The sequence below is a fragment of the Mchenga conophoros genome, linkage group LG19 (genome assembly GCF_057382185.1).
Source record: "Mchenga conophoros isolate Kocher_MC1m ecotype Shallow Benthic linkage group LG19, M_conophoros_male_GT1.1, whole genome shotgun sequence".
Classification (NCBI taxonomy): Eukaryota; Metazoa; Chordata; class Actinopteri; order Cichliformes; family Cichlidae; genus Mchenga; species Mchenga conophoros.
In genome coordinates, this window is record NC_140544.1 from 23,043,700 (window position 1) to 23,113,935 (window position 70,236).

General features: G+C 40.1%; 5 protein-coding genes across 8 annotated transcripts; 3 read left to right on the forward strand and 2 right to left on the reverse strand.

Moving 5' to 3' along the window:
* The first annotated feature begins 3,995 nt into the window (after positions 1-3,995).
* LOC146552289 (protein FAM163A-like) lies at positions 3,996-22,540 on the forward strand. Its single transcript, XM_085257766.1, has 5 exons — positions 3,996-4,447; positions 5,146-5,199; positions 15,190-15,211; positions 15,320-15,434; positions 16,945-22,540. Exons 4-5 carry the CDS (start codon positions 15,342-15,344, stop codon positions 17,314-17,316), a joined length of 465 nt encoding a protein of 154 aa, XP_085113892.1. The 5' UTR covers positions 3,996-4,447; positions 5,146-5,199; positions 15,190-15,211; positions 15,320-15,341; the 3' UTR covers positions 17,317-22,540.
* Positions 22,541-23,781: 1,241 nt separating this feature from the next.
* LOC146552290 (rab GTPase-activating protein 1-like) lies at positions 23,782-29,921 on the forward strand. Of its 2 annotated transcripts, XM_085257602.1 has the most exons (8): positions 23,782-25,372; positions 26,218-26,298; positions 26,453-26,563; positions 26,822-26,926; positions 27,025-27,108; positions 27,190-27,261; positions 27,490-27,756; positions 29,358-29,921. In XM_085257602.1, the coding sequence occupies exons 1-8, from the start codon at positions 25,262-25,264 to the stop codon at positions 29,586-29,588; spliced, it is 1,062 nt and encodes a 353-aa protein (XP_085113728.1). In that variant the 5' UTR covers positions 23,782-25,261; the 3' UTR covers positions 29,589-29,921. The 2 variants fall into 2 exon arrangements, with proteins under 2 accessions (XP_085113728.1, XP_085113729.1); XM_085257603.1 differs by lacking the exon at positions 23,782-25,372 and having other exon boundaries at positions 25,386-26,320.
* A 179-nt stretch (positions 29,922-30,100) lies between these two features.
* Positions 30,101-32,899, forward strand: ebi3 (Epstein-Barr virus induced 3). Its single transcript, XM_085257606.1, has 6 exons — positions 30,101-30,417; positions 30,610-30,724; positions 30,868-30,937; positions 31,505-31,622; positions 31,746-31,909; positions 32,523-32,899. Exons 1-6 carry the CDS (start codon positions 30,312-30,314, stop codon positions 32,676-32,678), a joined length of 729 nt encoding a protein of 242 aa, XP_085113732.1. The 5' UTR covers positions 30,101-30,311; the 3' UTR covers positions 32,679-32,899.
* A 59-nt stretch (positions 32,900-32,958) lies between these two features.
* odf3l2a (outer dense fiber of sperm tails 3-like 2a) lies at positions 32,959-35,130 on the reverse strand. Of its 2 annotated transcripts, XM_085257605.1 has the most exons (5): positions 34,991-35,130; positions 34,507-34,617; positions 34,238-34,354; positions 33,935-34,076; positions 32,959-33,304 (listed from the first exon to the last, which is right to left on the reverse strand). In XM_085257605.1, the coding sequence occupies exons 1-5, from the start codon at positions 35,037-35,039 to the stop codon at positions 32,959-32,961; spliced, it is 765 nt and encodes a 254-aa protein (XP_085113731.1). In that variant the 5' UTR covers positions 35,040-35,130. The 2 variants fall into 2 exon arrangements, with proteins under 2 accessions (XP_085113731.1, XP_085113730.1); XM_085257604.1 differs by lacking the exon at positions 34,991-35,130 and having other exon boundaries at positions 34,232-34,354; positions 34,507-34,726.
* Positions 35,131-39,784: 4,654 nt separating this feature from the next.
* crlf1a (cytokine receptor-like factor 1a) lies at positions 39,785-59,784 on the reverse strand. 2 transcript variants are annotated; one of them, XM_085257817.1, is made up of 9 exons: positions 59,330-59,784; positions 53,511-53,789; positions 51,138-51,267; positions 49,241-49,410; positions 44,401-44,558; positions 43,207-43,281; positions 43,032-43,125; positions 40,711-40,899; positions 39,785-40,601 (listed from the first exon to the last, which is right to left on the reverse strand). In XM_085257817.1, exons 1-9 carry the CDS (start codon positions 59,400-59,402, stop codon positions 40,585-40,587), a joined length of 1,185 nt encoding a protein of 394 aa, XP_085113943.1. In that variant the 5' UTR covers positions 59,403-59,784; the 3' UTR covers positions 39,785-40,584. The 2 variants fall into 2 exon arrangements, with proteins under 2 accessions (XP_085113943.1, XP_085113941.1); XM_085257815.1 differs by having other exon boundaries at positions 40,715-40,899; positions 59,330-59,783.
* Positions 59,785-70,236: the final 10,452 nt, after the last annotated feature.

The window sequence follows — 70,236 nt, forward strand, 5'->3', positions numbered from 1 at the left end:
AGCTATATTCTCCTCTTTGACATAAATGGGTTGTGGGACATCAGGTTTTTTTTTTTCTTTACTTGGCAAGTTTTCAGGCTTTGTCTGAAGTTTGAAGTGGTGTGTTTTTGATATGTTTTTATTTTAGACAAGGTTCATTGCAATTTCTTGGTTATATATTGTGTTTTCTGTGTCTACAGATATGTTAGTGACTCTGGTTTGGATAGAGAGCACACTCCGGTTAGACAAATGACATTAAAGTCTCATGATTTCTTATTTGACTGTTCAGACTGAGGAGAGGAAAGAAAGTATCTCTTTTGGGACCACATATAGAAGTGGCCCACTTCAGGACTAAGAAAAGACCAGATTCCATGTGATGTGTTTTGTTCACAGTTGTCATGAAAAACAACTACAACAACAAAAAAAACACATCTTACCCTGCAGTGTAGCCTCTGAGACAAACAGCGCTTTGACTTAATATAGACGCTACAAAGCCAGTCTGCTCACAGGAGCAGTGCTAACGTTCTGAGGATAATTTTTACCATGTGCACAGCTTAATTTGCTCTACCAGCATGCAAAAATGACCTAATTAGAAATCAAATCAAAATTCAATTGAGGCTTACAGGAAAGTGTTTTTGGGGGTCTGGAGAAGTTTCTCGGATGAGAGGTGAAACGTCTTCAAGCAACTTAAAGAAGGCCAGACACTTAAAGTGGGTTTTTTTGGGTTTTTTTGTAAATATTAAACGGATTAGCCAAAATAATCTCATTTTGAACATTCTGTACTTTATAACAAACTAATAGTTCAATCAAATCAATCAATCAATCAAACCTTTATTTGTCACATGCAAGTTTGCACCTGCAGTGAAACACGTACATATGGTTGCTGTCATATAATCACTGGGCACTTCATTGAGTACACCTTGCTAGTACTGGGTTGGTCCCTCTTTTGCCTTTAGAGCTTTCTTAATTCTTTTATGGTGCTGGAAACATTCCTCACAGCTTTTGGTCCATATTGACATGGCAGCATCACATAGTCGCTGCAGATTTGTTAGCTGCACATCCAGCATGCGAATCTCCCGTTCCACTACTTCCCAAATGTGCTCTATTGTATTTTGTTGAGATCTGGTGACTCTGGAGGCTATTTGGTTACACGGTTTCATGTGTAGGAAATCAGATTTGAGCTCTGTGACATGGTGTGTTAAAGAGCTGGGAGCAGCCAACAGGAGATGGGTGTACTGCGGTCAGCCGCAATACTCAGGTACGCTGTGGGACTTAAACGATGTTCAGCTGGTACTAAGGGACCCAAAATATGCCAAAGAAATATCTCACACACCATTACACCACCGCTACACAAATAAAGGATGACATTTCTAACAACTTGTTTCTAGACCAACCATGAAGCTGGGGTAAAATTTGCAGCGGAAACAAGGCATATATGCAGCATCCAATCTGCTCATTCACTGCTAGTGTCTTTTGCTTTTGAGGAACTGGATAAGTAGCCTTTCCTTGGTGTCTAACCATGGAGACCAGCAGCTTCCCAGTGCTTCTTTGGTTAAGAAAGTTCTAAATCAGCCTTTGGGCTATGTAACTGTGTCACAAGTTGTACTACCAGCAAATAAGCTCAGCCGGCACTGTCAACAGTAGCTGGTGGTCCTGCTGAGAAAGGCTTTGCGACTTTGTCCCAGAGAGTTGTGCTCATGCTGTGCTCTCCTGTCAGAAGCCATTCTGTCTCATCTGCTCTCTGTCTCCATCTCCTAGCCTGGGTACATACGCAAAGAGGAAGTGTATCACAAATGCATGCAGACAAGCTTGCCCATGAATCGGAGACGATTAGATTAGATTTGTTTAACGTGCGCACACGCACACACTCTCTTTCGATTTCACCCTGTGTAAACTTTCCACCGCTACACTCTGTGTCATTCCTGTTGTCATTCTAATTTCATAGGAGGACTCCTGCCAAGGCAGTAATGAACTCAAGTCATGAGGCAGAGGCCACGGCGAGCGGTTGTGAGCCGTGTGTGTGTAGCAGAGAGAAAATGAGAGAAGGTAAATGCAGGAAAAAATGGTGTTAAAGAGGGGGGCTGGCCAGGTTTATGCGCATGGCTTGTGGGCTTTGTGTTTATGTGTGTTTCTGTTTCCCGTGTATAACACTGGGCTTGTTTTGAGTTAATCAGTGCAGTGGGGTGTATCATCTAAGCTGCTGTAATGTGTCGACTCCTTTATTCAATTTGAGCAGTAATCTCAGCGCTCCCCACTGGCCTGCCTTCATCAGCCGCGTGCTACAAAGCTAGCTTAACTTAGCCAGGGAGACACAGAGAAGCAGAGAAATGCTGAAGAGCCATTTTCTGGATCAAGATTATACTTAGAAGAGTTTAGCCAGACTAAATCTCCTCATTATACTGCACACACAATTATTAGGCAAATTGTACTCCTCGGGATTAAATGTATTGTTGAATAAATGCAATGAGCTCGCTGTATCCAAAACTGAATATACACATGCGTAAGTATTAGGTGTTCAGTTATCAATATTAAAGCATCTGTGGAGTCGCTTTTTTCTCTCCATCTGTTTGTGATCAGATTTCACTGAAGCAGCAACCACAACCTTCCAAAGGCTGTTTATAAAACCTTTGACCAAAAATCTATCGTGAGGTATTCCTTGGTCAATAATGATGCCTCAACTTGTAAACATTCTCTCTCTTTTATGTACAATCCTGTTGAATATTTGCAGCAAAACATGGACTATCCACCGAGCATGCCTAAATAATTCAGCTATTTCAAGGGCATTGCATCTATATGAAAGACTTATTTTTATTTATTTATTTATTTTTTTACATTTTCTGACTTTTCAGTGTGAATTAAATCTATTTTTCATATGGAAACATGCCAAAGCTATACAAACCTTAATAGGATTTCAAAAATAACATAAAGAAAATACAGATTTTAATAAAATTAGATTAGGGGCGACAAATTATGCAGTGCTGGTGGAACAAGGCTAACATCATGGTTGTAAAAAGGTCACTCAGAGAGCTTGACTCTCTATGAAACACTGATGAGAAGAGTGTTCACTGCTTTGTTAAACACCGTGTGAGCCAATAGTTTAGAATAACATATTTGTGGATCTAACCTCCTATCGTACGTCTTTTAAAAGATTTTTTAAATCTCTCTGCGCAGGTGGTAAGACTAGAATACTCAATGCAGAACACTTTCCAAATATTTGTGCACACAGTGTATGCTATGTGGATATTACTGTCAAGATGGACCTTGTTTGCTCAAGTCATTTGAGAGAGTTGTCTGCAGCTGCTTGAGGGACATAAAAGGATGACGATGAGATTTATGGAACAGTCCTTTAGCTGTGTATCACCCTGCCCTCTGTTTTGCTTATAGTCGACTTCAGCACCAAGGACAGCACAAATAGTGGCTCGAGTTTTTTTAGTAGCTGTTTTGTGTAGCCTGTAACCTACTTGTTGCATTTTGTAGTCCTTAACCAGAGAGGAAAGTAAAAGTGGAGCACTGAAGCAAGGTCACCGCTCACCCTTGAGTATGACCTCTATATTTGCTATATAGTTGCTGCACATTAATCAGATCCAGGGGCAGCTTCAATTCAGAAGAGATTTTTTTACAGTCTTAATGTGTGTGTGTGTGTGTGTGTGTGTGTGTGTGTGTGTGTGTGTCACTCAGCCTTTTAACCTCTTCTTTCCCCACAACTTTTCTTTTTTTACTGGGGAGTTTTTCCTGTCAAAATATCTCCAATCCTGTGTAGACATGATATGGCGGGTTGGTTTTCTGGATTCTTTCAAGCTTATGACTTACTGAGACAAGTGGCATGACATGTTTTGGATGTCCTTTGGATTCCGCAGAGTCCGTGTGTACCTCTCCCACTGCAGCCGAGTATATCATGCACCCGTTTTACGCTTTCATGTCATACTGGTGACGACCCTCTGCCCCCCACCACTACCATCACCACCCCTTCCACCGTCCTGTAAAATGATATCACACGGTACAGCTGACACAGTCTCACTCTTCCCACTGTTCTTTCTACCCCGCCCCACCGGGCACGGCGGTAGCAGGTGCCGAAACGCCCCCAGAGAACCTCGCTGAAAACGCGGCCATGCCGAGCGGTGACACTCTGCAGCCGGACTGCCGCCTGGTCTCATCCGTCTTTAGCGCTTCACAGAGCGGTCGGATGCCATGAGATTTCCCACAGGCCCTCACTGGCTCCATGCTGTGAGTAAAACCGTGGTCAAGAGGGGATAACCAACGGCGGATAATGACGTGATGATTCCGGTTGTAGAGCCAGCACAGGGGGGCTCCGGGCACCTTTAATGACCGGTGCTGGAGAGGAAATCACTGGACTTTATTGTCTGTGGAGCCGCGTAACACCGGACCGACAGTGGTGCAAATAAGAAGAAGGGAAGAAAAGAAAAGAAACGTCTCTCTAACAGGTTGCTGAGACATTCAGTCCGAAAAGGTAGGGCATGACTGGATTTACAGTCATCCGCGCGCCACTTAACAGCTGTGCGCATTAATTTATCTGCTTAATTGAGTAAAATGAGGCTAATCAGTGATGTAACAGCTGTTAAATTGACCTCCAGCCGCCAGTTCGGTTAAAGCATTAGATGTGTTTATATCGTAAAAGTAAGGATTTTCAATTTTATTTCGCCCCCCAAAAAAGAAAAAGAAAAATCGCCTCTACTGTAGTAGTAGTTTAGACGTTACTTGAAATGATGTGGACAGTAAGGTGAGTAAAATCGATTTTTATTTTTAGAGGGTTTAACATCTATCTCACAGCTCTTTCTAGTAATTTTGCGCACAGTTGTCTGATTGCATTGGACTAGGATGAAAAAGATGTCAGAGGTTATTGTGGCGTGAATGACCAGAAAATGTGCTTTAATTTGCACGATTATGACAACTTCCATATGTCTTATGAGGTAATATGAGCACTGACAGGGGGCAAAATGTGTCAGTGATTGTGTGAGCGATTAATGATGTGAAAATTGATGGATGAGTGGATTTTTGATGGGAATGCAGACAGATCCATCCCCACTTTGAGACAAACTCGTTCATTTACTGTAGCCGCAGTGCTGACCACATCACATGCTGGGGCCCTGAGGCATCTCTTGAAATCATTGTTATAACTGATGTCAGGTCTTTTTTGGGGTTTTCCAGGGGGGATTTGCAGCACAGCAGAGAATGCTCTCCCCCAGATGCTGACTTCTAAAGGTAAGGGTGCTTTTGGTACAGCTATGTCTCTGGCACTGTTTGTTACAGGAAGCCAGCACTGTAAACCTTTGGCCACAAGTTCGTGCAGTGCCTCTGATCTCTATTCTGAACCTCTGGGCAAACTGTGCAAAGGAAAGTTGTGTTTCTGCTCTTGCTGTGGATCTTCAATTCTGATCTCAAGAGTGTACTTGGATTTCTGTATAACCCCCCTCCCTCCTTTTTTTGGCATACTCTGAAAGAAATTCATCCCCAGAACCCCTGAGATGCATTCAGTCATAAGTAATGCAAAAAATAATTGACAATGAGGTAATTAGGACATGCGGTAACCGCATCAAACGCAACAGGAGACCTGATTAAGTTCATGTGCCGTCAGTCATAAGGAAAAAAGTGTATTTCTGAGACTCATTTTCTGAGTATTTCATAATGAAATCTAGCACACACACACACACACCACCTTCCTCCCTCTGGCTGCCTTTGTTCCCTTCTGCACCCTTCTGATAGTGGGTGTTTCTGTCTTAGATGTGGATGTGTTCCTCTCCTCACACGCTGAGATGAGTGCTTTCAGAGGCAGACAAGGCAGAAAAGTCCCCGATTTTACTACCTGGCTAAATTGTCCTGTGATGGAAAAATATTGTTAAAGGAATGATACCTGAATAATTGAAGCCCCGGGGCTTTAAAATTGCAAGGACCTGCTGTGATTTGCGGCGCAAAGTTGAAGGCCACCTCAACGAAATATTCATATCATTATTTAAGAGTGGGTATATCATTCAGCCACTCAGGCACTGCCACCTTCTCCTGCTTCCCTACTCTCCCGTTTGATCCCTCCCTTTCATTCTCTCTTTCTTCCTTTCTCCATTTGTAAACTCATCTCTTTATTTATAAAAAATTAACCACATGCTAACCCTTATCCATATCTTCTAGCTCTTATTAAATAAGAACTTAAAAGGCATATATTGAAAATCTTGCATACCGCCTTTCTGACATAGTAGTAGTAGTAGCTTTAGTAGTTTTTCAATGATATGTATATAAGTTTTGAGCAGTTAGACATCCATTCATCCATCTTTTGATGCTGGATGCATCTCTGGCTCATCTGGAAGGACATCAGGGTGTTCCCAATCCAGTCGAGAGATATAATCTCTACATCATGTCCTGGGTTTGCCCCTGGGCTTCCTTCCAGTAAGACATGCCCGAAGCACCTCACTTGGGAGGGACCAAAGAAATGTCCTGGACAGATGCCCAAACCACCACATCTGGCTCCTTTTGATATTGAATAGTTGCAGCTCTTTGCTTTCAGGCTCAGGTCTTTGTTCACCACAAGAGAGTGACATAGTATTCATTCTTTCATGAAAAAGACCCCCTGATACTTAAACTCATCTAATTTGGGCAGTGCTACCCATGAACTAGCCTAACATTCAAGTCTGTCCTTTCAATGATACATAATTTATATTAATCTTTCACTAATCCACTCAAACAAGCAACCATAAATGGATAGGAGAAATCGACAGAAGTGGACAGATCACGATAGTTGTGTAGTAACATTTCTAGGGAAGTGCACTTCAAGTTTTAGCATACGTTTTCAGAGGTGTGGTTATGACACTTATACAGTATAGATTTAACACAAAGTCCCTGTTAAGCAGTCCTGGTAATACTGGTATGCAGGTTTTGTTATCTTCAAAATAACTAAGCCACATGCTTTACTCTCTCTCCTGTAGGTTGCCTTTTGTGCTCACGCCCACTCTGCCCCTCCCTGCACCTCGTTCTTCCTCTTAAAAGGGAGTTTTTCCTTCCCACTGTGGCCTACTGCTTGGCTACAGGGGGTTGTGTGATTGTTGGGCTTTCTATCTAATATTGCAGGGTCTTTACCTTACCACATAAAGCAATTGAAATAATGTATACAGTAAGGTGCTGTTGTGATTTGGAACTATATAAATAGACTGAATTGAACTGAACGAATTAAATTTCCTCCCCATTTCCAGCCTTTGCTGCAAACCTAAGCTAATTTTCCTTTTAGCTTCAGATTGACTGAACAGATACGGGATCACTTTTCATCTAATGATCTGCCGTCATCCACTGCTTTACTGTATAGCAGAGAGTTTTCTAATTAAAGTTTCCTGTCATAGCTTCTCTAATTTCCACAGTTCACTCAGGCATCACATGGGAGAAGAACCTCCCAGCTTCACAACACTAATCATCACCACATCGTCCCACATGAAAGTTCTGAGGGAAGCGGTGTTTTTTACCTCTTCAGCATTCGATCAGGGGTGTTTTTGGTTGTGGGTGCGTGCGTGTTCATTTGCATGCAGCTGTATGCGAGGATCGTTTCATTTCCCGCAGAGAAAACGAATTAAAATATGACACCTCTCTCTTCTGCCTCTCATCTCGTGCTTTTCACTGTGTTAAGAGATGGCAAAACTGCTAAATATAGTTCTGCAAGTGGAGTGTGAAACCTCTTCACCTCTCTCAGCGTTTCTAACATTGCGGAGGTCGAAATGAGAGGATTTTGTGGTAGCATGAACAAAGGTTTAATCATCTTTCTAATGAACTCTTCATGTGCATGTTGTATGTGAACGAAAAAGGGAGGGAGAGGAGAAAAAAGCAGAACAAGAAGAAGAAGAGCCACTTTTCTTATCTGTGATACAGCAAGGCTAATGTGATTTTTAAGTAATACTAATTATAAAGTATATCCTAGAGACGAATATAACATCAGGGTAAATATGGTGTAATGCAGTATAACAGATTTAGTTTTTCTTAGCATGTGTATTTGTGTTAAAGTTGATGATTTATTGTCTTTGCATGCAAGAATTCCCGTTTTCTTGGTCTTTAATGGCTTTTCACAAGTAGAGAAGAAGAGGAGGCCAGTCAGAGACTATAGCAACTCAATGCCTTGTATTTTCTATGAGGAAGGTTCCCAACCTGCGATTGTTGACTTTATCTGCTGTATCATTAACCCAGACTCCAAAATTCAGACAGTTGAGTCAACTTGCTGGCTGTTTCCATACAGATGCGTTCGCTCGAAATATAAGAATAACTTCCCAAAGGATCAATAAAGTTGTGGTATTGTGGTTGAATTTTTCTTTCTGAGTCTTTTTCTTTCAAAGTCAACTATCTGGTAAAGATTTTTTTTTTTTTTTATGCTCACAGATTTTGAGACTCGGATGTTCAATAAAGTCATCTCTCTATGTTCTTTCTGATTAATCAATTAATCAAATCGTCTACAAAAATGTCAGAGAATTCCCAGAAGATGGCAGAAATTTTAGAAAACCACCAAGGACAAATTCTTGATGCCTAAGATCATTCATAATAAATGAAATCTAACAGTGTGTCCAATATAAAGCAAAAAGCATGACCTGATTTAAATTTTGTCCCATCGAGGTTTCTCCTTGTGCACCTCTGAACCCTTCCAGCACTGCTGCTATGTTTAGATCATTAATTGGAAGTCCTGTTTTTACCTGTTGTATGTGCCTATTTGCGGCAGCACTATGAACCTCAAATCAAGCACAAACTTCTCTTTAAAACTCAGCCAACCTGTGAGCCAAGAATCATCACTGCTGATGAGAAGCAGGTGGTCGCCACAGTGAATTCTCTGCCTGTCCCTAGCATCCCCCACTGTCACACCAACCTACTCCGTGTCCTCCTTCACTTCTACACTTTGTGTCAGTCCCACCATCTCCAAACCATACCTCATAGCATGTCTCCGTACTGTTTTGTAAACCTTCCCTTTCACTCTTGCTGCTATCCCTCTGTCACAAATCATCCCTGACACTCATCTCCACACACTCCACCGTGCTTGCACTCTTTTCCCCTCTCCGTTACACTTTTCGCTGGATGGCGGACCCCCAGATATTTAAGCTCATCAACCTTCTCTACATCTACTGCTTGAAGATTCAGTCTTACACCTGTCTCCCTCTCAATCAGACATAATCTTTCATGCTTCTTCCGACTTTCAGTCCTCTTCTCTCCAGTGCATATCGTCACCTCCCCAGGTTTTCCTCCACCTGCTCTCTTCTCTCGGTACAAATTAATTGACAGTGAAAATAATAATGAGCTGAAGCCAAAATTGAATTTTTGCCCAACCCTGCTAGATGCTCAGTGTTTTGAGTCAAGAGTGACAATGTTGCTGACTGCTTAAGAGCCTCCCTGTCTCTCATTTGCACATATACTTTACATCATTTCTTGGCAACTCTCAAAATCCCTGCAAATCTCAGGGATTTACATTTCCTTCAGCGCTGCTTTTTGTACAGTGAGGAAGTGGATCCTTTCTTTCTGTGATTGAAGCTGACTTGACAGATACACTTTGTATAACTAGAGTGTGCAGGTCACCTGGGACTGGTACACATAATGACTTTATGTAGCTTCTGTGTTGTGGAAATCAGATGCCTGTTGGCTCCTCTGAGACAGCTTCATCCCCCTTCTTCAGTGTCACTTGTCCAAGTCAGCCACTGACAGGATTGTGGCAGATCCTTCTTTCAGACCACAGTTAAATCTAAGGGTTTTATGTGGTATTATGAGTGTGTGTGTGTGTGTGTGTGTGTGCTGGGAGTCGTACATGGGAGTCGTACATGAATTGTGTTGGATAAGATGACAGCATTAAAGTTGAGTCTTCCAACCTCTGTCACTTGGCATGTTTGTCTCTCCAGTCTACTGGAAACTCTCTAATCTGAGGCTTTACCTCAGCGCTCCCTCTCTAGCATAATTTGGTCGCGTGTTAGTCAAAGTGACTTATTTTTCTTTCTAGAAAGATTCCATTGCTGCGCCTTTGTTGATATATTTCAGAGAAGGTTATGAATTTTGCATGCATGTGCCACAGTAGTTGCACACAGGTCTTAAATTTAAGTCGATAGCCTGAGCCCGGAATGATGTATGGCATGTTGGAAAAAGTAGGATATTCTTCAAAGAGTAAATGAGAGACAAAGAGAATGAAGAAAAGATAAGATGCACAAAGAGGAGTAAGGAGACATGAGATTGTGAGCTAGACGGGGAGGGGATGGAGAAATGGGGAGCAAAAGAGACTTCACATCGCTTTTAACGACATTATCGCGGTCCATGGTGTATATAATTTAGTACGATGACGCAATGGAAGATACTGCAGAAGGGCGCTCTCTGAGAGGGAGGCTCACATACTCATTTCAGGCCGCACATATAATGAAAGAGATCTAGTGCTTTATGTGATTGTACCATCTATTTAAAATAGAGATTCAAGTTTATTCATTGTTCAGGGTCATTAACCTCATTAATGATACATCGGACAAACAAAGGGACAGAGCAGCAAAACCGCTCGCTGGCAGCTGACCAAGCCACCCAATTATGAACTATTCTTTTTATTTAACCTTCCTGCTGAGATTTACCAGATGTCAAAATATCAAATCCCAGAACAGTTAAATCTATTAATTAGTCAATGAAATGTAAATTAACTGCAAATTACTGCTTTAGAAAGCTCACAGCTTTCACAAACGTGCATTAATATAAAGGGAAGTTGGGTTTTTTTGTTTGTTTGAATCCATTTAATTGGCATAATTAAATGCTGTTACTCCAGTGAGAAATATCTGGATGTTTTAGTTAATCAAGTTGAACGGTAGATAAATAGAGTCTTCTGGTGTTGTAATTACTATAATGGCAGTGCCTAAAATGAATATTTCTGCCCGAACGCAGCCATTCAAATTTGTCTAAATTAATGTCGAAATCATGAAATTTAAAAGCTGATATAAGAGGTCACTCTCTGAGCGGATTAATTTGGGTATTCTGCGCCGTGGTTGTTTGTTTATTTAGTATTTTGATGTCACTGCCAGTAAAATGAAATTAAGACATCAACACACACACACACACGGGGTTCTTTATCGCTCGCACGCAGCTAATTTAGTGCTTTCTCTAGACAGGCTTGTTTAGAAGCAGATCTTTTTGAGGCGAGACAGTAAATTTGCTGTGCGCTTTGGAGATAAATATACGTGCATCTGCATTGATTTATTTCTTTTCTTTTATTTCTTTACACTGCTTTGGTTCTTTTGTGTCTCAGTGTCAATCAGATCGGTTTGCTTAAGGTTATTTACCTGCAAAGCAAAGAAAAGGGGAGAGGAATTGGGTTCATGTGACAGTATGCCCTGATAATATCCAGGAGATTTCATGGTGGCAGCTATCAGCGCAGCAGTGAGAGGTGATTTTGAAGCTGTCACAGTAAAAAAAGGACAAGCGACATATCGCTTAAATGTATTATTATTATTATTATCCTGAAACTGTGCTGCACATACTTGTATGAAATGCCACACATATTATTAGCATGCAGAGAATGTGCTGCTGCATTCAGCAGATTAATTCAACCACACGTTGAGTGTTATTTTTCAATTCAAAACAGCTCCCAGTTGTTTTAAGTATTCTGGAGTGAGCGTGATTCATTCCTTTGTATGCCTATTTATGGGTTATATAGAAAGAACAGATTCTTTGTCATGAAATAGCGGCTGTAATACAAACCCACCAGCCACTTCATTAGGTACATGTGGCTTTACTCCTTTTTGCATTCAGAGCTGACTTAATTCTTCATGGCATAGATTCAACTGGATGCTGGAAACATTCTTCAGAGGCTTTGGTTTGACGTGATAGCATTATGCATTTGCTGCAGAAATATTGCTTGCACATTCGTGATATCAATCTTCCATTCCACTCCATCCCAAAGTTGCTCTATTGAACTGAAATCAGGTGACTGTGGAGGCCATTTGAGAGCAGTGAACTTACTGTCATTTTCAAGAAAGTAGTTTGAGATGATTTGAGCTTTGTGACATGGCGTGCTATCCTGCTGGAAGCAACCATCAGAGGATGGGTACACTGTGGTCATACTAGGATGGACATAGTCAGGGACAACACTTGTGTATGGAGTGGTGTTTAAACAATGCTTGACTGGCACTAAGGGCCCCAAAGACTTCCAACCTTTTACATCACCAGCAGCAGCTGGAACTGTTGTGCTTTCATGTTGTTTATACCAAGTTCTCAACCTATTATTCTAATTACTTACAGAAATCAGCAGAGCAGGTAACATTTTCCAGTGTTTTATTGGCTAATTTTGGTGAATTGTAGCCTTAGTTTCCTGTTCTTTAGATGGCAGGAGTGGCAGTGGGTGTGGTCTACTGCTGCTACAACAGAAGACCACACACACTGCTTCAAGGATTTGATGTATTATCCCTTCACAGATACTCATTTGCATACCTTTGTCGTTATAAATGTACTTTTCTAAGTTGCCTTCCTATCAATATGAAGCAGTCTGGCCATTCTCCTCTGAGCTCTGAAATCAACTAAGCACTTCTTCAGACTTGAGCTGCAATGCATTGGGCTGCTCCCACCTGAGTGGCTGATTTGTATTAACAAGCAGCTTAAAATGTGGCCTGGGGGTGTATTTTATAAACTACTTTTAGACATTTTAGGCAACCACGTGTGTTATTTAATTTTTAAAAGCCACACATTATATAACTACACTGTATTTATGGGCTAAACAGTTGCTTGGTTGAATATAAATTACATAATTACAGAATCATAGAAATTATCAGCGGCATAGCACAACAGCTGCTATGTAGCGTTTCTCATGCCAAACATTTCCTCCTGACAGAAGCCTCTTTTTCTACCTGCAGGAGTTCCAAAGAGAGGTGATTTTGAGAGTAACAGTCCTCAGGCCTGCTATGGTTTCCTACCTCCTTACATTCTCCCGCTGTCTTCTTATGTGTGTGTTCGGTTGGTTTGTTGGAATTCAGACCTGACGGCGCCTTGAAAAGATTATTTTTGCTCTGAGCACTTAACCTCTGAAAATTAAAAAAACAAAAAAACATTAGCCTGGAGGCTATAGCCTGCAGATGGGTTACAAATGAAAGAAATAGTTCAGTATTGCAGCTCAGCATTCCTCTCATGTTAGTTCACTGAGTGTTGAGCAGAAGCTGGGAGGGGATGAGCTCAGCATTAAGACAGCATGCAGTGCTAAACAGCTACCCTTCATGTGCCAATGTTTAAAAATACAACTACTCTCTTGTTTTATCCCTAAAAAGCAAATGTCAAAATTAGAATTTGTGATATCCTATTTATGCACAGTACCCTGCAAAAATACAGGGAGTGCAGAATTATTAGGCAAATGAGTATTTTGTCCACATCATCCTCTTCATGCATGTTGTCTTACTCCAAGCTGTATAGGCTCGAAAGCCTACTACCAATTAAGCATATTAGGTGATGTGCATCTCTGTAATGAGAAGGGGTGTGGTCTAATGACATCAACACCCTATATCAGGTGTGCATAATTATTAGGCAACGTCCTTTCCTTTGGCAAAATGGGTCAAAAGAAGGACTTGACAGGCTCAGAAAAGTCAAAAATAGTGAGATATCTTGCAGAGGGATGCAGCAGTCTCAAAATTGCAAAGCTTCTGAAGCGTGATCATCGAACAATCAAGCGTTTCATTCAAAATAGTCAACAGGGTCGCAAGAAGCGTGTGGAAAAACCAAGGTGCAAAATAACTGCCCATGAACTGAGAAAAGTCAAGCGTGCAGCTGCCAAGATGCCACTTGCCACCAGTTTGGCCATATTTCAGAGCTGCAACATCACTGGAGTGCCCAAAAGCACAAGGTGTGCAATACTCAGAGACATGGCCAAGGTAAGAAAGGCTGAAAGACGACCACCACTGAACAAGACACACAAGCTGAAACGTCAAGACTGGGCCAAGAAATATCTCGAGACTGGTTTTTCTAAGGTTTTATGGACTGATGACATGAGAGTGAGTCTTGATGGGCCAGATGGATGGGCCCGTGGCTGGATTGGTAAAGGGCAGAGAGCTCCAGTCCGACTCAGACGCCAGCAAGATGGAGGTGGAGTACTGGTTTGGGCTGGTAGCATCAAAGATGAGCTTGTGGGGCCTTTTCGGGTTGAGGATGGAGTCAAGCTCAACTCCCAGTCCTACTGCCAGTTTCTGGAAGACACCTTCTTCAAGCAGTGGTACAGGAAGAAGTCTGCATCCTTCAAGAAAAACATGATTTTCATGCAGGACAATGCTCCATCACACGCGTCCAAGTACTCCACAGCGTGGCTGGCAAGAAAGGGTATAAAAGAAGAAAAACTAATGACATGGCCTCCTTGTTCACCTGATCTGAACCCCATTGAGAACCTGTGGTCCATCATCAAATGTGAGATTTACAAGGAGGGAAAACAGTACACCTCTCTGAACAGTGTCTGGGAGGCTGTGGTTGCTGCTGCACGCAATGTTGATGGTGAACAGATCAAAACACTGACAGAATCCATGGATGGCAGGCTTTTGAGTGTCCTTGCAAAGAAAGGTGGCTATATTGGTCGCTGATTTGTTTTTGTTTTGTTTTTGAATGTCAGAAATGTATATTTGTGAATGTGGAGATGTTATATTGGTTTCACTGGTAAAAATAAATAATTGAAATGGGTATATATTTGTTTTTTGTTAAGTTGCCTAATAATTATGCACAGTAATAGTCACCTGCACACACAGATATCCCCCTAAAATAGCTAAAACTAAAAACTACTTCCAAAAACATTCAGCTTTGATATTAATGAGTTTTTTGGGTTCATTGAGAACATGGTTGTTGTTCAATAATAACATTATTCCTCAAAAATACAACTTGCCTAATAATTCTGCACTCCCTGTATGGTGATAATCAACTGCAGCTCAGCGAAAATATGACAAAAAAAATCTCACTATTTGAACCCAATAACGATGTAAGTAGACCTAGTTTGGGGTATGGACAGACTTCTGGCAAATACAGTTTGTAAAGAGTAAATAGTCTTATAAATGTTTCCTGTTCCAGAGTTTGTCATTTGATTCAATCAGAAACAGAATCGTTTGAATCATATTTGCTCGAAGCAAAGCAGCTTTGCTTTTTTACATCATGAAAACCCAGAAGGACTTTTATTTTGGAAGAATGGCATTTGTGCATTTTTATCAGTTGCAATTGTATAATAATGGCATATAAATACACTAATCCAGCCTATTTTGGTTATTTTTTCAGGCATTAGAAACCTTTGCTGGACGTAAGTATGCTAAATATTCTGCGGAAGTTATTCTAACATTACTGAAATCCAAATGTAATTCTTGACTCATTTTCGCCTCTTTTCTGTCTTTGTTGATTCTGTGTGAAGGGTTTGATGGAGAGCTGGTCGGATGTCAGCGGGAACTATTGTCATAACCGGAGGAATACTTGCCGGAGTGATACTGCTGTGCATTGTAGCAGTTCTCTGTTACTGTAGACTCCAGGTATTACTGTGCACGTTCATGTTTCTTGGTCTTTTAGGCAGTTTGCTCTTCACCCAAAAGCTCTTTTTACATTACTGATGTTTACTGGCTTAACAAACTCAACTAACTAATCTAGTTTGTGACCGTGTGCAATGAACTTGCAGTCTTATTGTCTTTGAAATACTTGCTTCAAAGATGGGCACCACTCGCACTCAGCTGGCATCTTAAAAGCCAGTGAAAAAATGGCAAATTGACACAGTCTGCTATTAGTCTGCAATTAAGTAGGGTCAAGTTGGCAGTTACTTGCTATCTGTTTGATATAATACTGTGATAAATTACTGCAAATCTGTTACCATCTACATGCACAGTAATTCACACTAATTGGAAATTCGCATTAAATTGCAATCAGAGTCCAGACTGAACTTCTCAGGCTTGAAACAGAAAGGTTTCCACACATAGTGTTGTGTCCAGGATTTTAATTTACTAGCAAAATATCATAGACGCTAGCCACTTGCTTTTATTAATAAATATAACCACAAGGCAGAGCTGGTTGCCAAACAAACAAGTTGGTAACCAGCTGGATGAAGTCACCTTATCCAAAGAGACCCATTGCAGACTAGTTGCACTTGTTGCCACATATTGATTTAGCTGATTGCAATCTGTGTGCGTTTAAAAATTAAGATATAAAATTCATTTCAATGCAATTTTATTTATATAGTGCCAATTTAAAGCAACAGTCAGCCAGTAAGGTAAAGACAGACAATTATAGAGTAAAAAAACAAGAAATTTAAATCACCAGACCACCAACCAAGTTGGCAGACTTCAAAAAGTAGTAACAGGGATGAGTACTCAGCTGTCTGACCGTCCAGCTGTCATTGTCCATGTCCACAACAGAGTAAATTCTAGGCTTCAGTCATATTGCAATAGTTAAAATAGAAACAATCAAACAAACAAGCAAAAGTGGTTGCTGTGAGATTGAGGTTGTCGAGCGCTCAACCTGGAGGCGACCTACTTCCAATCGTTCCCTAAATTTGCCAAAAATTCACTTCAGTCACCGGGCAACTCGAGGATGTTGCAGTCCTATTTTTAATCTAGTGAGACTGAGCCATAACCCAGTCTAATTGTCTGCCACCTTAACATGGTTTTCCACATTCTGTCTCATTTATGTAACATAGCACTCTAGTACCAAGTCACAGCTGGATCTGGTTACAATAAAAGCAGATGTGGTGGCCAGAGCAGTCAGTGGTTCAACATTTGCACAAAGCACAGTGCAGACTGCCCTTCCAAAGCCTAGTGACAGCTGTCTGAGTATACTGTCAGTCTTTTCACCTGCCTCTGAAAAAGAACTACTTCTAAGTATTCCCACCATGTTAAACTGAATTTTGTTTGTCACTGTTCATATTTTGATTTTGATATCACAACTTTATTTTGCTGTGATAAAGCAATCAGAATCACAGAATGTTTAAGAAGACATCCAAACCCTTGTTCTTCTTGCTCACACCCTGGTGCCTTCTTTGTCATCCTCCTGCAGTATTACTGCTGTAAGAAAAATGATTCTGAGGTGGACGTGGCCTCCATGGCAGGACCGGATCCTCTCGCTCACTTTCCATGCAACGCCTGCAACGCCCTCGCCATGGACGGCACTGCCATCACCCCCGTCTCTCTGGATCAGCTGGATTCGGGTTCTCACCACTGCCCCAGCTGTTCACCGTACACCCTGCGCTCGGGACTCACAGACGACATGCGTAACGGAGGGGAGCGTCTCGGCTTCCATACTTACTACGAGAACCCGTCTGTATCTCTTCCCCTGTCGGTTCACCCTCAGAGCTCCTCCCCTCTGAGCTACTGCAGTCCCTCGGACACGTTTCCTCCCCCGCCGCGCTCCTACAGCACTGACGTCTGACCTTTGCTTCACTGTACAGGCACACACACACACACACCTACAGCGTCTAGCACATGCCCTTTTGTTTGAGACTAACTTCAGGTAATTGATTAGAGGACAGCACAATTATACACACATGCCCATATTACTGTACATGCCCACATAATTTGAAGGGAAGTGACCCATAAACTAAGCCTACTGATAGAGCCCCATGGTGGGTGACAAATCTGGGCATGATCTGCAGCAGGGAAATATTACATAAAATTGGCCACATTACTCTTTAAAAAAACTCATATTTTAATCTTAGTACGACTTTTACTTAAACAAAAGCTATAAAATGTATAAGTACCATTACAGTTAGCATCTCATTGAGCCCGGTCACACATGATAGTGTTTTTAGTAAATGGCTCAAAGGTTGGAGCTAGTCTACACACTCTATAAATGCATCTGGGGCAATGAAGTCATTCAGGTTACATATGATCAGGGACACATAACAAAGCTTTTAGTACAGAGTAAGCTCAGACAGTCCCCAGGTAGAAAAACAGGCGAGGTTTTGGGGCGTTAAAGTCATTTAGGCTACGTTCACACTGCAGGTCTTAATGCTCAATTCCGATTTTTTGATCAAATCCGATTTTTTTTGTCTGCTCGTTCACACTACAAATAAAATGCGACAGCAAACGCACTCTAGTGTGAACGCTCAAAGCGGCCCGCATGCGCAAAAGAAGATGTCACACACAACGCGCTCTGTTTAGACCCAGAGCAACAGTATTGTTTGACTGATGGCCCTTAATATAAAGACTTCGGACTTCACGTTTCCCAATTTTTGCTTTAAGTTATTTTGTTATTTACATAATAATGTAAATAACCTAATAATGATCCTTATTGCTGTTTAAGAGAGGAGCGGTGCTTCAAAGATAGCTGCAGATTTCTGTCAGAATCTGCAGATTATACAGTACAAATAAAATGTTTACGTTGTCTTCCCAACAGTTTCACTGACATCTACACTGGATGGCCAGGAAGCGTTCGCGATGTCTTCTCGGGCGCTTCTCTGGCGCTGATAATTGGCTTCAGTCTTGTGTCGGTGACGTAAAAGGCGGATTTAATGCGACTTGACCGTTCAAACAGCAGTCGCTTTCTAAAACATCGGATATGTATCGGATTCGGTACCACATACGAAAGTGACCCAGATCGGATTTGAAAATATCGGATTTGCGCCGTTCACACTGTCATAGCATGATCGGATATGGGTCGCATAGGGTCAAAAAAATCGGATTTGATGCGCTTTCGCCTGCAGTGTGAACGTAGCCTAAGTCATTAAAAAATTGTGACATATAGAATTTGTTTTTTAATTTCTGTGAAGTTTTGTGAATGTAATTATGTAATTTATAGAGAAAAAATGCATTCAGTTAGACAAGAAAAGGCTTAGTACTAAATTACAAACATGTTTTATTAAACTCAGTGGAAAAGCAGGACATTATTTGCAAATTCTGCAACTATCCGGTTGTTCAGTGATGACGCGACGAATCCTACTTCCGGGTCTAAAGTAGTCTGCGTTTAATATGGCTTTTGTGTTGTTAACATGTTTAATGTTATGTATTTTCTTCTATTTGATCTCAAAAAGCTCCTAAAACAGTCAGTGATCACTGTTGACCTCCCTCGGCTTTTATTACCACTAATCATTTATTTAAGCTCAGTTTGTAAAATCTTAGGATGTAGCTACAGCCCAGCCCATGCAGCAGTATATGAATGACTAACCTCGTATTGTGGATGGATTATCTCAGTTGTTCTCCTGGCTGAAGTTTGGTCCTTTTACAGCATCCTGCCATGCGATTACATTTGTTCCTGACCACCAAGAACACTCACGTTAACTTTTATCGAGTGGAAAAAAAGTTAGCTTGTTTATATTATGCTAACATAGCTGTGTCGCTAGCGGTCACGTAGCACATCATTATATACCAGCTAGCCAAACTTCAGTAACCCAACAATCGTCACTGCTGTTTAGTTTTCTGTCTTCATTTATGTTGGAAGTGATAACAGAGCTGTACGTTTGAATTTGTTTCCAAAACCCCGCAGTCAGGACATGCTATATTTTATTTAGATAGAAGCTAGCGAGCTAACTCCCTGCTAACTTCTAACTCCGTTAAATGTCATAAATTCCGTTTTCATGGATGCCTGGATGTTAAACTCAATTGTTACACCCGGTAGAGCACAACACTGATCATTTTATTAAAGATGAAAGACTTTAGACAGTTTTTCAACTCTCAGTAATGCCATAGTGATCGTTTGATATATGGACCTGCAGCGGAGTTTAGACCCAGACACGGCTAGTGACGTCAGACTGAACAACCGGATAAGTCATTCGGCAGTTATTTATGGCTCAGGACCTCAGTTGCATTAGATTAGATGAACACAGAGTTTATGATCTCATGTTCAGCTCATTCTCTGGCAAATGCATCCTGGATGCAGGGATCTAGTAAAAACCACCATTTTTCCGGCAGCAGACAAATGTCAGCCTAATCTGAAGAATGACAAAGTTACATAAACACACATAGATATAGTGCTGCATCTATCATTCACCCTCAATGTGATTAAGATTAACCACATAAATACCTTTCTGTTAGGTGTGAGCACTTTGAATATATTTTTAGCAGCATTTTCCACTCAATAAATCAAAAGTGACTGCTGATGACGAGGAGACAGAGCTGAGACACACGAAGAAGGCATGCGCAACCCCATATTTGAGCATCACTTCAGTTATTCTTATTCTTTTCTCCAGTTTCTCCCTTTTTCCCTGTGTCACAAAGGGTTAATGGTAGTGTGAACCTCTTACCACTGCAGCTTACACTACATGAGGGCTAACAGCTATATAACTAATGGAGCTTAACTGTTTTTATCCAGAAGAAAGACCTGACGAGCGAAGAAGGAACTACAACTTTTTAAGCCTTTTTTTGTTCTTCTTGCAGATTACCAGAAAGTCTGTGAGAAAAGTGTCAGTTTTGTCTGTTTCTGTTTTCACTTCTGACATGAAATTGCCATGAAACTGAAGAGAGTTTGTTCCGCAGTGTCTTCCATAGAAGCTGATGTATTTACCTTTTCTGTGCTTACAGATTGTGACGTGTGAAAGCAGATTTTTAGACGTGCGATAAGCAGAAAAGAGAGATGCTGTACCATATTTAATGATCTTGAAGCTTAGGTTTTATATCTATATATGAGCCATCATATCTGCTACAGTACAGTAATAAGATGCAGTGTTATTGCAGTATATGCCTGAATCTATATATTTTTTAAGGAGTATTGTCATTTTTTTGTGAGGGATGTTCGGGTTTAGATGTATTTCAGTACTTTTCTCTTCAGTTTTGGCTTCTTTCTGTGTTCCTGTGCACTCCTGACAGCTGCACAGGAACACAACTGTGGAAATGGCAACTCAGTTTAAACATAAATTGTGCTAGAGGTGTGAAAAACACAGGAAAATGTGTGAAACAGTGATGTTGAGTATTATTGAACATAGGCTATTATTTAAGATCTAAACTATATTTATTCACTCTAATGTCACATTGTTTTCACTGAGCTCTAAGCTTCATTATATTTCCTTATTTTCTTGATCTTACAGACTCGTTCAGACGTACGTCCTAAATTTTATGCAGTACTGTGGAAAAGTCTTGAGTCACATGTCATTTCTTTATAGGAAAATGGGAAATGGGTGCAGGGATGTCATGAAACATACACCGACATACACAGAAATATAGTTTATAAGGCAAAGAAAAAAGTTTGTAAAATTCTAGCAAGCCCAAAAGTGAATTTTTGGGTATGACCATTTTTACTCTTCAACACAGCCTGAATGCTCTTAGTCAGCTTTCTTGTAATTTCTTTGAGAAGTCTTCAGGAATAGTTCTCCAGGCTTCTTGAAGAACATTCAAAGCTCTTCTTTGGATGTTGGCTGTTTTTTATTTCATTCTCTGTAGGTATGATCCGTTATAGTAATAGCAGTAAGTCCAGGCTCTCGGTAGTCCAACCCATGACTGATGACCATAGGGTACTTTTCAGCGTTCATAATTCCATCAACTTTAACAAAATCCCCAACACCGTTCACTGAAATACAGCCCGAAACCATGACAGAGCCTTGCTGTGTTTTACAGATCGCTGTAGAAACTCCTGATGACCTGTTTCTGCTGATTTTCAGTCCAGTTCTTGTGTAATTTAGCATATCTCACCCTTTTCTGCCTGTTTGCCTTCCTTTAAAATGACTGTTCATCTGCTATTGAACTGCTACTTCTTCTTTTTGTCCTCTGCTTGTCCTCTTTCCTCTCATTTCTCAAAGACACACTGCACATCATGCTGAGGTATGTAGTTTTCAGGAAGTCGCCCTTTGGTAATCACCTTGTTTGTGCACAAATAGTATTTTAAGCCAGTCAAACTACCTTTGGCATTTTTTGTAGTTTCAATAAAATACATGAGAAAATAATTTTTTATGTTTTTGCAGCAGACTTCTAATAACAAAGTGCCTAAAGATACAATTTAATAATTGGTTCTTTGCTAATTTGTCTGGTGCGTATAGACATGACACTGGTTCATTGCTTGGGTTAGGTGCCTTTTTTATGCTTGTTTAATTTATAGGTCAGTGTTAAAAAACATTCCTCTGAATTTCTCATGATCCGGCGCAGGGAGTGGACTATTGCTCAAAACTGGTTTAAAAATACCAACAAGTCTGCCTCCTTAGAAGCTAAATCCAGATAATGGAGTGCTGACTTAAGACTTTTGCACAGTATTGTATGTAAACTGCTTTATTTTTATTTTTAAATGTCTTTGTCAGTTTAGATGTTCACTGAACACTGGCGTTCACTGCCACCTACCCAACAAATATCCCCTTAGTCTGATGACAGTGGCTCAGTGTTTGTGCTCACAGGTTTGTTGCACCATAATGAACACAACTATTGTGTCAGAACTTAACTTTTATTTTCAGGTTACTGTTTCTGTATTTAAAAAAAAATCACATTCTGCTATGACCTGAGGAAAATCCACAATGTTTCACATAATGTTCCTTTTTTTCAGGAGGAATAAATATGTAGATATCTGCATATTCTTATGGTCTGTCTTTTTCACACAGTGACTCAGACAGTAGATACACAGGATTATGAAATCGGTTTCTGCTCATAGAAGAAGGAAAAAAACAGAAAAGAAAAGAAAACCACAGACGTACACGTCAAGAGTCTGGACACAGCTTCTCATTTTTAGGTTTTTCTTTATTTTCATGACTATTTATATTGTAGATTCTGACTGAAGGCATCAAAACTATGAATGAACACATATGAAATTATGTAGTAAACAAAAAAAAGTGAAATAACTCAAAATATGTTTTACATTTTAGATTCTTCAAAGTAGCCACCCTTTGCCTTGATTACTGCTTTGCACACTCTTGGCCTTCTCTCGATGAGCTTCATGATGTAGTCAGCTGCAATGGTTTTCACTTCACAGGTGTGCCTTTTCAGGGTTTGTTTGTGGCATTTCTTGCCTTTAAATGGGGTTGGGACCATGTTGTGCAGGAATCAGGTTGGTACACAGCTGACAGGCTTATTTGACAACTGTTAGAATTCATATTAAGGCAAGAACCAATCAGCTACGTAAAGAGAAACGATAATCCACCATTACTTTAAGAACTGAAGGTCAGTCTGGAAACTTTGAAAGTCGCAAAATCCATTAAGCACTACGATGAAACTGGCTCTGACTGTGCAAATCAGGCCTTTATGGTCAAATAGCTGCTAAGAAAACATGACTAAGGAAAAGCAACAAGCAGAAGAAATTTGTTTGGGCCAAGAAACATAAGGAATGGACATTACACCAGCGGAAATCCAAGCTTTGTTCTGATGAGTCCAAATTTGAGCTCTTTGGTTCCACCTGCTGTGTCTTTTTGCGACGCAGAAAAGGTGAACGAATGGTCTCTACATGCATGGTTCCCACCGTGAGGAGGTGTGATGGTGTGGAGGAGCTTTGCTGGTGACACTGTTGGGCATTTATTCAAAACTGATGGCACACTGAACCAGCATGACTACCGCAAAATCCTGCCATCCCATCCGGTTTGTTTAGTTGGACCATCTTTTATTTTTCAACAGGACAGTGACCCCTACGGGCTGTGTAAGGGCTATTTGACCAAGAAGGAGAGTGATGGAGTGCTGCGCCAGATTGCCTGGCCTCCACAGTCACCTGACCTAAACCCAATCAAGGTGGTTTGAGATGAGACGGCAAAAGGGCCAACAAGTGCTCAGCATCTCTGGGAACTCTTCAACACTGTTGGAAAACCATTTCAGGTGACTACCCGATGAAGCTCATCGAGAGAATGCCAAGAGTGTGCAAAGCAGTAATCAAAGCAAAGGGTGGCTACTTTGAAGAATCTAAAATATACAAAATGTTTTGAGTTATTTCACACTGTTTTGTGTACTGCATAATTCCATATGTGTTCATTCATAGTTTTGATGTCTTCAGTGAGAATCTACAAGGTAAATAGTCATGAAAATGAAGAAAAAACAGAAAGTCCAAGCTTACTGGTAGTGTAGAGCAGGAAATGCTGATTGAAAAAAAGCCACAGAGGGGGAAACAAAAAAACGTAACTAAACATATGCAGTAGATATTGGCGTATATTTACATGGTTTGTTGGTCTGTCTTTTCCACATGGTGACTCAGACAGTAGATACAAGATGTTGAAATCAGTTTCTGGTCACAGAAGAGAAAAAAACAGAAAACCACAGACGTACATTAGAGCGGGAATTGTTTTTGTTTTTTTTCTTTAAAGCCACAAAGGGGAAACAAATAAAAATTACAAAATTCAGATAAAGAAAGGTAGTGAAACACTGAAGTTTAAAGAAAGGGAAGTGAAACTTTAAAAAAGAAACCGGTCTGTCATCAAGAAAGAGAAGATAAAAACTGAGAGGTTTATAATGCAAGTTAGGAATTAAGAGAAACCATGCATCATTACATGAAAGTGACACCGAGACCGTGGGGAAAAAGAGGGCGTCGAACGCAGAATCATCTTTGTTATTCTTTGGTATTTGAGTGCTTTACCTGCTCGACCCGTTTCATACCCTGTCAGGCTGCTTTGCCCATGACAATAATAGAGCGACAGGTCTCTGTCACGCCAACACCTGCGGATGACAGATCGCAAATACGACATCATTTACTCTTTAAATACATAAGCAGGGTCTGGCAGCTTCACACAGCACCTCTACCTGGCAAAGAAAAGTGTAAAGGGGGAGAAAAAAGTAGAAGAAAAGATGACTGGAGTGAATTTTTAAAGAGGTTTGAAAGCCTAAAGTGTGAGAGAGAAAAAATTTATAGCGTGAGCTTATTTTCACCAGATAAATTAGAGTGAACTAGTTTGAAAAGTTCGGCTCCAAAAACACGTTTCTTTTTTTGTTCTTCTGTATATGTATACGTGTGTGTGAGAGAGAGCATGGACACGTGAGTTGCTAAGAAAGCAGAGCTCTGCTGTGGGTGTGTGTAAGATTGTCTTGTTGTCACACTCCCTCTCAGGTTGGTTGTAAACCCTGTTGAACCTGTTACCGCCCGAATACCTGTAACACTGTTTTTCCTGAAACAGTAGGCAGTTCTGACTGACTTCTAACAAGGATTTAAGCAGAGCTACATTTTACCTTTGGCGTATTATTCTGTTGCTCACCTTTGGACTATAAACAGACTTTCCTTATCCTCGAATGACTTGGACTTTAACCTGATATTTCCTGTTTATGCTCAAATACTGGACTTGCAACCATCATCACTGCAAGGAAAAAGAAGGTGACTGCATCGCTATGAACCCGCTTCTTTAATTCACTTAAGAGACAGATTGTCCTTCAGGCCTGACGGGATCCGCATTACTTCTCGTGGGTCTGTTTAAAATTGGAACCTCGACGTGCAAAAGCTCTGACTGTTTACATCTGATTGAGCGGAGGCAGCTCTCGTAGCTGCATATTTGGACAAGATGATGGAAGAGGTGTCCATGGTCAATGCTTACGATGCCCATGCAATCGAGCAGATGAGCGAGGAGGAGATTTTTGCCTGTCTAGAGTCTGAAACGGGACCTAAATTCACAGTAAGTTTCTTTTTCTTTCAGTTTGTACACTTAGTGACAACAGCTGAGCTATTTTTCTTCATAATTCAGCAGTGAAGTAGTAGAACATGAGTCTACATTTACTCAAGTACTGTCCTTAAGCAGATTTGTACTGCCTGTGTGTATTTGAATTTTTAGATGTCTACATTTTAGAAGAAATATTACACATTTGGCTGATCTATCCAACAAGGCACTACTTTTATCCTCTACAGCAACAAAATTCTTCTTACTCGTTAATGCATATTAACAACCTATTAATATAAATGATTATGTTAGTAGATTGTAACACTCACACACTCATTTCAAGTTGCAAATTATCCTTATTCGAATGTTGATTAGGAGCAAAGCATTAAATGGGTGTAGTGCTGCTCTTAGCTTGCCTCTACGGGCCTGTTTGGATTTGATCTTTACAATATCTCTACATCTATTACACGAGCAACTGGCTAAACGGTAGCTGCAAGTACAATCACAACACATAAAACATTCCTTTGGATGTTTTATGGATGGATTTTAATTTCAGAAAAAAAAGGGAATGATTTCTGGTTGTTCATTTTAGATATCTGAGATATGGAAATTGCCATTTCAGACTTCCCTCTACTATTATTCCCTCAGGCATTCTAATTTGATCATTTCCCCATGTGCTTATTTTATCTTATCTTGGTGCTATCTCCTTCTGGATCTCTTTCTTGGGCTCGTTCTTGATTTGTCATGCTCATCCCTCATCCGGCACAATATCTGTGTGGAGGAGATAGCTTTCTTCAGCTCACTCAAATATGACAGTTTTTCTGCGTTGTTATATTTAGTGCATTTTGACTCTCTGCCATTAGGTACCAACAAAGAAAGCTAAACTGAAGGAGTGCCGGCTTCAAATAATGGATGACGAGGAAGACACTTTGGACAAATATGTGGTGGGGGATCTTTGTCTCTAAAGTCAGTCCTAACATTCTTCTTTTGCTGTGATAAGTGCTCGGATCAGGTTCAAGTTATTTTCTTATTCTTTATCTAAAATGTCTTTTTTTTTTAAATGCTGAGACTTTGATAGATTGTTTCTGTGGTTTGCAGAAGGAAAACCGTCAGCTTCAGCAGGCCAGCCTTCGTCTGGAGCAGGAAAATGACAATCTGGCCCACAAATTGATCACCAGCAAGGTGGCCCTGAGGAACACTCTAGACAAGGTACAATTAATTACTGCCCTTTTCAAAAGGGTAGCGAAACCCCACAGGAAATGAATAAAGTGTAACCGTAATAGAATAATATATTTGGCGTTCATTTTACATTTCATTAGAATAGCACAGTGATTTTTTCTTATTGTATTATTATTAACTTCTGGTATTGTGCATGGCCCTGCAGTTATATGCTACATCGATATAAAAGTTTCATTCACAATGAAAGCATAATATCCTGAGCTGACTGCTGCGATTGTCTCTTTGCAGGTGGAGGACAGAGTGGACGAACTAACCAAAGACCTTATGGAAACTAGACAGCAACTGCAGATCACAGAAGAGGAGAAAAGAGGGAAAGAGGAGGAAGCTGCCATGGTGAGATTTAAGTTATTCATGCTTCCTCATAATCATTAGAGATTTTGGTATTTAACTGCAGGCATAACTGAGCGAAGGAATGTTATCTTTCATTATAGCTGAAGGAAGTGTTTCGGAGAGAAATAGAAAAGGCCGAGCAGAAACTCAAAAGGTCGTCTGGTATCATTGCAGACTACAAACAGGTACAGAGAGTTTCTAAAATCGCTACATTTCTTCTGCTGATGTTTTGCTTAATTATGTTAAAGTCGTGATCTTTGGCTCAGATCTGTTCTCAGCTGACAAACCGTCTTGAAAGCCAGCAAGCCGCCCACAGAGAGGAGATGGATTCACTTAAGGTGAGGGTAGCACTCTTCCTTTGGAGCTTTGCTGTCATCTCTTCTTCTTTTATCTCACCTCTTGCCTCCGCCATGCTTCATCTCAAATCCTGTTGTTGTATAAAATGCTTTCAACCTTTCTATTAACTCATCAGTTACTCAGATTATCTATTACATATGTCACGTTTGAGAGGAAAAAAAAATCTGTATCATTTAATTTTTGCTACACTTTTTTTTTTCACATCACAGAGTGCAATAAAAGCTTGCTCCCACTGTCAACACATCATGAATTCAGATGAAACGTCCGATATAGGTCGGGACTCAGAAACGGCTGCGCAGACGGAAGATCAGAAAGTGACTGAACAGGGCATGGAGGAGAAGGATGAAGATCCCACGCTGGAGGAGCAGAGGAGGAGGGAGCAGGAAAAGGAGCTCCTCAGGGCTCAGATTGGGGAATTGGAAAAGGAGCTGGTCCAGACCAAACTCCAGATGGTGGAGGCCACGTGCAAAATCCAGGTAAGACCAGTGAATCAGACCGGACTGGACCATTCATAGATACATATCTTGATTAAATCTCTGACCTTCACAAATATCTACAAGCATGTAACCAAAACATGCACAAATTGTCAGTGTTTTGCAGATAAGAGGATATCTGGATATATGTCAGCCAATAAATGGCAACAAAATGCAGCAAAGAAATGTTTTTGTCATAACATGGGTTAGTAGTAGTTTTACACTATAAAATATCTCTCTGTTTGCTTCTTGGTCACAGTTAAGAAAAATCAAGGAAGATCTGGATAAATATTGGTTGCCACCCATCCAGCTGTCCATCCATTTATTTTCTTCCGCTTATCCAGAATTGGGGTGAAGTGCTAGCAGGCTAAATAGGGTTTTTCTTTTTTCCCATTTCCTGCTTGGGGATACTGAGCCAGTTACAAATATGATGAGATTCATAATCCTTCCACCATGTTCTGGGGTGTCTCCCTGGATAGATGGATAGACGTGGCCGGAAAACCTGATGGGAAAGTGCCCAGAAGGCATCCTGATTAGCTGCTCAAACGACCTCAACTGGTTTTTTGAGCATAGGGTGGAGAGAGATCAGTGGCATTCAATAAAAAAAAAAAAAGATTATTTTATTTTAAAGTGGTCATTAGCATGACTGTGAGCTCTGCTACTCTAGTGCTGCATTAAATCTGGCTTTTTATAGGGAATATGTTGACACCTGACCTCTAATAAAGCTGATATGATATTTTTACTAAGCATAAGCCCCTGAAGACAGACAACAGGACCAGGTTCTGAGATATTGTCGCTGTTCCAGTAAAACAGGTTTGACAACACTGGAAACTGAAAGTTACAAAGGAACATTTTCAGGAAGAAGTAACAGAAAACAGAGACTTCAAAAGCTGACGGGAATTACCCCGGATCATTTTTGAAGTCATTTGCTTCATAAATAACACAGAAATAACATAATGGGATAATCCTGACGAATGCTTCAAGATTCATTACTTATTACTTTATTACTTTTAAGTATTGAAGTACTCTAATTACATATCTGGCATGCTTAAAATAGGCATATAAATAAATTGCATTACTTCCACAATACATTATCATAATTCTACCATATTTAATACGTGTGTTTTTGTGAGCTTTTGAGATTTCTAAATCATCTGTGCAACTTTTTTTCCTGAAAAATGTAACTAAATTGTGCAAAAAAAATGCTTAATGTAGCAAATATGATGCAAATTCAAACTCGCATGTACAAACTTTGGTCAGAAGGTTCGGTAAACACTGCAGTTCCAAAAAAATTTAATTTTCTGACAATTGTTTCATGGTTCAGGATTTACAGGGTTGAAGTAATTCATAATGGTGTCCAGTTAGTGAATTATTTAAAACTAATCATTACAGTTAAATTCAGGTATAACTCTGACCCATAATAGATTAAAAACTTGAGTGTTAATTTGCCAATAATCATATGAATTGGCATTGTTATTTAAAACTATTAAAAGTATTTTGATAATGTAAATAAAAAAAACATAAGTGCATATTTAGTAAAAACATAGTAAAATTAATTGCACAATGCAGTATTTGCAGTCATACATCTGTGTATCCTCATGCAGGAGCTGGAGCACCAGAAGGGAATCTTGACCAGTGATCTGCAGGAAGCAAAGAACAGCTGGATCAGCAAGGCCTTCACCTCGCTGCGGACCTCCAGCGAGGGGCTTCACAGTCTTAACATACACAAAGCCGGGACTCACACAATGGGTTGGAACGTCCACAGTGCCTCCCTCTCTGGATGGAGCCCCAAGAAGCTATCGTGGCCTCACAGAGTCAATCGAGAAAATGTCTGAGAGCTTGGACTGTGAATGCGCAGTTGACATAAAACTGGACACTAGAGGGGGGTTATACCTCTGCTGAAGTATGACTTTATTGCCTGAGTGATAACCAAAGACTGTATATACAGAATGATTTAAACCTGTACCTGCTGATTCCTAATTTGTGCACTAGATGGCAGTCAAGACACCATGAGCTGAGGAGAGTACCAGAGAGCACTGACAGTTGATATGAAGTAGGGACTTTCTTGGCTTTGCTGATTTTGTCTTTACTGATAAGTTTCTTTGCATATTTGTAAATCTGTGTGAGTCTCCTGGAGACCAGTATATTCGTTTGTGCCATAAATGCACCATTAAAGAAGTAACCACTTCAAAAAAAATTCTCTTTCATGACGTAAGGAAACCTTAATCAGCATGCAGTAATTCATAACTGTTCAGTTCTTATAAGGAATTTCCTGTGCTGTGACTTCTCTTCCTCTTTCGCAATGACCTCTTTGGCTTTTATACCGCGATCAGCTGCGAGGCGCTCAAATACACAGGGGAGGCGAGACTGTGAAGCAACTTGTTATTGCTGTACTTTGACACAAAGACAGGTGTAGATCTGCAAGGAAAAGGGCAAAGGACAAGGGAATAACAGAAGAGAGTAGTATTTAACTTGGGCCCGGGGTTGGGAGTTGACTGTAACATTTCTAAAACTACTTTGAAAAACTGCTCTTGGCGAATAATCCCTCCTTTGAAGCAATGAGGGCTGCAGTGTTTGGTGGTGGCTATGTCACTGTGATTCTACTAATTAGCATTGTTGAAAGTCAAGCACTGGACCTGCTGAGAGGAGCTGGAACATCACAGAGTGAGTGCTAGTCTGTGCTTGACTACATGTTTCCCACTTCCACTTATTCTTTCTTTCTTTCATGTTATGTTATAATATTATTCTCAAAGTGATACCGATACAGATATTAAATTTTGTATTTTTCTTTATTCTGTATTTCTGTCAGTGTTTATGTTTTGCACTCAGTGACTAAATCCAGTTTTTCCCTGCCAGATCCCCTCTCCGCTCCCAAGGTGCACTGCTGGTGTTCGAGCTATCCGAATGCGACGCTGTGCACCTGGCCTAAACCACCCCACTTCCCTACCACGCATTACATTGCTACATACAGGTAAGTCTGTGAATAGTTTTAGTGGGTGCTGACCCAAACCACTGACCCCTTTTTAGTAGAAGACACTCTACTTAACAAGTGTCATTAAATAGCCTTTTTTTTTTTCTTAAATGTGTTTATGTGTAAATGTTTGTGTTTACCAGTGAGAGACATAATCAGGCAAGCACCAAGGAATGCCATCTCCTTCCACCCGGCTCTTCATCCTCTGAAAAGGTACCAGTTTATAACCTTAAGAGATCATCTGATATTGGCTGTGCATCTAGGAATTTTTGGATATATTCTTGTCTGTTATGAGCAAAAATCCCTGGATCCTGAGACTGAAATCATGCATCATGCATAGTGTGGAGGGAATTTTCAGTCATGGGGTGACGTTAACCCTTAGGTTTGCGAACAGCCAAGAGAAAGGAGAAGAGGTGGTTTCCAGAATTCATGCAACAAAATTTAACTCATTTAGATAAGTTGTACTATATATATATATGTGTGTGTGTGTACACACACACACACACACGCATACTGTACTGGAATGATCCTGGAATGATCCACAAACCTGACGGGACAGGCTGAGTTTTGGAAAATCCCATTTCTTTTCTTTTCTTTTCTTTTTTGGAATCATTTCAAGTTTATCTTGTGAGTCTGAGGAAACCAGGGTCTCAGTAATTTGTGATCTGTGGTTGATTACTAATTCTGATCATCTCGAGTGCTCGTCATTTTGTGAATTCCCCAAAGTTTTCTTTCATCGTCTCTCTCTTTTTCTGTTTTTTTTTTTTCTTTTTTTTTCAGTTCTGGATCTGCCAGCTGCCCAACCTGAAGCTTCTTACTGACTACATCATCAACATCACAGCAGTTCATTCTGGGAGAAGCAGCTCCCATCTAACAAGCTTCATGCTGGAGGATATAGGTGAGAAATGAAATTACACAGAATGTGGTCAAACTTCACTTAGCTTCATAACCCAATTCCCGTTTTTATCTAAACAAACAAACAAAAAAACAATTAAAAAAAAAATCTGTTCTATGTGTTCAGTGAAACCAGATCCTCCCGTTGATGTCCGGGTTTCCCCTACTAACAACAGAAAGTTGTTGGTTGAGTGGTCTCCTCCACCTACTTGGACCAACTTGGCAATATTCCCCCTAAAATACCAGATTATCTACCAGTGGGAAAACAAGGGGATCCGAAGGTCTGTTAATGTAAGTATGATTTTCATCACACCATATTTGCATAAAAGTGTTGCAACCACAAGTTTTGTAAGCAGCACATCACACTTAACGCTTACACGGATATCACATGTGCAAGTTCAAAATTACCCAAGCTTTTTTGAAGCAACCTCGAATTGCTTTTTTTTGTACTTGTTGTTTTCCTAAAAAAGTTCCCATCGTCTACAGGATCCAGTTTTTCATTTAATCATTTAATCATCAGTAGCTTTTCTGTTTCCTTTTAAATATTACAACACTCATTAACTTGACTTCAAGTGTTCAAAATTGTGTGAAAATATTTTCTCATAAACTGTTTTTAAGATGTTGGTCATGATTTACTGAAATTTAAAAAAAAATGTGCATCAGCACATGCTGTAACTGATTTGAAAGTATGACTAATGATGGCAAACACATTTGCATTATTACTAAACTCTTCCATCCACTTTCATGAAACGGTTTATGATTCATCAACTATTTATAAGTCCTTTACTTCTATTTTAATATGTGACTTAAAGTAACCAGTATCTTTTCCCACTGGGCTGACTTGTAGCCTCCTGATGTTAACTATGTGTTTTTTTACACATGTATCCTATATTTTCTCCTCCAGCTGGGTCCTTATGAGAACACCACAGTTGAACTGAAGGCCCTGACCCCAGGGAGGCCATACCTGTTCCAAGTGTGTGCTAGGGAGCTGCTTGGTCTGGGCAAATGCAGTGACTGGAGTATGCCCGTGAAGATCACAATACCAAGAAAAAGACTGTAGGAAGTTCCACTGACTTCCTTTTTTTGTTTACCCATTTCCTGTTAAGCTTGCACTGAAGTAAACAATTTCATTTTCTGGTATTTTAACTGCACGAAAAATGCAAACACAAACTATTTATATTTTGTTTTATTTATTAAAGAGTATTGTAAATGGATATCATGCACACAGTTTACATTTCCAGTTTAAGTCAGTATTTTTTTTATTATTGTTATTTTGTAACAGTGTTGGTTTGTCAAGTCAAAAAGAATAAAAATAAGGTGTCTGAAGCAAATTCTCATTGTCAGTCAGTCACATTTACCACAAGTGGGGTGACAAACTCAGAGTGTCTGATGCCCAGAGTGAAGGATGGTGGTCTTGGAAGGTGCAAATGAAATCTCTCCGGGCTGTAGGCGCCAGGGCCAGGAATAGCAGAGGAATAATTGGGCCTTTTAGTCCTCCCCTGCATGGTGAAGGACGGATGGCGATGACGGTAAATGTCCGGGTTGGTGCTGTTGTATTTTCCTGGTCCGGGAGTTGTGGCGAGATCTTCAGAGGGAGCGCCGACCTTCCTCCGGGCTGAGAAACTGTAGCTGGCACTGGAGGGTTTGTGAGGAATATGATGTCCCAGAAGATTAGGAAGACTGTAACTGGAAGATTGACGAAAACAATATAAAGGTTAACAGGAGCACTGAGTGTGATGTAAGATGGTAAATCTGGTGTTATTCTCTGTTTGATTTCTAAATTCCTCATGCTGTCTTGGGCACCTACTCCCAAGCCCATTCTTCTTTCCTAAAAAACAAAGGAAACCATATTTATCAAAGACTGTGGACTTAGTAGGAAATGGCTGAGGTGGATATAGCAGGCTACCCCCTCTAAATTTAGGAAACAAAGGAGCTCAATCAGACGCTATTAAGCAACAACCTCTGAGGCTGGGAATGATATTCAAAGCAGAAGTGCTTAAAAAGTTGAGGTTCCTCAAATAGCCACTTAACCCTTACTCCGTATTAGAGGCAATCTTCCGTCTTGTACTGTCGAACTTTAGAGCAGAAATAAATATATTTAGAGCCTAGTAACAGTGGCTGCAGGTTTTAATACTCAAGAATGCTCAAGAAATCTGGGCACAATTTTAGATGAATTAAAGCCTAGATTAACACTAAACGCTAACTTGAACAGCGTTTATGGATACTAGAAGGCTTAAGCAAAGGGATCCACAAGCCAAAGGGTGATGTCACAGCACTTTCATTGACCTCTAATCTACCTCTCCTCCTCGCCTTTACCTGTTAGGTGAGGGTACAGCATCCACAGAGCGGTATCTGGTTCGAGCTCCAATGATGTGTGATGGAGGTCTGCGGTGGCCATTGAGGGGCGGAGCCTTCTCTGGACTGTAGGCTCCGGGCCCGGGAGTCTGGAATAGGTCACCTAACATAAAAGGAAACTAGTTTGAAATTATTCCTTTATTTTAGGGGGAAGATGGATGAATGTGTGGATGGACTGATAAATGGATGGATGACTAATGCTTGTCCAAATATCTGACATCAATCACACAGGTTGAATGGTTTTTCCTTCTTTTTTACCTTTACTTCCTGTGCGCCCTCCTCTGCCCAAAATAGAGTAAGATGGCGTTTCCATGCTGCCAAACCGCGTGACCTTTGATCCAACGTGGTACCTCGGTCCTGGGCTGGAATCCACAGAGACCACTGCAAACAAGGCCAAAAACCATCAAAGTGCTATTCCTTTACTTTAACTGCTCCAGCTTAGCATTAAGTACTTCTTTGTAGCACTCCTTAGTCAACGATTGGTCCACTGAGGGCAAGTTTACCAGAACATACATAAATAATTGACAACTTACTGGCACTGCTCATACGACTGTGGAAGGTATATGCTGCACTTCTGGGCTTGGTGAAATCATGGTTGATGTATCCAACTGTAGGGGGCAGGCTGTAGCGTCCAGGGCCTGGGCCTGACAATGAGTAGGTGGAGGAGGAGGAGGATGGTGGTGAAAATGATGCAACAGATTGCACTCCAAGCAGCAGTATAGCACACCCACCGCTCTTTGGCTCCGGCTGCATCGTCTCTGATGATTTCCATATGGAGCTCTTTGACTTATTTTCTATGGTTATGCATTTTAACCTACTTCCTCTGCTTTTTGGGGAATGGATTCTAAACAAAGTAGAAATCTCAAACAAGTGTGGAGCAACGACTGTATAATGCTGTGCAAGATTTCATAGCAAAAACAGTTCAGCTATAATACAGTCCATGTGGATGCAAACACACACACACACACACACACATACATAACCACACATGCAGGCATACACATTTCTCAAACTGACCTCTTTCTCGAGCAGAGATAATCGGCCGTTTCTTCTCCGCCTCCTCCATAGTCTACCGACCACTTTCTTCCCTCTCCTCGGCTTTTCTTTTTTGAGTCCACTGTTACTTCAGACACATCCTTTTCTTACTCCTTTTCTTGTGTGGCTCTGTCCAGGTAAGTCTCGCAGGCTGAATTATTCATTATCATGAGGTAAAGAAATCCTATCTTGACTGAGGCCCTGATCTGCACAAACTTGTTGTCAACCTTTTTTTCTCCAAGGTTCCTCAGGACAAATAGTTTCTACCAAATAGACACTTAAAGAGCTCAAATAATTGTTTAGCATGTAAATCTAAATGTGAAGTGCTCTGCTGAAACACGATCTTGAAGTGATGTATAATGATCATGTTGGTAACGTGTAATGTAGTTAATTTGTAACACTATTCCAAAGTATTTGGTTACTGTACTGCAGTATTTGTCTTCACTCATGTATGTATGCTCAAGTGACAGCGTCTCAGTGGACATGCTATTAAAGCAAAGGACCTTGAACATTCCTCTGCAGCATATTGATATCTGAACATTAAACACTAAGTTCTTTATTGAACTTGTAAGGATATTCATGTGAGTACAAATGCTTGCAAATTTTATGTCTGCACTTTTAAACAGGGGGTTCTTCTTATTGACGGGTGGACACAATTTTATTTGAAAAGCCTTACAGGCCCTCTGCAGTATTTACGTATATATTTAACAGCAAAAAAATGTGGGACTGACCAAAAACATTGTTCAGATTCAGATCATTCAGATTTCTTGATGTAATTTTTATTAGTACAATAAATTTCACAACGAATTAGGAATTTTTATCAGCAAAAGGTTAGAGGACCTTTTCTGATTCCCGTTTTCTGCTGCTGTTTTTGTCCTTAAAGTCCATTTTCCCCGATTATTTATGCACTTTAAACTAAGAGTTTTAGTTTTATTTAAATAAATTACAGTATTTCTTCCAAGACATAAGATTTCTGTCATCGTCCCAGGTTCTAGTGTTGCATTTGTTGAGTTTTCGGTTCCTGTTTTGATTTTGTGATTAATTCGGGTGTTTCTAATATTCTTTTTTTCTGATTTCCCTAAAGTTTCCCTGGCTTGTGTCCATATGTCTTGTACATTAGTGCCATTGTCCTTCTGTGTTTACCTGTCTTTTTGTTATTTCATCTATTCATCCATGAATAATGGAGCCCATCCCAGCTGTTACAGTGCCCTGAACAGGCTGTCAGTCGATCACAGGATTTTTTGCCCAAAAAGCACAAACAAAAACAATGGCATTAAGACTTAAAGTGTCACTGCATGAGTGGCTTCTTGTTTCAGCTTATCTCTTAATCTGGTTCCTGTCTTACTTTGATAAATCACATTCTCATGCGTCCTGATTTTATTTTCTTGCTTTTGTTCCCTTCCTTGGTGTTTGTCAGCCCCTCCATCATGGCAGATTGTGCCTCCGAGAATGCATGTCTGAGGCCAAGAAGTGGTTGTTGTCGAATTCTCTTATCCTTAATGAGAAGAAAACCGAGATTATGATTTTTGGTAGTAATGCCCTTCGTGCCAAACTCCGGGATGCCTTTGGTTTTCTTAGTTGTTCTCTCTCTGATACTGTCAGGAATCTGGGTGTCTTATTTGACAGCTCTTTTTCACTTGACAAACAAGTGTCTGCTGTTGTCAGATCTAGTTTTTACCAGCTTCGTCTTATCTCTAAGGCTAGGCGCTATATCCCACATAAAGATCTCGAAAAGCTCATCCACGCCTTTGTAACGTCGAGGCTAGACTATTGTAATTCACTTTATTGTGGTCTCCACTCTTCCCTTTTACAGAGATTGCAGACAGTTCAGAATGCTGCAGCTCGCATTCTAACCAAAACCAGCAAGTTTGCCCACATTACTCCTGTCCTTGCCGATCTGCACTGGTTGCCTGTCAAATATCGTATTCAGTTTAAAATTTTGTTGTTTACTTTTAAAATTACTAACAACACTGCACCCAGCTACCTTAAGGACCTTTTAAACCCTTATGCTCCTGCTAGGGCTTTAAGGTCATCGTCACAGTTACTGCTGGCTCAGCCCAGATCTCGACTTAAGACTAGAGGTGATCGATCGTTTGCTCTTGTTGCACCTGTGCTGTGGAACAATCTCCCGATTGGCATCCGGGCATCTGATTCTATTCATTCTTTTAAATCACAGCTTAAAACATATCTTTTTAAACTTGCCTTCTCCACCTTTTAATTGCTGGTTTGTTTGTTTGTTTGTTTGTTTGGTTGCTGTGACCTATTGACCTCTTGTATTAATTCCCTCCTATCTTTCTATTGGTGTCTTTTATTATGGTGGTACAGCTTTTATCTTGCTATTACCCATGTGCTGTAGTCATTCTTATTGGTAGCTTTTATCTATGAACATAACTCGTTATTTTTTATTTTTTTTATCCGTTATCAATGTTTGAACCTTTTATTGTTTTATGTAAAGCACTTTGGTATGCCCAAGGCTTTTAAATGTGCTCTATAAATAAAGATTGTTGTTGTTACATGTGTCCTGTCTGTTGTGCTCGCTTGCTCATGCCCTTTGAATTTGCCTGATGATTTGGATCCCAAAAAGTCTTGCCTTGTGTCCAGTATTTGGTCCTCAGTACTGTGCAAGGAGAACCACAGCACATCAGTATATTAATATTTATATTGAACTTATAAAAGGTTGTGTCAGTGCACATGAGAACAATGGATTTACAGCCACAATTCCCATATCACTGCGGGCCACTGTGGCTACTGAATTAGCACCTAGACACCATCTGAAAAGAGTCAGCTGCGGCAGAAGTTCGGAGTAGGATTTAGCATCTGGCATACACATATAGAGCTCCCCATTGCTGACATTCAGGACCCTGGACACTGGATGCAGAGGTAACTAAAGGCTTGAGAGCAGAGCCATGACCAAGAAGAACTCCATAGTTAAATATTAAGCACTGCTGACTGACTGCTCACAGGCACAGTAACAAGATACTGCTTGTCAGACGAAGATGAATTCACAGCATGACAGAAAACACAACCAGCGTCTCAAGTTTCCCAGATAAACACTGACACCATGTAACAAGCAGGGATCAAAGATGTTACTCGCTGTCGAGCTCTAACATGGATTCATTGATTCGATGGAGACATAAGCTTGTTATTGCTTGCTCTGCACTCTTTCACATGTGCTATTTGTAGATTATACAGCCAAGAATCAAAGGAAAAACAATAAGATGTAGTAAGAGACAGGTCCACTACATGCGTAGCACTTTTTGTTTTTACTCTCAATCATTGACTGCCATGCTCCATGTACGCCACACCTGTTTCTGCTTGTGAACATTTTTATTTTGTACACCTAGTCATTCTGACTCATTTAAGGTGTCTTTCTTTTGTGCTGCTTGACATACTTCATCATCATTCTTGAACACTTGGCGTTTACAGCCCAGCGTGGTTGATGCACATGTTTAATATGTGAAAAACCTTTATTTGTAATCTTTTTATACATGTACAGTGGTCCCTCGCTATAACGCGGTTTACCTTTCGCGGATTTTTTTGGTGCGATTTTGCGTGCTTTTTTTTTTTTTTTTTCTTACAGCGCATTGAGTTCTGCGTCCTGATTGGCTGTAGATCATTGTCAGTCAGTCTCGTGCTGTGTCTCCTGTACAGTACAGAATGCGTTCAGCTTGTCAAGTTAACATAAATCTTCTATGCTAGCTGTGTGACTCTGAAGTGCTGTACTGTATGTTTGCAAGTTTTCTCCCCAACAAACACAACAATTTTGACGAAACGTTTTGCACCGTCAAAGGCAACCGCGGGCGCTTTTGGTTTCATTCTATAATACTGGACTTATTTTTCTACGAATGTTTTATCATTGAGAGTTTAAATAAGAGAGAAAAGTGTAAAAATGTTCGTGCCTGTCTGAGAAAAGTGTATAAAGTGTGTAGTGAGGGGTTTTACAGCCTTAAAACATCTATAATAATTGTAAAAAATAATAATAATAATAAAGTTGGCTACTTCGCGGATTTCACCTATCGCGGGTTATTTTTGGAACGTATAATTCCCGCGATAAACAAGGGACCAGTATGCCCACTTTTAATTTATTTTTAATTAATTAAACACCTTTAATGGTTTTTTTCAGTCTGGTTTTGTTCTTACTTGCACCAGATTATATATTTTTTATATATATTTTTTAATTGTGATTTTCTTTGTATAACTTTCCTAATACAATCCACCCATCCATTTTCTATCTAGGCCTGTGGGGGCTGGAGCCTATACCAGCAGGGCAGGAGGCAGGGTACACTCTGAATAGGTTGCAGGTTTGTAAAAGAGCACATAGAGAAAGTCCCACATTTATGCACTGCAGTGCATAAATTTAGACTCACCACTTCTAAAATGTATGTCTTTTGGACTCTGGGAGAAAGCTGAGACTAAACTGGAGAGCAGCCATACAGGCACTAGGAGAGCATGCAAAAACAGACAAGGGCCCGAGCTAGCTAGTGGATTAGAAACTAGGACCTTCGCACAAGGCAAAGATGACACTGAGCCGCTCTTGGCTAATATTTTGTATTCCCGTCAGTCCATCTGCCTCCGCTTTAAAGTACTTTGGGTCAGCTCCATTTTCACCTCTTATGCACTGTGGAGTCAACATGATATGTTATTAAGAATCCATATGTCTATTGCTTTGTTTTGTTTTTTATCCACTTAAATTTCCATTTGCATTTTGGTCATCTGATAAGGTGCAGAGTTGTGTTTTTCAGTGCTTGGCGACTCAGACAACTATTTTCCAAACCCTGGGTTTCTGACATCATTTTATAGAACAGCATCAGAGTGATAACAACTTCAGTCATTGTACAGTCTTTACTAACTAAACATAATTTAAGAATTAAAACATAGCTTTATACTTTAAATATGCTGGTACAATTTAGTACAAAAATAAAAGGCAGAGAAATGCTTCCGTACACAAACACCATCACGTCATCAGTCACTTACTGACACTCAGAAACAGAAGAATCCTGAGTGAACCAGTTTGGTATAGTATCCAGCTATATAACAAAGAAGAAATTAGAAATACTGTATGATAATTTACTTTTGCCTTTTACATGGGGGCCACGGTGAAGGCTGAGGTGGGAGTATCCATTGAAGCTGAACCGCCACTAGATGGTGCTTTGGATCCACAGGGGAAAAAAAGAAGTCCAAAATGTAACTGAATACTTCTGATCTGTTTGCCTTTTTGCACACAAATACAAAAGTCTTTACTATAATCCAGGTTATTCATGCAAATGTGTCATTTTTGAAAGAAGAAGGTAGTCCAAATGGTGCCTCTTGTGATACCAGCATGTCTGTGATGAGTTCACCTTCCTTGCGTTGACTCAAAAAGTTACATAAAGGAAGAATATCCCACTTTTTCTTCGGATGTCCTCTTGTGGCCACAGCTGGTAGCCGTACAAAAAATGTCCGGAGCAAACTGTCTTTATAATTCTGATATATGAATACACTCTCTTTATCTCATATACACACATAATAACGAATCACATTCACTCAGTTCTTTTCTTGATTTGTTTTCTGCTCGTAAAGACAGCGTGTGCTATGATTTATCCCCTTGGAGAACCTGCAAAAAAAATCAGCGTTTATAAAACAGTTTTAGATTTCCATGTATTTGTGTTAGCAGCATGTGTACGCGTGCATGTTTGTGATTTGATTGGAATGATGATGCTTACCTACCTGGTTGCGAACTTTGTGGGATTTCTGCATCAGCACTCTCCATTGATCATACAACTTCATGGACATGCTGCTACAACCGTAGGCGTGTTTCCGCACCCAGCCGAAGAACTGCTTCAGCTCCCTGCGCAAGGTGGAGTTGGAGTCTCCGCTGGATTTTGAGTCGCAGGAGCCTGACATCATTCTCTCTGCAGGGAGGAGAAACCAGTAAAAAGGTATTAGGCATAGAAAAGGAGTGTGTGTGTGAATGAAGCTTGTAATAAGAAAGTGCTTTGAGTATTCAAATTGAGTCGAAAAGCCCTATATTAAGTACCAGTCCATTTACCATCTGACAAAACTTTAGTATAGAGTCTATACTATAAACTCTTATCAGGACATTGCACATTGGATAAAAACCCCTTGGATGTCAAGAGACACTTTACACTCATTGGATAGCAGTTCCTCAGTCACAGGGTTGGCTTGCCCTAAAGTAAGGGATTAAAGTGGGTGGGATTGATCTGGAACAGCATTCTGGCACTTTTAATAAATGAGTAATCAAATCTGAAGATTAGGCTGATACATAATGCCGAGGGAGTTAAATGTCTGTGTTGCAGTCTGGCATTGCTTTCAGCTGCCAGCGTGGACACGAGATCCCACACCCCACTTCACCCTCAAATCAGTTTTTAATTCCTGTGTTATGTTCACCTGAGGTGTCAATGTTGCGTCTGCGGTACTTTAGCATCTAGCTAGCACTGCAGAAGGGGAGCTAGCATAAAGATGTAACTTTTCAGTCAGCGCAGGTGTTTCTGTGCAGCATCTCATGCATGGTGTCTTGGACGCTTAATGTATTTCCCAAGGAGAGGAAGATAAGGACTTTTCAGCAAGTATTATACTTTTAATGTCCTAATTCATTCTTTTTTCATGATGTGAAATCTATTTCTAAACAAAATGAAGCAGGATTTTGTGTTATTCAACATTTGCATTAAAAATATTACGTTAAGAAATTCAGTACAGTTTAATAGAGGCTAAACTGGTTAGTTTTCATGCTATGAAGTTACAGTAACGCAGGGTCAGTGTTAAGTTACATGAAGGGCAGCAGATAACAATTTGAATTCAAGCTGATGATGCTGATGAGACTCATTCACCAAATTTTTACTTTTATACTGGCTTTATCCCGTCTAGACGTCAGAAATCAGCCATACAGTTTATTTAACATCTCCTTATATCAATTTGAATTCAACTGGATGCACCTGGATAAATCAAAAAAGCAGCAGTGATTCAACTTCTCAAGAAGATGACTTATTTAAAAGGGCTTAACTGAACCTCAAATGATCAAAACACATGCAGAAAACATCAAACATGGAAAGGTCATACTTTGCGTGCAGCAAAGTAAGGAGCTGCTGCTGATTCTGTTATTGTAGCTGTGGTGCTGGTATGGTAAATGGTAAATGGTTTGCACAGTTTGAATTTTGAGGTTATACACTAACAGTTAGTGACTAACTGTATATTCTGGGCTTATGCCATGCAAAACACCAAGGCAGAATTTTCACCTGGCTCAAATTTGGGGCTGAAAGTTTAAAGTAGTTATAATGGCAAAGGGAAATAAGCAAGTAATGCTCCAGTATGTTAAGAATCTGCAGAGCAGTACTCAAGCAAATGCAATTTTTCACTGTCAAAGACTTTTAAAAAAAGACAGATGAGTGACTGAAAAGACTTTGAGGAGAGAAGGGGAGACAGGATTAAACCCCCCTCCCTGATTTGTGCTTTTTCAGCTTGCCCTTGCAGAAACCCTTCCAGAAAATGGAAAAAAAAAATCAAGGTTTTATGAACTGGGTTTTGTTTTCATAGTTGTGGTCTTTATTCCGATCAGTTATGATAACATTTTGCACAGCAGTTATGTCTGGGGAAGAAACAACCACAAGTGCTCACTACTTTGTGAACATGAGTAATGTTTTTTGAATTTTTTGTTGGTTCTGAAATTGTTTATTTTACAACCTATTGCAAGTAAAACATTATCAAAGTCTGGTTTGATTTTGTAATGTCAGGTTGGGCAAAGATTGCATTATGTTACATTGATGGTTAGGTTATTATTTTTTATTGTCTTTGACTGGATTTGTCTAACATAAGTAAAACTGCCAGTGCTATAAAAAACAACCTGGAAGACTGACCAAGAAGTGTATAAAACAGTACCACTGAGACATTGAGGCTGCCAGTTTTCAACAGCAGGAGCGATCTGTGGGATATGCACCCTATGATGCCTTAAAATGCTCTTAAAAACCTCAATAATGGACAAAAAATGACTTCTGAGTGCCCTTCTGACTGTGTACGAGTGTGTGCTCACCACTGTGGGGTGTGGAAGCAGCAGTCGGGTGGCTCCACTCACTCCAGATGCCAGCCTTGCGAGAACCGTAAATGCCCACGGGATTACATCGAACCTGGAGAAAATACATCATTAGAAAGGCTGAAAGCTACTCTGAAGTACTTAATCATTACACATCGAGACATATCCAACGTACCTGGACGAAATATACCGTTCCAGGTCTCAGTCCAGCCAGTCTACAAGAGGTCTGATTCCCAACATCCTCCATCACCTACATGACAAATCAAAGACACAAACACAAAAGCGCTGAGCGCTGGAGGTCTGACCACAGTATTAAATACCAATGGGCAAAAACTAAAACACAGGACCAAATCAAGATGCAGAAAACACAACCGCAAACCATGTACAGACCCAAACATGCATGAACCTCACATTGTTTGGTGGCTGCTGATCAGCATGTTTATGAAACTATTTTAATGTAACCGTGCCTGCTGGGTAAAATCTGTTCTCTATTATTTATTACAGAGCTGGATATGCTGGGACACACACACAGCAGCGCTTACAGGTACTCATGCAAACAGCATAACTGAAGACAGGCAAATAGAGAAGAAGAAAGGCACACATGCTGCAATTAATAATCTTGTCTAATAATCCTCACTTTCTCTCTGGCATCAGTCTATAAACACTTGTTAAAAAGGACTCAAACAAAAAACAGAACATGGAAATTACTGGCATCAAAAGTCTAATGATGTGATGTGGGGGAGCCAAACAGGCAGAAGTTACAGCTGAGCGTCTTACAGACATATTGAAGACATTAACAGCTGAGATGTATCCCTCCATTCCTCAGCATGACCTCATGATTAGGGCTGGTTCAGAGGGAAATGGTGCTTTGTTTTCACCATCGACCCTTTAAAACCACTCTGTGTCGAGTCTCCAGCTCTCCTCCTTCAAAATCATATCATCCCTCCTCCGCCTTGCTCCACTCCCCGCCTTTTCTTTTTCCACTTTGCGAGTCAAGACTTGCTTATATTACATCGGTGTAATTCCCCCTTAATTACAGGAGAATCTTCACTCTTACCCAGAGGAAAATGATTTCTGGGAAGCACCATCTGTGCGTCTTAAGGTTTTACACTGTGTTTTTCATTCATTAAAGGCTCGTGCGGAGTTACACATACAGTGGCTTTGGGCTGTAGCTTCTAGATTTATGACTAATGAAAATTTTTGACCAGCCCAACTATTAACTCATCTGGCAGAGGAGGCCTCAATCAGGCTACATCAGAGGTGATTACAGCACAAGGATGAGAAACAGCTGGGACAGTGCTGCTGTTATACAGAAAGAGACAAAGAGAACAGATTTGCATCCTTATAGCTATGGATTCTTGTCCTCTACCTTCCAGTCTTGGCTGTCCTCCAGCCTGTAGCGGATTTGGTATTTGGCCTGAAACAGGAAGTCTTTGAGAGCAGGCGGGGCCTCCCAGCGAACGCTCAGCTGGTCCTCCAACTGCCCGACGCGACTGACGGTCACACCCGATGGAGGGTCTGTGGTCACTGGAGAAGGAGGAATGGCATCAGGACATTAAGCATCACATGCAGAACTGATAATGAAAAACATAGTGAATATATTTAGGTCCTGTAGTGCAGGTGGAAACTGCTTCAACATCTGCACACAAAACGTCTGATCAGTGGCATGCCACATGATGTTTATCCGTTACTTTGATAGTGGCAAACATACAGAAAGTGCAGGAAGACAGAAACAGAACGCGTGGATGTAATGGTTCCATCTTTTTATGTCTTAACCAACAGTTAATAGCTGTTCATGAGAGATTACCCGACTCATACATTTGATTCCCTGCTGTAAGCTGTTGCCTGTATTACTAATGTATGTGTTATAAAGAAATCAAGATAGGAAATAGTCTGCTCTGCGAGAGAGGCAAATACTGCCTTGAATTTTATCAAATAGCTCTAACAGATGCTGTGGCTGACTAGAGGTTGATTTGAACCACTAATCTGAATTAAAACATTAATGTCACAAGCATTTTTTCTAGTAAAACAAAGCGTATTACAACAACAAAACTCTTTGCTTAGGGCCTTTTCTCTACTTCCTTATGTTTACACGACCAAGCAATCCATTCAATTTCAATTTTAAGCAGTAGGAGTGATGTCTTTATGTGTAACAACACATTGAAAGATTGCTCAGTGTTGCCGGAGGTTTGAGGTCTCTAGGCGCCTTTTAGTTTTGCAGAGTTGACTTGTGTGAGCTGGAAGAGGCATGTTCATCTGACAACAATTATCTTTTCAGCAAACAAACATGTGGTGACTGAGCATTATATTAACTTTTCTCGTTTTGGGGCTTTTGAGATCATTTCAGTATCTACTTCAGCTCCTTTTTTTCAGAATGCCATCATTGAATAGCTAGTAAATAAACAAGCTGATCAGAGGGAAGAAGAAGAAGATGGGAAAGATTCAGTGCAGGAAAAAATGGGAGTTGACACAAGAGGCTTTTTTCTTGAGAGAGATTATACAGTAAACCTAAGAGTAAAATAAGATTACTAATACTTTATTGGACACACATAGGGCTCAATGCAATTATAGCCAATGACATCTGCAGATGGAAACATAGGTTTTGTTAAAGTACACTGTAAAAAATACTTCCTTTTGTACAGGAAACTTTACTGTTAAAGTCTACCTTCTGTACTCTGCAACAACAGTTTCTTACTGTATATAATATTTTTAAACCTGTATTTCATATAAGCTTCACTGCTTTCTGGCTATCATTACACTGTAAATGTAACTGCATGTGCTACGGACACAAGTCCTGGGCACTTGATTTTATCCACCTTTGGCAAAGGGACTGAAAATACCTGCATGCAAAGATGGCCCAGTGCTTTTTTCCATATATCATTTTTCTTCTGGCTCATATGTCCACAACTATAAGAACGGTTTATAGGCGTATTCAAGACACTGAAGATGCACGCAGGCTATATGCAACTATAGGGGTCTTGACCAAACCATGAAACCACACAGAACATCCACAGCAGTCAGACTAATTGCAGCACAACGGAAATAAACACGAGAACATGTGTAAAATAATGATTTGAATGTAAACATTTATATTCCCATAAGTTCTTGCGCTTGCCAAAGAAAAATATTTCATTATGTGCAGTAGCTTGCTCTTAACTTCTTTTCCTCAAAGGCATCAGAAGTTACAGTATTCGTCCGCATTCACCAAAAAACGGTACATTGCTGTAATTTTACACCAATTTGTTGCAGTGTTTTAACTGAAATAATTGATTTTATGCCACGGTTGATAACAAATGTATCTCTTTCACAATGCAAAACCAACATTCGACATGGGTTTTTGTGTCATTTTCTTGAAATGTGAGATTTCTTTTTTCCAGTTACATAATAATAAGGACCAAGGAGATCATTTTCTTTCTTTTGAATCGTGTTCTTCTATCCACTAAGTCATTTCCTTTTGATTTACTCAATAAAGGTAACAACTTAAAAATCAACAGAGACAATTTCTTTGTCCCGTGTTAAACTTCTAGAAAAGAGTGTTCCTGTTTCCTCACACTGTGATTGTTAGGCATGTGGCAAAAAACAGGGCTCGCAGGACTCGAGGCTTTAAAATAACAGAATATATATTGAATATGTGAATATATATAATACAGCATCTTTGTTCAAGATGCTAGAATTGAGCATAATTTAAAGTTATGACAGTAAACTATTGTTAATTGAAAAACTCTTTTTAACATCTATTTAAAAAAGAAAGACAAATGTTCCAGTATTAACAGATAAAACACACTGGGGCAATAACAGAATGATAGAAAAGTGTCAAATTGTTAGAAGAAAATGCTTATATATATATATATATATATATATATATATATATATATATATATATATATATATATATATATATATATATATATATATATATATATATATATATATATACATGGTAATGGTATTGTTCTCAGTCAACAGCAAATGTGTCACCCTGAGCATTATATGCATTTGGCAGTAAAAGTCAATGAGACGTGACAGATTACGGATGAATCATCGTTAACATATGCCTTTCCTCAACACGTCATCATTTCAGAGTCAGCGATGCAAGTTTCCTCTAGCCTCTCTGTTCAGAGGATTCCCTGTGAGTAAGAAATGCAAGGGAAACTGTAGGTGTTTCCGCCTCGCCTTCATAGCTGATCAGACATGACCATATACTCCAGTGAGTCACGGCACCCCGATGCAGGTGTGGTTGGTTGCTGTGTTTCATGACACGCTGCTGCTGTTGTGGTAACTACTTGAATAAAAAAGGGAGGCCAGTGCAGAAACCTCCCACTCTCTCTGCCTCTGTCTCTATACTGTTACCAGGACCTGCCCAGCCCTCAGGGTGTGTAAACAGGTGCGTGCATGCATACATTAGGAAGAAGAAAGGGATTACAACTTGATGGACACTTGTTTCCTTGCCAATGACGTGTTCACCTTCGAAACTCCATATGGGCTTCTTCCAGTATATTGTCAGGAACATGTCAGGAGTAAACCAGGTGAAGAGTTCTTAGCTAATCAGGTTGTATTATTTCCGGCCCATGTCATAAAGCCTCAAAGCCCAAACTTTTCAAGCCTCGGGCGTCTACGGCCGCCTCAGAAACAAGATTAGTCCCAAGGATCAGCCAGGAACATTCCTAGACTAGATAAAAGGGGGTTATAAGGTGGTGTGCATGTGTGTTTTTTCACATTTGTGTATGTGTGTGTGTCCAGTGAGCATGAGTAAAAAGAAAACAAGCTCATCAAAAGGGAGGGCGTTTCCAGTCATCACACAACTTTGCCTATCCAGGTGTCAGCATGCATGTGACTGAATGTGTGCATGTGTGTCTGTATGTGTGAGTGAGTGTTGAGGATAATGATGTATGCTCCGTTGGCTTAAACCGCACTAAGCTAGGCATAACAAAGCTTTAAAAGGAATTGCCTCTCAGTTTCTATCAGCGAGAAGCCGGATCAGTGCTTGTGAACAACTTTCTTTAAAAGGCAGAATTCACAGAAGTCAAGCCAATGACCTGTCGGTGGAAATAAAAGTTGTTTCAATCACAGGTACTGACTTGGGGGCCACAAGATAAATCGAAAAGGAGTCTTGAGATGATGAACCTGGCAAGGAATCAGCGGCTTAGTCTCACTGAGGAGCTTTAACGTTATTTAAAAATCCCCCCACCCCTCCAAAACCATCTGATAGTATCTTCTAATCTATACTATGTAGTGTGTATATTGTATAGAGTTGAACCGAGTATAGAATACTGTATATGATATTTACACTTTAAGAAATGCCTTAATAAAATGTGGCAAAGAAATTTGACATAATGGTAACAAATTAGAGTGAAAATCGCTCTTTACGAAAAATACAGCATTTTATTTTTTTACATCTTTTTTACCTTCCTGTTGGATTAGAAAGCACTCTCATATTCCTCAAATCAGTATGAAGCAACTGAGAATTTCAGCTTAGTTTAAGATAAGACTAGAAACAGACAAATTCATTAGGTATCCTGGCTTTGTGCAGACTTGAAGTAACTGCTGCTGGCTAAGAAAAGTTTTGGCAAATAACCTCCTGTAAAACCACAAATTGGTGTCGTTACACTATGTTTTAAACAAATGCGATGCATTTTAGTGGCACTTGAAGGTATGTTTTAGATTTAGCATTCTTAATGACAAGGGAAGCTAGCTGCACAGCAAAGAAGGTGGTCTAGATAGTTTCTTGTCACTCTCAGTAAGAAAGATAAAGGCTGTATTTCCATAACTGTGGGAGTGTGACTTTAAACTAGCCAGGACTGGACAAATTGGCGGTACTAGAATTGGCTAATTTTGTTAGAAAACATCATGGCGTCCTGCGTCAGGTACAGTGTTTTCTCAAAGTTTGCTGTTGGTCTTGTTCTATTTGTAAAAATTACAGTGTTTCATCTTTAATGTTTTGAATCAGTTATTTTCTCATGTTTAATCTTGGTTTTGCTGTGAATGTTCAAATAGTGAATTAGCACAAGGAAATTCACTCAGTGGTTGAACCTCCGGCAGATTGGATGAAAGATCAGGTAGACATTTTTTCCTTCTGAAGGCTAACAAGCCTGAAAGGTTGCTGCAAATCATCCTAGATTACAGCCAGAGGCCTCATCGACACTGAGATCAAGGCTCTCAGAGCAGCAGATGAACCACAAGGGTCAAAGCGAACTTCTTCTCACACTCACCCACGTCTAGGATGTCAAGGGTGATGACATCAGAGGTAGCCCAGCCTAGCTGGTTTGAGGCCTCCACCCAGATCTCGTAAGGTGTGAAGAGGTGCAGGTCCTGGGTGATGCTGCAGGAGTACGGCTGTGTATGAGTGTAATCTGCACACTCTTTCTCTGTCCCATACCATCTGAAAGAAAAACAAAAAATACTGAACTCCACACAGCATTCAATAATGATCCTTCTAAAACACAATTTATTCCATGACGTGGTACAAGTTGCTAATTTATCCAGCTCTAGCATTTCTCTCAAATCTTTATACCAATTGAAATTGAATACAAACTATCTGTAGGTGCAGCATATAGACTTATTTTCCTTTTGGTGTTTTAAAACGGTTGATTCTTCTTATTATTTTTATTTAAAATCTATATATTTTATAGCGCTTATACCCCATATGAAAATCATTTTTAAATGTTTTGCTTCCACACTGAACCAACGTCTCATGACACTACTATTATTGAACAGCGTTCACTCTGGGTATCATGTGTGTTATTGTTCTTGAAAATAAATCCAGTGGTATTTGGATTTGTTTCCACCTCTACTTAGACTTCTTTCATGGGATTTTCTAAGGAATGTCAGTATTGTAAAAAAAAACCCAAAACAATCTTATGAAATATACTGATTTTAACTGAAAACATTTGCGGTGGGCTTACTCGTTTAAAACCTTGGCTGCATTTTCATGTTTTATTTTGTTTTTCACTTCATCCATTAAGTTAGGCTACTGAGAAATGTTACTAACTGGCCAAAAGCCCTCTGTGCCAACTGGACAGTCATAGCACAATAGTAGTAAGTAAGCATGAAAGGTCTCGATGCTTGCTTAACAATCCAGTTAAGGAAATCCCAGAGAGTTGATTGTGTTCATCTGGATGCAATGTTTTTAGTGGGATAAAGCTTTCATCACTCATCCAAGTGAATTCTTCAGTCTCTAAGACTAAAGAAATCACTTGGATGAGTGAAAATGCTGCATCCAGATGAAAAGAATCAACTTTCTGGGTGAAAGGCTTTCTTTTTTTCCCAGCATGGCGTTGATAGGTCCACTATAAGACCAACTGTACAACTACTGAAAGACTTTTTTTAAAAATGGTTTAGGTTTCTCGGACAATGTTGGAAGAATCTATTGCTGTGAAAGTTATTCCTTTTCTGCTTTTGCTTTGTGTGAAAAGTGAAGCTTTGGCTGTCTTGTTCAGGTTGTCTCATTCACACTCTGTGAGCATAACTCTGGTTTGGGGTGTTGCTGTTGTTGCTCTGAGGCTTAGAGGTTTGATGGTGGGTTTGCAGTGGTGGATTCCTGTTTTTCCATGAAGTAGTTTTGCTCTTTCTTGTCCCTTAGTTGATCATTGCCCCTTAGATCATTGATTTTTTCTATCCACGAATCGTGCAAACCAAAGTAACTATGTTGGTCAAGTCAAGACAAAACTGTCTGATTAGTAACTGCAATCTGATTACAACGTTTAGAACAGTGATGTAATGAACAGTAACTATCTGCTTGTCCAAAGCTGAACATTCTCACATATAGCACACAAGCAGAGATTATCTGTCACAGATGTGTTCTTACTAATGGAACTACTCCCTTTGGTTTAGGAAAATGGGTGTCGGCTTTCTAGAGTGACACATGATAGCCACCAGCTAACTGTTCTCACATGGGTTCATTTGGATACTACACAAACTGTGTATTAGGGAGCTGGCAGGATAAAGTGTGCTTAATTTGCAGTCCGAATGATTCAGATGTTTGCATTCTCGTGCAAAGCTGTGTGTGTGTAGGTAATGTGTAGATAGTAGTGTAATTGATTTAGATCATTTAAAAAACAGTGAATTGAGTCACTTGTAAAAGTTAAGCTGCAGTGCGTGTGTGCATACCTGAGTTTATACTTGAGCTTGTACTGCGTGCTGATATTAGTCTCTCCTTTTCCCCCCGGGGCCCAGCTACAAGTCAGGTCTTTGGTGTTCCTGGACCAACAGGTCAGATTGATTGGCTTCACTGGAGGCACTGGGAGACAATGGGGTGAAGATGGACAGAGAGTAGGACGAAGACAGAGGGTGGGGGAAATTTGTGAAGAGAAAAGAGAGGAGAAAAAACATGGCAAAGGAGAAATGATGAGTGAGGGTACAAAGTGATATTCCTCTGAAATAGCTGTTGTTTTGGGGTTTTTGTTACTGGTGTGTGTATGTGCATGTTCATCTCTCAGAACACAAGGTGCTCAGGTCTAGTGTCACACAGAGATGAAGATCTTGTTGATTGCATCTTTCTGTGTGTGTGTTAGAGAGAGCGTGTTTATGGTTTTGTGTTCTTGCAGTTCTAGTAAGCATTCTCATCACGGTTAATAATAGTAGTAAAAGCTCTTTAAACTTACTGTAATGAAAAAAGACCAAAGAATACAAAAGGTAATGAACACAGATCGCATTTTAAAGACTTAAATGATGTAGAACATTATTATCAACACCAAGTTAAGTGATTTATATAATTTGGTTTCTTCACTTATCTCTCACTATGTTTCTAAATCCAAACATAAAGTACACAGGCTATACTCACTGGACACTTTATTAGGTACACTTTGCTAGTACTGGCTAGGCCCCCTTTTACCTTCAGAACTGTCGTAATGCTTCATGGCACAGATTCAACAAAGTGCTGGAAACATTCCCCAGTTTTAGCCCCTGTGGACACGAGAGCTTCACCCAGTTGCTGCACATCCCCGATGTGAATCTCCTGTTTCTTTACATCCCAGAAGTGATCTATTGGGTTTAGATTTAGTGACTGTGGAGGTCATTGAAGTACATTATTTAGAGAGATTATTTGAGCTTTGTGACATGGTATGTTATCCTGCTGAGAACATCCATCATCAGAGGACGGTGGTCAGCAACTACACTCGGCGGGGGCTGTGATGTTTAAACGATCCTCGTTTGGTGCTTTGGGATCTGGAGTATTCTAAGAAAATATCCCCCACACAATTACACCACCACTGCCAGCAGACTGAACCACTGATACAAAGCAGGACGGATCCATGCTTTGATGTTCTGAACCTACCATGTGAATCTTGCAGCAGAAACTCATCAGACCAGACAACATTTTTCCAGTTGTTTATGTCCAATTTTAGTGAGCCGTGTGAATTGTTGGTTCAGTTTTCTGTTCTTAGCTGACAAAAGTGGCGCCTGGTGCGGTCTTTTGCCGCTGTAGCCCATCTGCTTTAATGTTGAACATGCTGTGCGATCCAAGATGCTCTTTTTCATACCTCGCTGCAATAAGTTGTTATTTGAGTTACATTGTTACAGTCTGGCCATTCTCCTCTGACATTTGACATCAACAAGGCTTTTTCACCCAGAGAAATGCCATTCATTTCTCTTTTTCAGACCATTCTCTGTAAACCTAGAGAAGCTTGTGTCCCAGTAAATTAGTAATTTTAAAATGCTCTGCAACCAACAGCCACGTCACATTTAAAGTCACCTTCTTCTCAGCAAGTTGTGCTGACCATGTCTGCATGCCTAATGAGTTGCTGCCATATGATTGGCTGATTAGATAAATGGGTATACCTAGCAAAGTGGCCAATGAGCGTATGTTTTTTTCCAGGACCCACACCTGCCAGTTCCCTGCCATAATAACATGGATGGCATTACTAAGTCTTGCCACCCTGTTAGTGAGATTATTGCTATTTAACTGTCACTATTCAAGTCCTTATATGTCTACTTGTATTCTGGCTACAAAAATAAGCACATTTTTCATAGTCTCATACTGTTTCAGAGCAAACAGGAATACGCCATATTAGAGTTGTCATAAGCCCCAAATCAGTAAGTTCTATGAAGTTTACTGTACCAATAAAAAAAAGAAAAACAGTACGTCTCAAAACTGTAGAAGTACAGACATGTGTGTTTGTGCGTGTGTAAAATGTCAGGCCCATACTTTATGAGTGATAGTGCGAGTAATGGACCACACAGGTGGTTAAAGCGTCGGGCAATAGAGGCCTCTCGCTGGGCCTGAAGGCAGGAACACTAAACATAAAATACAGCTACAAATGTGCAGGGACACTTAAAAATCTGCCCACTACCTGGTTGCTGTTTCCTTTTACTCCCATTTCCTTTTCATTCCATTCATCTCTTTGGTGTATTGCTCCTCTAAGTCCTCGCCTGCACTTATACATTTATGTAACATTTCCTCGTAGCGAAGCAGAGAAGCAGATGCAGAGAATCGTCAGAGGAATAAGATTATTTTAAAGTTATACATTTTATACTTCAACTTACTGCCAACATAGAGACAGGAGCCAGCCAGTATGTGTCCCTTGTGATTGTGACAGACAAGGTTGTCACCAGATGTTTGCTTGGAGGCATTGAGTCCTGCCAGCGTCACACTGAGGTTAGTCGCGCTAAGCACTCTGTAGAAGGAGCTGGGCAGCTGTTGACCATTCAGTGTCCAGAAAAGCGAGCTGGCGTGGACGCCAAGTTCGGGGTGGACCCAGCAGCTGGCTGTCAGGTTAGACCCAATGCGAAGTACAGGGTCCTGAGGGTAGATGATTGCTACATCTGGAGGAGGGTGGGAGGACATGGATATTAGAGGGAGTATGTCTTTCGAATGGTTTTAAAGTTTAGGCTAATATTTGAAAAAGTTACTGCCTGTGTTCAAGGGGCACTTCAGATGTACTAAAGTGTAGCTGAAGACAAAATATCCAATTATCTGCTGGAACCTTTATTAACAGTTTCAGAATTGTGCCCTACTTCCCTTTCATTTTTGGAGCCTAGTGACTTCGCTCTCGGCCCCTCAACTTTCTGATAATGCTCTGGTGCTTTTCACCACCTCCAGCTGGATAATGTTGCTCTATTTCAAATTCCTGTTCCCTGCTTTCCAGAACCACTCAGTCCTGCACCGTGCTCTCAGGTTTAGTGTTTCTTGGCTCTAGTGGAGCTTTGTTAGCAGGGCAGTGCTTATCTTGTAAGCTGAAGGCATGCTGTTTCTGGTCATAACATGGACATGTCCTAACATATTAGTCAACGTGTTTTTATCATCTTGAGACACTGCTCTGGTTCTTTTACTCGGAATCTGTTTCCAGCATAAAGTCCCTCACCCACAGATGGGTTCTGACTCGTCAGACTCCATCGACAGCTAAACTGGTCCTGCTGCAATGTGGATATGAGGGGCTGCCAGGCATGTTAGCAGAATCCCTGGCAATTTTATTTCACAGCTCCACTCCAACAGCTTCCTGAGCCTCTTACTACAAAGCCACACTGTACACCCTACAAGCCTTTTCCCCCCTCACTGAAACCCCTAACAGAATGCTACACAGTGCCACCATCAATATATGCTTGATGCCATGCCTGTGCAGGGTTTTACACTCTGTGCTCCCTGAGCTCATGAGTACAGGAGTTCAAGAGTAGCAAAGATAAGTTTCAGTATTTATGGAATGCAATGGCTGAGCGTGAATCAACTTATTGTGAACAGTGAGACCACTGAGGCACACACAAATCCATATGGAATCTCATCAATGGTGGAGTTAGACACTCCCATGGTTGTAGCTTGGTTGATTTTGCATGCCTGTCTCAGCATATGCATTCATGTTTGGCCACCACATGTAGCTGCGGGCCAATGTCTTCATTCTTGAAACCCCTGAAATGGCCTCATGAAGTTGTACTTGTGCTGGAATTATCAAAAGGCTTTCCCACAGTATGAAGCCCTCATCCACACATCTTCTACCTCCAACTCACGTTGTCGCCTTACGTAGCACTGCATGTAAACTCTACAGGGCACCACATCACAGTCAGCCCAGTCCTATGTCTGATTCACCTGTAAAGGTTTGCTGTGCCTGGTTTGCAGTGGAAATCTACTGAGTTGTCAAATTTAAGCCTTCCTTATATTCCATGACGTAAACACAGGCTGCCCAGCATTTTAGCTGCTGTAAGTTGTGTGATGCCCTATTTTCTTCTAAAAGTCAGATCAGCTCTTTTTGGTATGTCACTATCACCCTGTGTTTTGGCAATTAGGTATTAATTCTTTTGTTCTTATTTTACGTGTAAGCGGAAAACGATGGGCAAAGCCTCATTCCACAGCCTCATTCCTTAGTTTGTGTTCCAACAGTGCTGCCCTGCCCAGCGCATCACATTTGAAACATCACTGTCACGAAGGTGGTTTGCTGCCCCCTTGCTGTACCGCGACAGTGGGTTTGCTCACTGTCTGCTGCATGGTTGGCTAGCTCAACTCCCTGCTCCAATCTGATTTTGTCCTCTGCTTGTGGTGGCTGATTTCTGCACACCATCCTCAGTGAAGCCACATTTCAAATTCCCGCACTGAGAAGAAATGGCTTTTTTTGTACATTACTTGAAATTTGTTGAAGAAAATTCAGAAGAAAATGAACTCTGAGTCAGTTTTTCTTGTTTTTCTGTAAATCCACCAAATGAAAATAATCCAAATGTTAAAGCATTAATGGGACAACTGGCATTGCACTGATTAGTTAGTGCTATTTGTGAAGAAATGTAGTTAATGTTTGGGATTCACAGGTTTGCCAGCCTGTTATGTAACAATTTACCAGTGAGCAAAAGATAACTGCTTATTTGTGCCATATTTGTTGCCCGTTAAGGAACCTCGTCCTGTTGTAGATTATAGCTTTGGTACCTGTTTAGGACTGTTTGTTTTATATAATAGCCTCGCCTCTGTCAGTGCACCCCAGGGCAGCTGTGGCTACAATGTAGCTTGCCATCACCAGTGTGTGAATGTGTGTGCGAATGGGTGAATGACTGAATGTAGTGTGAAGCGCTTTGGGGTCCTTAGGGACTAGAAAAGCGCTATACAAATGCAGGACATTTACCATTTACCATAATTGTTGAAGGTTGCGAGACCCACTTCTGCTGAAATATAAGTTTTAATATAGAAAAAGCACAGCCAACATAGCATGACACTGATTACTTTTGTTTTGCCCTCATTTAGACCCCTAACAGAACGTTAGAGTAGCAATAATTAAAATCTTACTGAGAAAAAACCCTCCAAAGTTTTTCTTTTTTCCAGTGTCCTGTCTAAACCATCTGCTTCATGATTCTGTGACAAAAATCTGCAACTAATAAGGGATGAAATGTCTGAATTGGATTATCTCTCACAATCAAGCAAATGTGCATGCTTGTGCATGCTGAGCTTCATGCTGTAGTATGTAGTGCAAATGCTTCTATGTAAAATTATTTGGGCAATGCAGAGTTTGCGCTATTTTGCGATAAAACATCTGACAGAAAGAGCACAGACATGCGCTAATGCAGTTTCGTTAGATCTCTTAACCCTCCCTCTCTCACTTGCATTAGCTAACACTGACGCAGTTCAGTTTCGTTGCGTTTTTGTATTTTTAGTTGTTTTAGCACAGAAGCTGCTAAATGGTCAGAGAAAGAGTTTAGCTGTTTATCTCTTTATCTTATCTGACAACTGAAAGTCAAACAGTGGAGCTTTGATCTCACTACACGTGAACAAAATGATAAAGGAACAAAAAAAGATGGGGATATGGAAGAGAAGAGAGGAGACAAGAGGAGACGAGAGTTGAAAAAAATGACGCTAAGTCCAACGTATTGAAAAGCGCGGAACTGTGGAAAACCTTTTATGAAGGAATGAGCGAGGAACACTGACTGAGAGCATCAATACTTTGTTAGACCTCTGTAAATCTGTGCCCGGGGCCACATCTATTCAGCTGCCAGCCACCTTGCGCTTACAGACAATGTTGTGGGTCTTTTATGGAGGAGTCGCCTTTGAACAAGCGAAATCAACTGTAACTCCGCTCCAATATTAATATGGTAACCCCATCTTGAGCTCTGACACAACACTTGCACACATTTATGCACACACAAATGAACACAAACAAACACTTGCACAGAGGCTGGGTTGTCTTTGTCACCGGATACAGTGAACTGCGATCCATCTGAATAACAATCAGTGTTTATGTATTCCAGGCACTGAGGACATTGCCCCTGAGCAGGGTGCAAAGCCCCTTTAACACTCCTTCAAACACGGCGGTTCTAGACGAAATTACTGCTGTTTATTGCCTCTTGGACACACTCACTGGAGGAAATGGTTTGTAAAATATTATTTGTTTGGAGAGGTTGAGGCAACTCGAAACACAGCTCTCATTGGGGCAGGAGACGAGCTTAAGCCTGCGATGGAGATGGATGAAGTTACGGGGCGAGTTCAGCCGAGGAAAAGTTTTGAACTTTTGTTTGAGAGTGAAAGGTCTCCAGTGGACTTAAGCGGTATTGAGGCTGTCAGTCTTCAAAGGTACATGCCACCTCCTCTTTGTATTAAAAAGCTCCTCTCACTCATTCATGCAACGCTTGAAAGGCAGCCAATACTTTTCTCTGTCTGCTTAATAGAAGTACATGTGGAACTTTTTGAGGGGCCGCTTGGACAAGCCAAGTGAAAGAAGTCACGCAACATTTAGTGACAATGAGCCATGCAACGTCGTTGGTAAAGAGACCGAGGAAACAGCAACGGATGTTATTTGTTTCTCTTGAGTTTTTTGTTTTTTTACAGGTTTACATTTGAGTTATTTAACTGATGGTCTTATCGAGAGAGATTAAATTAGCTTATCTTAGTTTAAATAGGGCGCACAAAAGGAAAATATAGGATAGAATAAGTTTGTTTCTGATTAAAAGTCTGTTTTGTTTTTTAAAAAAAGTTTTAAAAAAATATGATAATATCCTACATAAACGTCTCATTGTTTGTTCACAGAAAACTAAAAATGTAAAAGTTTATGAGCTGCAATGAAAACTAATTATATGTTAGTGCAAAAAAAATCCACATTTAAACTGTTTTACTATGGTGGCATTCGTAAACCGCAGCATAGTCAGTGAAAGGGAAGCAAAGTCCATTATTACAATGAATAACATGGTAATGACCGATTATGTCGTATAATAAACAGCAGGGTGGCTTATGATCAGGGCCCATTGTCTCCTTTAAGCCCTTAAAACTGTAGTTTCTTTTATTAGTGCCTTTGAAACAGGCTGAATAGCAGGAGATCCTCACAGTGGAGCTGCTGTTTGCCAGCAAGCTCGCCATAAAAACTAATCCAACCACTTAAAGAGTGAAATGGACATAACTTTGATTTATTTAGATTATTGTGCATTAAGCTGGTGGTTAACATTCTCCACAACCCCAGCAGATGATGTCATTGTGTTGATGCGGTTCGTAAAGCCCCCATGCTCTCCATGTGTTTAACGAGTTATGGCCTGACTTGTTGAAAATCAGCCTCATGGGAGATGAGTTCTCTCTGCAGGGAAACGACCAGTTTACTACAGCAGGAGCCCATCTATAACATGAGCTGTCAAGTGGACAAAGTGGCCGTTTTCTTTTTTCGTTTTTTTAAATGTATCCAGAAAGCCAGCAAAGTGGATCCAGTATGTGTCCCAAGGAAGTGATCTGCTGTTATGTAAGGCAACTTAGGAAAGAATCCGTGGAATTGGTGTTATTTTAGATTGGAAACACATTGTAAAACAGTATTATTAAAAAAAAAAAAAAAGACCCCTGCAATTCCTGCATGTTCTTATATGGGGTTCATACAATATTTCTTGTATGGAAACTATTTGTGGTCAACTATTTTTACTCTACTTGATATGAGCATAATATTTATTAGATTTATCCTTCTGTGTGTTTTTTCCAATGACTAATATTTCTTCTTAAGTAATTGTGTCCCACGTGGTATCACTAAAACACTGTTGTGCAAAAAAAAAAACTGCATTTCCCCCTTCAAAATCGTATTACTACAGCGTAATAATCCAATATTAACTTGCCTAATACATTTCTAAAACGTTTTACTGTAGTAGCAGCAAAAGTCTATTTTTACAACATATTTATCGCCAGAATCAAACATACCGGAGCAGGACTTACACTGTCACATGGTGCTGGTGTTTACATTGGGATATTAGGGTGACACTTGGTTTGCATTGATTTCTTCCCAAAACTACATGAATATTAAATTAAAAAATAAAATTTAAAAATTAGAATAAAATAAAATAAAACATAACAAACATATATAGCCAAACCCCCCAAAGCCTTCCCCAGCACTATCGTAACTTTGCGCATCGATGGACATCTGTGTGCAACTTACGTGTGGACAAGGACACCACGCCGGGAATGTGCAGCGTGAGGAAAATCAAGCAGAAATCCAAGACGCCTTTCATTTTCCACCAATTACTTTTCTATATGTCTTGACTTCTCGTCCTCGTGTTGTTGCTCTGTCGCCTTTTTTTTCCGATCGATCCTGGATACAAATTACGCACAGCAGAAAGAGGAAAAACACCACGGGTTCCAGGACCGGATTTTATTAACTCTCGGGACTGAAGAAGCGCACTAGAAAAAGTGTGACCAAGTGTGGAGGCAAAAAAATCACCCTCTGATAAGTCTTGGAGTAACTTGTCCTCATTAAAGCCAAAAAAAAAAAGCGTGGGCATTACCACGTCCTGTTTGCAGTCTTCTCCCTTCTTAATGCTTCCTGCAGCTAAATCATACACAAGTTCATACTTTTTAAGCCCCTCCCCTCTCTCTCGCTCTCTCTTGCTCTCTGTCTCTCTTCCCACACAGTCGCCAGTCATTTCCCCCTCTTTCCGTCCTTTCCCTGCTTTTTTTCTTTCTCTCTCTCTAAGGCTCTCCCCCCTTGAGTGATGGTTAGAGCCATTCACTTTCACTGAATCACTCTGTCTCTGTTACTTTCCATGCCTCGGGTCTGTGCTTTACAATTTTTCACCATATGAGGCTATTGAGTTAGTGAGTGCTACAGGAAAGGTTGCCAAAGCTAAATCTTGTCTCTCCATTTTAATCCTTGTGTCAATGAGGAGATTCTTTTTCTTCCTAACAGACTCCCAAGTGAATTATGACATTTCCTCATTAATTCTTGCCGAGTTCTGCTCAGATATTTAACAGTGTTATATTATGACGTAATGATAACTGTATCCCTTAATCCTTTTAAATAAATTCCTAAGATCTTTTAATGTGCAATTTTTGTTTTCTTTTGTTTGGTTTGTTGCAGGGATGTTACCATTGAAACGTGTATCTTTGTTCAGCCTGTGGATAGGGAATATTTTCATTTTATTGTTATTTTTTAATCTGCATTGATCGGTCTTGGAGCAAACATCTAGCCTACAGCTGTTCCACTTTTTGGGCACACTGGCATCAAAAATTAAATTGTTTAGCATTAGAGACTCTTTTATGTTGGCCACCAGGGTTTATTCAACGGGAATGCACGTGACGGAAATATGAAAAACTCGTTCCTTAACATTAACAGTTCCAGCTCTATTGTAGTGAAACTGCCAGCCACTATGGCTAGACACTGAATAAGCAATAGTCAAAACACAGAGCTGCCAAACACCCACAGACTGCTTCACTCACTGCTGATTTATTTCATCTTTATTCAGTGTGACCTTTCAGTCTAGATTATCATCATCAAATATGTAAACACAAGGGCCAACAGACTCATAGATGCTGGGAAGATTAACCAGTCTCCTGACCACAAAAATAACAGGCCTTTTTCTCGGCAGTCATTTTGTCTTGTCATAGTCTGGGTCGTTAACGTTAACAGTCTCGCCGTTCCCCCTAAACGTCCCACCGAATCAGTGGCTCCCTAAAATACATTTGCACCTGTGCTTTTACTTTAACAAGTTGAAATTTCACACACAACGTTTCTGAAAATGAAGCAGCTAAATGGAATTGGACCATTATTCATTTGAAGTTGTTCTTTGACAAGTCCAAATATCTCCAGTATAAAGGTCAGCTAGGCAAGGAAACGCCTCAAGGAAACTCATGAGTGATTCAGGGAAAAGGCAGTGGTCATAAACATCATGTTGTCATACATCACCGTTCATGTAACTTCAGCTTTCAGAAGACATGCAAGCAATGTAAAATATATGAATATATATAACTGAATATACCAGCAAAAAGCTGCAGACTAATCCAAGCAATAGAAATTCTACTTTTTGTCTTTATGGAAGAATGGATAAAATAAACAAAGTGCAGTCCTGTGGATGCCAGTAACATAATGTGCATAATTTTGAAAATAGGAGCAGACAATGAAGATCTCAAGGCTGATATTAACTGGAAACGTTTCAGAAATATGTTCATGCACGACTGTGCACACATGAAAAACCAGTGCCTGCTTATTTTGGCCAATCAGCATCTAATTTATACTGAAGATAAAATTCCTCAGAAGAAGAAGACAAGGGTGACTTTTGTTTCCAGAGAAGAAACTCCAATTCCACAGAGGAAAAGTTGCCCTCCAGCGGAGGTGTGGTATCAGCTCAGTTTAAATTCATCAGGATCTGAGTGGGAGTCCTCTGACACAGGAATCCGGCAACTCGTTGGCTGCTTCAACAGACGCTAGAGGAAATGCAGTGACATGGGTCACACTGCGATTGAGAACAGTGAGACATGTGGGGCCCAGAGTTTGTCTGGAGAACAGGAACATTTTCATGTTCATGGTTTAAATGGGCGCTGTGACTAATATTTGACTAACATGAGTTAGTCTTGCTTGTCCTTTCCTGGTTGAGTCAGCAGGAGTGCGCCCACAGTGCCAGCCTAACAGCCACGATGACCTTTAGGTCCTGGCCTACAGGGTCCGCCATTATCCTCCCTCAGAGAGGGCTCTTGTTTGTGGGACAGTTCCCGCTCGTGCTCTATAGTTATTTTCCAGGAAGCGTGAAAAGAACTGTGACACTGACGTGACTGTTTGTGTCACTTTTCCGAACATTTCGCTCATTCGCCTATTCGCAGTGTTAGAACAGTTAATTCATGGCAGACCTTTGTCACCATCTTGGCCCTGTGAGTGAAATTGATGTGTCAGTGTCTTGGCTTGTGGGTTTTATGCTGCTATTGTCTCCCATTTTTATTGGCACGCACACATGCACGCCTCTCTCACACTCAACATCCACGAGCTCCCTCTTCCTTCTCTGTTACATGTCGGAAAACACATGCATACAAAGGCAAACACTGCCATCGCAGTGTGGCATAAACAGTCACAGTGCCATGCAAATAAAACCTCTTACAGCCCAGCTGTCCTTAATCCAAAACCCCACGGGCACAGAACGGAAGTGTTGAGAAAGTCAGCGCTGATAGTTACGTGAAGTAAGACACGGAGAATCGGAAAGATCGCGAAAGCAGCAAAGACAATGGTGAACATGACGGGGAAGCCTCCTCTGTAGTAACACCAGTCATATAAGGACCACAAGATGAGAGTGCAGGCTCGGTGTAAACAAATGGCAAATGTCTGTCAGTGTCGTGGCATTTCTTATTGTCCTGCCCTGTACAAGAAGACTGGTTTCACATTTATCTGCAAAGTGCTTACCTTAATTCTGAGTACATTGAAGCTTTTGTAACATCACTAGGTTGAAAATCATTCCGCCTTAATTAGAGTTACAAGTGAGACATGGAAGCATTTTAAATGGGCTTTCAAGCAGATCAAGATATGCATGTTGTGCAAAGTCATCTAATTAGTTCAGTGAAACATTTCTAAAAAGAAAACATACAATTGTAACTCAGCTTTATCTTTTTATAAAGACAGTCAAACTGATTGTCAAGGGGGCAAAGACACACAGACAAACAGACACACAGACGGAGTGGGAGTAATCAAGGAGAATCAGGACATTTCCCCAATCAGGACTGTTGGAATACCAAATTCTTCAAAAAAAAAAAGTAAGCAAAACGTCTAAAATTATTTATTCCAGCCCTCTTTAACCTCTCTGAGACATCTTTCATCAGAGAGATGAGAAATGAAAGATAAATAAAGAAGGATATAAGCAGATATCATCGTCATTTGACAAAATACGGAGCAACAATGTTTACGCAGAGCAGCAGAGGAAAGCAGTAGCTCTGCAGAGCTGAATACACACGCGCCGTTTGTTGCCTTTTCTTTCCTACGCTGAGTGAAAAAATGATTAAGAAAAAAATGATGGGATTATCCATCATATCAAATTTATAAAAAAAACTTGCCAACTAAAGCCGCTGTTATTTCCACAGCTCAGGAGTGCCATTGCAATCAATGGCACTCCAAATCCACCAAAAGCTGCTAAGCTCCAAGAAGTTAAAGAAAAAAAACTACTTAAGTCACTAGATAGCATGCATTGCACTGCTTGGATTAATTAGGAACTGGAATTACAAGTAATATTTTCTTCTTTTCATAGTTTAATGTGGATAAAAGAGGGTGGGGACATTTAAACATGTATATACATGTATTTATGTAAATATGTAGCACATGAGTCGATAGAAATAGTGGTGTAAAAATATTTAAAACATTAGATTACATAATTGTGATTGAACTTTTTAACTTGAGCTAATAGATGCAATCCTTTATCTGTGTAAACTAAAAACAGAACCAAAGGAAAAAAACTTTACACTTTGCAGCCTCTTTTTTTTTTTTTTTTTTTTTTTAACAATGCTGCCAGACTTTTTTTTTCCCAGCTTTTGAAGCCAGGATGGAACAAAGTGTCTTAGGTTCCTGGAACAAGTGTTAAAACTATACCAAAAGGCTTTTCCTTCATTTAAGCATTTTAAATTAAAAATAAAAGGGAAAAAAATATTTAATGTAACAATCATGACAAAAACATGAAGTAGTAAATAAAAACAGATATACATTATTAAAACTGAAAAATACATTACATAAATACAACATTAATTGGGTTTTTTTTTAAGTGGAAATAGAATAAAAGTTAAAGATTTTAGGATATAAACAAAATCCTGTGGAAATTGACAGATTTACATCTTGCTTGGCAGTCATTAACAGTCAAATACTGTAAGAAGTTCAAAACAATAGTCAGTGGCTCCAGATAATTATATCCTTCAATGAGCGTTAAGTTGCCTTTAGAAATCTTACAAGTCATGCACTAATCTAAACAGACCCATTAAAGTCTTAACTAAAGGATTTGTTGACTTTGTTGTACTCTGCTGAAAAAAAAAAAAAACGAAAGAAAAGAAAACACAGAGTAAACAATTCATCACCAGGAAACTGGAAAGGCTCTGAAAAGCAAACCAGGGACTAATCAAAGGAATAGAAGCAGAAGAGAAGAGAAGGAAAACACAGTGAGCAGACGGAGACAGCAAAGAAAAGTTCGAGATTGGGTTAAAGACAACAGAAAAAAGAGCAGCCACTGAGACAGACATATTTGAAGAGAGAGCAGGGGCAGGAGTGTGTGTGTGTGTGTGTGTGTGTGTGTGTGTGTGTGTGTGTGTGTGTGTGTGTGTGTGTGTGTGTGTGTGTGTGTGTCAAGGGGGCAAAGACAGACAGACAGACACACAGACAGACAGACGGAGTGGGAGTAATCAAGGAGAATCAGGACGTTTCCTCTGTAATACCCACAGGCCCCGGCTGAGCCCCAGCTCCGCAATCCTCGCTGATTGGAGGGAAGGGTTTGTTTGAAGAGGAGGTCAAGACCATCAGTACCTTGTTAAGGAAAAGTTTGTGTCCAGAGGAATGAAGAAGGCTGACTCCTTCCTGAGGAATTCATAGGGGGATAGTGAGCGGTATGTGTATGTGCGTTTGTGTGCGCATGTCAGAGGAAGGCAAAAAGAAAGCACTGATTTTTGAGACTGCGCGTATGTAAGTATTTGTGTGTGTGTTTGTGCATGTATGTGTGGATGCAGTCACTTAAAAGGAGCGACGCAGAGGAGGAGGAATCAGATTGTGATTTAAGGAGGACCCATCAGCCCCCCCCCCCCCCCCCCCCTCACACACACACACACACACACGCCCCACATAGTTTCTAAAGCCAGGATAGCAGCACTGGCATTTGCGGCAATAATGCATGACAGATGTACATCAACTCTCTCTCTGTCTTTCTGTCTCTGTGTCTCCCTCTTTGTCCTTCTTCTTCTGCCTCCTCTCATCTGGGGCCAATGTGTTGTTGATGGTGGGCATCGTGCATCAAAGCATAAGCGGCTTTTAAATTGAAAAAGGAGGATTACAATCTCGCCTGAGTACTCCTCCGCGTCAGATGGCTAATTACCGACTTGATAATGAACCGAAGGCGAGACTTTTGGCTCCAATATGTCTTTTTGCTTTCATTTTTTTTAACCTCGAGTTTTATCATTTACATCATTACCTTTGAGGTCTTCGTTGAAAATGAAATCACCCGTAGTTTGTTACTTTGTAGTTAGTAAAAATGTCAGTTTGGTCTCAAATAATCACAGAGGTCACAAGAGTTTAAACTCTACTTAAATTCAAATTAGAGTGTAGTATTTTCTTTCTTCAGTTTGACGGCTGGATTCAGAATGCATTTCAGGTACATAAAATATATTTATTTCCTCATCCAAGCATTTGGATGCATACGATTGCAGAAAAACCTTTGTGTTTTCTGTATTCCTGTCTAAATAAAACTTTATCCAAGTCCTAAAAGTGGATCCAGATAACACAATTAAACAAATGAAATGAAGATTTGATAGTTGTTTATTTAATTATTGAAAAATATGCTCTGTTAATAAGCTACATTTCTCTGAGGGGCAAAAGTATGTTAACTTTAGGGATAAGCGGTTAATTTGAAGGTGTAATCAGTATCAGGAGTTTTATGACAATTAGTCGTGAGTGGATCTTTTTTTACAGTCAAGGAAGAGCGATCTATTAAAGCTTCACAACATATGTTCGAGGAAGTTAACTGAGGCGCAAACAAAGGAGATTTATGGCGTCTTTAGAAAAAGTTGTTGATGCTCATCAGGGCTGGAAAAAATTACAAAACTATCTCTGAAGAGGTTGGACTTCAGACTGTGTACAAATGAAAGGAGTTCAAAAGAGCTGTTACCCTCGAAAGTAGAATTGCAGGTAGAATTGCAGGTTTCTCCAAAACTGGCTATTTTTCATGAGTCCATCAAGAGATCACTGAACAACACTGATGTTCCTGGCATGGCTGCAAGAAGAAAGCACAGCTCTCCAAGAAGTACACTTTTGCCCGTCTGCACTTTGCTAAAAATCACACGAAGACGAAGACAATGATAGAAAATATCAGAATTCCTGTCCCATAAAACAGTGCTGCATTAAATGTTACACTGTACAGATGAGGACTATTTACTGTACACCAGCAAAAACAAGCACAGTCCTCCTGTGATATCTTTGAGCCAATAGAAACTCTGATATAGATGGTTACCCATCATATCAGTCTGTCTTTGATCATGCGTCCTTTCTCTCAACGTTAAATAAACCTGCATAACATGGATTATTATCCAGCTAGCCAGCTGGCAAGCTTAGAGAGAAATATTTGAGTTAGACTGCATCATTAGGTGATGCTGAGGCCAGAACAGCTAAATTGGTGTTTTGGTAGATTATGAGGGAGTCCTTGGGAAATTCTTTATTCTTTCATTTTATTGTTTTTTGAAAATAAATGTTTAGAAAAATGAGGAAATGTGAATTACTACAACCCAGGATTGCAATAAAGCAGAACTGATTTTTAAAAATACTTTAAAGTGCATTTTTATAAGAGAGTATTAAACAACTGGGTTGGTTAGTTTTATAATATTCAAAGCAGAATGTTAATGTTTCAGTGTAGCCACAGTAGAACAAGAAACCTTCAACCTTTAAACCATCATAAGTTATTTGTTTACTCACTTTCCCTGTAATATATATAAAGACTTCTGTAAGTATGCAGGCTTTCTAATCATTCTTTTTTACTTCATGTTTTTACGTAAAGAACTGCAATAATGTAAAATACTTTCATGCAAAAACAACAATGATTGTAACTAGGCCTTAATTTATCTTCTATAATTTCTATTTATTTTCATATATCTGTCTTCTTGTGCTTCAAGTTGCTCACCATGAGTCAGGGGGAAATGACATTTCCACCCTGTTTGTCCTGCACATATTGCAGAACTGAAAATAAAGATGACTTTGAAAATAATCAAGCCCTCAGAACTGTTCTGATGTGTAATGTACATATAAGCATATATAGCAGCACTACACCATGTGTTATATTGCATTGGAAAATGTTAACATGACGTAAAGTAAGAAGAGGAAGATCAAAGAGAAGCTTGTGAGAGAAGAAGATGTTTAGGATACGGTGAGATGAAGGCAGATGATCTGCTGGGGCGACCCCTAAAGGCAGCAGCCAGAAGAAGAAGAAGAAGAAAGTACTGCAAAACTAAACTTGACTAGAGTGTTTGAGAAAATGTCATGCTGCTTTTTATCATCACAGTGTGGTTTTGTGCTTCTGTGTTCAAGCAGAAGAGGGCAGCACTTTCCCAGTGCATGAAGTCAAGCTCAAACCATCCCCTGTCACAGTAACACTAATGAACAATATCACAGAGGTTCTCCTACCAGACACAACAACAACAACAACCTAGCAGCATGGCGTGTGTTTGATATCCAAGAGTTATTTAATGTAAACTGCACACTGCTGGTGCCAAAAATGCTATAAATTATGGATCTGTTACTGAGGAGAGGCGAGGAAGAAAATGTGAAAATGTGAGAAAGATAAAAAATTAAAAGAATGCTGAGAAGATGGAGCTAAATTCCAATATGACGTGAAGGTGGAAAGACAAGAAGTGTATCTTTGCAGAAGTGTTACAGTATGTGGTCAGTGTTGTGCTGTGTCATGATGCTGTTGTACTTTTTACTTCCTTGTAGCAGTAAATAGGACTTGAGTGTGATCCCATGGCAACAGGTCCAAATATCAACAGGTGTTAATAAAGCAAATACTATCTTTTATTGGTACTTTAATATCGCATGGTGTATATCTATTAAAGTACCAATGTAAATATCAAGGGGAAACCCTCGGTGTTTATCAAAACATCAGTGGGTGACTCACCCCAAAAAACAACAAAAAAATTCAAAAGGTTGTGCAAGGGACATGTTGTGACTCATCATTTTTAAGAAACATCTCGAAGCAATGGAAATGTAGCAGTCTCTTTGACAAATGCGCAAATTATATAATGTATGTTTACATTTAAGTGACAACTAGTGCTTCAAGTGCTTCGTTTCTTATTTCCTTTAGCACTGAAGGCACCGGGCGAGCCTTAGCGATTGGATCAGTGTGGGGGAAGCAGCAGGAGGTTTATGGATAGCTGAAGAAGAGCTGATTGAGTCTAGCACCAACTGTCAACAACATCTGTCTTCACCTAATAAGCCTACAGTCAGTACAGTTAAATTCCCTGAACACTGGAGTTGTCTTTTCCTCATTGTTTTTTCCTTAACATGTTCCAAAAAGTGTGGCAGTATGTAATGTATTGACTTCATCTACATCAATTAACCAGATAAATCATATCAGAGCACTTAAAGTCTTATCCTCCATCGTTATTTGCTTTTGTTGGTTTGTATTTTTTAATTTTATTTATTATTGCTGCATGTATCCAATCAGGAGTCTGTAAAAAAAGTGCTTAGTCACTGTGGCTGTGATTTAAAAAATAATAAAAGTTGTACATGTAAATGTTTGGGTTACTGATGTACTGTTAACTTACAGTAAAACTTATTGTTCAGGCGTTACCGTTGCTTCGCCTCGCTGCTTTGGTTCACACTCATTGCTCTTACGTTATTTGCGTGTGCGTGTATGTGTGCGTGGGTGTGTGCAGTAGCAGGGTAAAATAAAAGACAAGAAAAAAAAAATGAGAAAAGCAAACAAATGCACGTGCTAGTAGCAACCAGGCAAAAAAAAGATCCAAGTAGATTTTGAACATAGTGGAAAATCTTCCATGTTAACAGTCTAATATTTGACATAGGAAATGGCTGGACCTAAAGCAAACTGACTAAGAACCATATCTTCAGATGGATGAATGTTTTGTTGGGCGTGCCTTTTTCGTATTGGAAACTTTTGTTTTTTTGGTACTTGTGCAAAATGTTCACCTACAGTTGGGTATTCATTCTTGTGTTGATCATTTTACTTCTATAAAGGATCTCAATACAAAAGCAACTCTGGATTTATCTGTATGCTGCTGTGAGAAGACGTGACTTATGGTATTCTTTGTTCTTATAACTGAGGCTCATAGAGCAGGGAGAAAAATGTCAAATATTTGTACATGCCCATGCAGACATTCCTGCCCAAGCTCTTACCCCAACTTTAATTGCATATTATGTGTCACAAAATGAGTCAACAGAGGTGAATCACCCACTATCATGTATTTATAGGCATCTTACTGCGAAAGAGAGTGGTGTGGTGTTCGCTTGAATTAAGATAAGACCTTTATAATTTTACTGCATTGTGAATGGACTAAGCCTAGGCTTAGTTACCCTATCTAGCAGGTCAAACAACATACTGAAACTAAGATGACGATACAGAAATTCTAGTCAAAACCAGTTTCTTTGCAACACAAATCAGCATGGCTCAGAAAAATAAACTAGGAAATAGTCAACTGAGCTAGACAGAATTTAAAAATCTGCATTGCTCATCAATTACTGGCAAATTCTTTCACAGCATTGTGAATCATTTGTTGTGTCTTTAACTAGAAGCCGAACCTTCAAGTGAACCAGCTGACATCGTTTGTCACGATATGATGCAACATTTCCAATAGTGGCAATATTTGCAGGTAGATTTTGGATTTGAGCTCTTGGTGTTGTTGGGTGTGGTGTGCCGTGCAAAGATAGTATTGTTACCAAAAGTTACGAGGAGACTTCCTGAATGTCACCTTAGCTGACTCCATAGGCAATATAAAGCTGAGCGATATTATGTCAAAATGCTAGTGGGCTGAGAATTATTGTATAAAGTTTCAAAGCAACAGGGTGCCGGTTTAGCTCGCCGTGATGAGTTGGCGGCCAACTGGCCTGGGTTCGAATGTGACCCACGGCCCTTTGCTGCATGTCTTTTCATTTCTATCATCATGCAAAATTTTCCCTAAACTCTATACTCGTCTTTAGTTAAACATAAACAAAAACAACAAAACATAAGAAGTTGCTGAACAAGTCTGCTCAAGAGACGCTAGTACCTCATTAATTATTTTGCAGGAGTTCCCGTTTGGTTTTTTGCAAGTCATTCACTTTGCGTGTGCTGAGCTCTGTGTTTATGTTCTTGGAATTAAGTCAAGCACCGAAAGTGTGGCCATTTGCCAATGCTTTTTATTTGT

What these genes read in the sequence shown, in the direction of transcription:
- LOC146552289 (XM_085257766.1), top strand. Translation starts at nt 15,342, where the DNA reads ATGTCAGCGGGAACTATTGTCATAACCGGAGGAATACTTGCCGGAGTG. An exon ending in TCTGTTACTGTAGACTCCAG is followed by an intron (nt 15,435 to 16,944) that starts GTATTACTGTGC and finishes ATCCTCCTGCAG; the next exon opens with TATTACTGCTGTAAGAAAAA.
- LOC146552290 (XM_085257602.1), top strand. Translation starts at nt 25,262, where the DNA reads ATGATGGAAGAGGTGTCCATGGTCAATGCTTACGATGCCCATGCAATC. An exon ending in AAACGGGACCTAAATTCACA is followed by an intron (nt 25,373 to 26,217) that starts GTAAGTTTCTTT and finishes CTCTGCCATTAG; the next exon opens with GTACCAACAAAGAAAGCTAA. An exon ending in AAGAGGAGGAAGCTGCCATG is followed by an intron (nt 26,927 to 27,024) that starts GTGAGATTTAAG and finishes CTTTCATTATAG; the next exon opens with CTGAAGGAAGTGTTTCGGAG.
- ebi3 (XM_085257606.1), top strand. Translation starts at nt 30,312, where the DNA reads ATGAGGGCTGCAGTGTTTGGTGGTGGCTATGTCACTGTGATTCTACTA. An exon ending in AGGAGCTGGAACATCACAGA is followed by an intron (nt 30,418 to 30,609) that starts GTGAGTGCTAGT and finishes TTTCCCTGCCAG; the next exon opens with ATCCCCTCTCCGCTCCCAAG. An exon ending in CTTCATGCTGGAGGATATAG is followed by an intron (nt 31,623 to 31,745) that starts GTGAGAAATGAA and finishes CTATGTGTTCAG; the next exon opens with TGAAACCAGATCCTCCCGTT.
- odf3l2a (XM_085257604.1), bottom strand. Translation starts at nt 34,726, where the DNA reads ATGCAGCCGGAGCCAAAGAGCGGTGGGTGTGCTATACTGCTGCTTGGA. An exon ending in AGGGCGCACAGGAAGTAAAG is followed by an intron (nt 34,077 to 34,231) that starts GTAAAAAAGAAG and finishes CTTTTATGTTAG; the next exon opens with GTGACCTATTCCAGACTCCC. An exon ending in GCTGTACCCTCACCTAACAG is followed by an intron (nt 33,305 to 33,934) that starts GTAAAGGCGAGG and finishes TCAATCTTCCAG; the next exon opens with TTACAGTCTTCCTAATCTTC.
- crlf1a (XM_085257815.1), bottom strand. Translation starts at nt 59,402, where the DNA reads ATGAAAGGCGTCTTGGATTTCTGCTTGATTTTCCTCACGCTGCACATT. An exon ending in CTCCTGTCTCTATGTTGGCA is followed by an intron (nt 51,268 to 53,510) that starts GTAAGTTGAAGT and finishes ATTGTCTCCCAG; the next exon opens with TGCCTCCAGTGAAGCCAATC. An exon ending in CCCACAAAGTTCGCAACCAG is followed by an intron (nt 40,602 to 40,714) that starts GTAGGTAAGCAT and finishes TTTTTTTTGCAG; the next exon opens with GTTCTCCAAGGGGATAAATC.